The following is a 60,948-nucleotide window of genomic DNA, read 5'->3' as shown; positions in this document are numbered from 1 at the left end:
CGCCTATTTCCAATTAAGGATCAACGTCTATGTGAACCCACAGTTTCACCGCTTCCACCTTGAAGCCGAGCATGCCATGAATGAATGTACAAATACCAACACATATGCAATTAAGATCATCTCTACCATCTTACATTCCACATATCACCATAATTTAACTCTATGAATTATCCACCAATGGTACATATACACATTCATAACAATATATCATTCACAAATATAGGCTAATTATCAAATACACACACCTAGATTTCATTCCAAATTGAATACAACTTTTAAAATCTCAATTTTTCATTTTTCACAGCAAGTAACCGGTTAACGCTCGGTGGGTAACCGATTAACATAAAACAGAAATAATTTCCTGCCCAGATTTTCAAGCAAGTAACCGGTTAACGCTCGGTGGGTAACCGGTTAACACAAAAACATAATCAACAGATTTTTAAGCAAGTAACCGGTTAACGCTCGGTGGGTATCCTATTAACACAAAAAAAGAATCAACAGATTTTTGAGCAAGTAACCGTTGGAGGACTTTCGGACCTCCGATTTCGATTCCGTAAAAAGCCAAACAATCATAAAATTATAACTCATACAATACGCTAAGTGTAAGACCCCAATTTTGGCCCTAAGATCCCTCATGGCATCATATCATATCATTGCATTGCCTCAAGGATCATTGGACACCTTGCTTCCTTCCCTGTGGGTGGGATACCTTTGAGAGTGGTTCTTGATCACCAAGCATTGCTTGCATTTGTATATCGTTGTTTTTCTTTCAATCACTAACCAAAAATGTACAAAAATATGTCATTAACCTTTGTTACTTGCAGCTTAAGTAGTCAACAGGTCAAGGCATCAGGTGAATTCATGGTACAAAGAGCAGATGGTATTTTCTTGAGATATGGATCATGTGATCATTTATGGAGCTTATGTGAGCTATAGGTTCATTTTGGAACCAAATCCCCAAGTGGCAAAGGCCCCAAATTCATCAGGACATTTTCAGGTCATCCAAGGACCAATGCAGTCAACTGAAAAGTCAACTGTGGGTTTTGAATTGAGAAATTGAGTTTCTTCATCTCATTCATGTTCAAATCATGCTTATTCATCATACCAAAGATCAAGGTTGAAGAATTTGAAGTCAGTGCAAAAGTTTCCAAAAATGGAAAGTGACCTATTATTTCAACTTTCCAAAAATGGAAAGTTTTTTGTTCAACTTCAACTCAACTTTCCAACATCAAAGAAGCTTCAAATGAATTTTTGTCGAACATGAAAGTTGAAGATCTCTCTCTCCTATTTCCAAAAAGTCCAAGATCATGTGCATCTGATAAATGGTTGAGGAGATATGGTCCAATCATTGCCAAGTGTACATGGAACTTCAAATGGCCATATCTTTTGATTCATAACTCCAATTTGAGTGGCTCTTCTTGCATTTTTCTTCTCATGACATGAAGTTTCCAAAACATTCATCACATTACATGAATTTCCATCATATGATCATTTGCTATTTCAAATCAGTTTTGGAGGGAAAATGGCCAATTTGAAATTGGTGCATTGTATGGACCAAATGTCATTGCTAACATGTGCATGGGAAGATTTTGAGTGAAATTGAACTCCCATATGGCACTCTTCACGCATGCATTAGCGATGCATCTCCAATTTGCAAATTTTGGTCATAACACCTTATCTTGATTAATCACAACTAAACCATGCCTAATTTTGATTAGTATGTGATTAAGACTTCATATATATTCATAACCATAACAGAATTGAAGGGATTTCAAGATCTAGATCTCAAAATTCTCTCTCCCTCCAAAATTTTCTTCTAATCAAAAATTCAAAAATCTTCAAGGAACTTTGCAATTTTATTTCATATTCTGGTTCTCTGGTGTGAATTAAGTGCAGATCAAGCCTTGGATCATTGATTTTGGTTAGAATTTGTGCATAGCAAGCTCAAGAACTCAAGAATGGAAGTTGATTGATAAGCTAGATCTACATGATTTCAAGCTTCAATTTCTTCATCAAACATCATTACAAGTATTCTGGATTGGATTTGGATCATTGCAAGCCTTGGATCGTGAGTTTTCAAGGAGCTGTTCTTCAAGAGGTCACATTTTCGATCCTTTTAATTCTCTGTTTTATGTGTATGTTCATGTAGATCTTGTGTTGCTGATAATTCTGAGCTAAATTTCATGTGAAATGGTGCATTATTGAGTGAGATATGAGTGATTGAAGTTTGGTGCATCAAACTTATTTTGATCGATTTGCACAATTGGTGATGATTTGGAGTGAATTAATGCTTGATTTGTAACCTACGTTGCATAAGGATTCGATTGATGCATTCATTTCATGATTCTGGAAAAAAAATTATGTGTTGCTACTATTCATCATCGTCTTCGTGAGGAAGACGATGTAGCGACGACTTTGCGTCCACCTTGCGTCCGCCTGGTTTCAATCTGCATGGCGCTAGGGTTCTTGATGAAGAACAGGCGCCAGAACGCGTTTGATCCGTTTTCCTCACTTCGATTCCACGCTGTGGCGTTTTTGGATTATTTTCTTCAGCGCGCTTATTTTTGAAAATGAACATGGTTCGATTCTTGCGTGTAGCACTTATTCAAATTAATTCATCAATTATGCATTCCCTCCATATTTGATGCTATGCTTCATTTTCATTTCAATTTTTTTATCCAACTTCCAAAAATCATATAAAATTGAAAAATGCTCCAAAAAATCCCTAGTTTTTTGCTACTTGATCCTTGAGATGTACTCTATTTTATGGTGTTAAATTCTGAAGTTGTGCATGGCTGGATTTTGAGTGGTGTTAGAATATGTGAACATGTGTACATTTGTGACCTTGCTTCATTCATCTTATCATAAAATGCTTGATTTTAATCCAATTGCCATGAAATTTTGCATGATTGTTCCTAACATGTTGATGGACGTTTTAGGCTTGGTTTCGTATTTTTCTCATTTGCCATTTCTGTTTTATACACATGTTTGCATGGTGTGACAATTTGTGTCACACAATTTGATGTTCAACTTGTGCAATTTTATTTCCATAACAAATGACTTCTGTTGATCCTGATTTTTTTTATGATGATTGGTTTGAATGTGTTGAGTGCTCATGAGTTTTTCCATAATTATTTGAATCATTTCTGTTTTGATTTGGAATTTTCATTCTCAATGTCCATTTGTGAGCCTTGAAATTGTCTTTGACTTCTCTTGCTTAATACATGGCCTTGCTTGATGATTTTGTTTTGGTCCTTTTTAGGACATGTTAATATGTGTTTGAAGTTGCATTGTGTTGAATATTAGCTCCTGTTTTGAATTTTTCTTCACCTTTGACCCTAGGCTTTGACCTAGTGGTTTGGACTTACATTTGAGCTTTGAATTTCAGGACCAAGCACATAATCTCCATGGTTGATGTTGCTTCATCATTTGAATGTTGATATTTGCTATTGATTGCTAACATTTGGTTGTTTTGTAGGCTTTCATGATAACTCACTTGAGCCTTATGGCTTATATGTTGTACATTGGGATTGTCTGTTTGTTGTTAACTGTTGTCTGTTTGTCTGAATACTGTACTGATTTGTTGAGTTGTTTACACAGGTACCTAAGTTGCTTTAAGTTCATTTGAACTTTGCTTTGCTTGTGGTTGGCATACCACTTAGGTATAATCCTTGATCTCCATGTAGTCTGGAAGACTTGCTGTTATTGGCAGGCACCTGTCTGAAGCCCTCCTTAAGAGGCCATGTCTTTGTTTGTTTAATTTTGTGCCAAGCAGGTTAAGTCCTCTTAAGAGGCAATTGGAAGATAGAAGGGATGTGTAATCCATCCCCTGCTATTCAGTTGTGTCATTCATTTTGCTCACACCATGCGTTGATGCAATTTGAATAAAAAACCAAAAATCTTGTAGTGTCAGTCATGTGGAAAAGAGTTCCTTCATTCTGAACTCCGACACTTTCTATTGATTTAAGCTCTCCCAGGCCAGGGATAAGAGCTATGAGGCATAACCCTCATCTCCATTTCATCTGCTCACCCTAACTCTCAATGTTAGAGGTTAAGAGCTCAAAACACCCATTTCCAATTGGCTTGTTTGTCGAGGTTGATGTGACCCCTTGACTAAAGCCTAACCTTGCTTGAGCCTATTGATTATGTATAGTGTGTGATAACTGACTGCTCGTTTGCTTGTTTGTCCATCTGTGCATAATTGTTTGTGTGTGCCTCTGTGCATTGTTGTCATCCTTGAGCATTGATTGTATATCATTTCATGATCATTGTTCACACTTTGTGACATTTTGTTTTGTCCATTGAGGAGTCAATTGTAAGTCCATTTACTGGCAGTTGTTTCCTGTGATCTGGTAGGAGTTGGAACTAAGACCATTGATTGGCATTCCATTTCCTAGGAGTCGAGTGTAAGACCATTTATTGGCAGCTTGTTTCCTCTTGCTTATTGCATTTGTTTTCTTTGATTTGTGAGACTAGTATAAGTCCATAGATTGGCATCTGGTATCCATCTTTGTTTTGTGAGACTGGTGTAAGTCCATTGATTGGCATCTGGTATCCATCTTTGTTTTGTGAGACTGGTGCAAGTCCATAGATTGGCATCTGGTATCCATGTTTTGTTTTGTGAGGCTAGTGTAAGTCCATTGATTGGCATCTGGGTTCCATTTATGTTGACTTGTTTCTGATACATTGCTTATCTGCTTTGCTTGTTGCCTTTTCCAAAGGAATCACTTGGATCATCTACATATGATCTCAAGAGGTGAACACCTAAGAAGTTTTACTCCTCATCCCCACCCTTTTGGTTCTTTAAACCTCCATTTGCATGTTAACCCAAACCAGAAAACTTTGTGCAAACATTTTCACTTCTTTTCAAACTAGAAACCTAGGCCTTAAGCCTTTGATTTTGAAACTTCATTTTCACAATACTTCTTTTGAATTGAATTCTAATGTCAACTTTGACCATTTTTGTGGATACTCTAATTGACCAATTCCACTCATTCAATTGTTTTGTGGCTTCGTCCATTCTTTAATCAAGTTTTCATACATTAGCCATAGATCTCAATTATCTTAGTGGTTGATGTGAATCTCACCTTTTGTCCTTAGTGATTGAATTATAAGACTTCCTTGCTTATTATAGGGCATGGTCCCTCACTAGCAAGTTGAAGATGTTCTCACATGGTGGACTTGTGGTTGTATAGGTTGAGTTTTCTCCCGTGGATAATGAAAGACCTTAAGGCTTTTGTTTACAATCAATCCACTTACTTTTTGGAAATCTTTTAGCCGAACTACGAGGTTTTGATCCTGTAAAGGTACGTAGGCAATGGATCTATCCATCCAAACACAAAAATAATAAAATTGTATATTCTTTTCTCATCCTCCCAATCAATGTTTGCACAATAAATATTTTCATAAACATTATCTTTTTACAACAAGATGTGAAAAGGGTTCCCTAGGAGTACCTAGGACGCATTGGGTGCCTAACACCTTCCCTTTGCATAATTACCCCCTTACCCAGATCTCTGTACCTTTTTATTAGTTTTCTTTGTAAAACTTCTTAGGCTTTTGTTCGCTTTTTAGCCAGTCCTTTGGATAAATAAAAGTGCGGTGGCGACTCTATCTTTGTATGCTTTGCTTTTGATTTAGTCAATAAATCATAAAGTGATGAATACACCGCTACACTAAGTATATAACGTTAATTTGCAGTTTAACACAATCAAATCACCACAATTCACGAATACTCATCAAACCCTAACATTTTTAAACAACCATACAAAATTAGGGATTTTAACCTAACATACTTCTACCCATTGCCCCAATTATACTAACCCATAATAATAAGGATTCTCCCTCTTACCTCTTCAATTTTCGGGAAACCCTAGCTTCTCTCTTGTTCTTCCTCTCTTCTCCTTACTTTTCCTCTTCTCTTTCTCTATTGTTGTCAAATGATCAAAGTGAATCCTAATTCTCACTCTCCTCATGTCTTATATACTAGTATTATATTTGGGTTTCAAGCATGATACCTCTAATTTAATTAATAGGCCCAATAAGACCTAATATTTAAATATCTCTATTTAATTCAAATAAATCAAAACAACTCAATATACACACCAAGTTAATTAATTCCATTATTCATTATATCTCATATCAACTAAATAATTAACTAACACACCAAATTAATTAATATAATCGATTATTATACTACCTAACAACCAATTAATTAATTAACACTCCAAATAATTAAAATAAAATATAATAATAATAACATAAGAAATAATTACTAAAATTGGGTTGTTACAACTCTCCGCAATGTACCTTCTCAATTAAGACACATGGAATACATCATGAAGATTAGAAAGTGACGGTGGTAATGCAATCCGATATGCTACTTCACCTACCCTCTCAGAAATCTGATAAGGACCAATGAAACGCGGCGTCAACTTACGTGACTTCAAAGCTCTACAAACACCCGTTATTGGCGTAACTCGAAGAAACACATGCTCATCCTTCTCAAACTCAAGAGCTTTCCTCCTCTTATCATGATAACTCTTTTGACGACTCTGAGAAGCCTTCATCTTCTCTTGATTCATCTTAATCTTATCCGTAGTCTCTTGAATCAACTCGGGTCCAACCACAACACTCTCTCCCGATTCGTACCAACATAAGGGAGTTCTACACCTTCTGCCATAAAGAGCCTCAAAAGGTGCCATTCCAATACTCGAATGGAAACTGTTGTTATACGTAAACTCGATCAAAGGCAAGAAACTATCCCAATTTCATCCTTGTTCCAAAACAAAAGACCTCAAAAGACCTCAAAAGACCTCAAAAGATCTTCAAGTGACTGAATAGTCCTCTCCGTTTGACCCTCAGTTTGCGGATGATATGCCGAACTCAAACGCAACTTCGTACCCAAAGCACTTTGCAAACCTTCCCAAAATCTCGAAGTGAACCTCGGATCTCTATCCGAAACAATACTCGACGGAATACCATGCAAACACACAATCATTTCGATGTACAACTTAGCAAGTCTCTCCATCGAATAATCCATCCTCATCAGAATAAAATGAGCACATTTCGTCAACCTGTCCACAACGACCCAAATCGCCTCACAATTACTCGATGTTCTCGGCAAACCCGAAACAAAATCCATAGAGATACTATCCCACTTCCACTCGGGAATAGATAACGGTTGCATCAAACCAGACGACTTTTGATGTTCAATCTTTGACTTTTGGCAGGTCAAACATGAATACACAAATTCCGCTACATCCTTCTTCATACCTTGCCACCAAAACATCTTCCTCAAGTCTTGATACATTTTAGTAGCGCCAGGATGAATACTCAGACCACTTCTATGCCCTTCCTCAAGAATCCTCTTTCTCAAATCCGCAACATCCGGAACACAAACTCGATCACGACACCTCATGATACCATTCTCATCAATCCGAAAGTCACCACCTTTGACTTGATTAATCAATGTCATAACATCGACTAATTTCAAATCTAACTTCTGACCTTCTCTAATCTCGTCAAGAATGCCACACGTAAGCTTCAACATACCAAGCTTAACACACAAAGGCGTCGCTTCACAAACCAAACTCAAATCTCTAAATTGCTCCAACAATTCAAACTCTCGAATCATCAACATAGACATGTGCAATGACTTCCTACTCAACGCATCAGCTACAACATTCGCCTTTCCAGGATGAGAATTCAAACCAAAATCATAATCTTTCAAGAATTCCAACCATCTCCTTTGCCTCATATTCAATTCTTTCTGGTCGAACAAGTACTTCAAACTCTTGTGATCACTAAACACATCAAATCGCGATCCAAACAAATAATGTCTCCAAAGCTTTAACACAAACACAACGACGACCAACTCTAAATCATGCGTCGGATAATTCCTCTCATGAACTTTAAGTTGCCTTGAAGCATAAGCTACCACTTGTCCTTTTTGCATCAAAACACCTCTCAAACCCAATAAAGAAGCATCACAATACACAACGAAAGTTTCTAACGGATCCAGTAAAATCAAAATAGGAGCCGTAGTCAATCTTCTCTTAAGCTCTTGAAAATTCGCTTCACACTGTGAAGTCCAAATGAAAGCTTGACCTCTCCTAGTCAATTGCTCAATGGTAACGACAACTTAGAAAATCCTTCAATGAACTACAAACAAAAGATGTTAGTGACATATTTTTGTGAGAAGGTATTCAAGCTACAAACAAAATTGGGGTCTTACACTGGCATGCTTGTATCCCTTTCCTCCGGAGCCTCTTGTGGTTGTTCTCCCGAGTAGAGCATTTGGCGAAGGTATTCATCTCTCCTCCCTTCAGCAGAGTAGTGATCCTTCCTCCCCAACAGATGTGATCTCCTTGTTGGGGCAGTATTTGGTGATCTTTCGAAGCTTCTGATTGATGGTTGTTCCCCGAAGATCCATCCTCCCCTTTGATAATTCCCCCAGTAGAGTTGCTTCTACGGCGGAGTTCATCTGTGCGATGATCTTGTCCCCAGTTGGAATGGCTGATGTTCATTCCCCTGCAGAGATCTTTGTTTCCTGATATCTCTTGCCCCTCACCAGATTGGATATTTTCCACTGGGCCTGGTTTTCTCTCTTGATATGTAGTACCGGATATCTGTTAATTCTTGGACCTGCTTGTGTTAAATATATCTGTTTGTCAGCATTCATCATACATAAACCACGCATATACGTGCATAATTTTAACATTCAGATATTCATGTTATATTCTTTGCCATATATCTTTGTCTGTTATCTCCTGCTAGTTGGTAATATACTTCCCCAAGCAGATGTTTATGTTTGATCTCTCCATGTAGAGTCAGCCCCATAAGCAGAAAATGTTTATCCTTTCTTCCATAGTCCCCACCGAGTTATATCCTCGTGGATGATGGTTGTTTCTGTTTCCTCCCAACACATACATTGGGATGGAATTCCAATTGAGTTATATCCTCATAGGGACAAGTCTTGTTTCATCGTGCCTCTCTAGTTCGATCCCAGATTGGCTTCTCGTGTCTTTTTCCTGCGATTCCCTGTAGTTCAGATGAATGATTGCTCAATAACCAGTAATTATCCATCTTTTCCACGGCGGAGTCTGTGGTTTTCTACCCTTATACCGGTAGTTGCAAACCCTATTTTTATCCCATTGCAGAGTTAACCTTATTTTGTTCATCCTAACCAATGACGGTTACTCTTCCGTGGTTTTCTACCCAGTACCTGGTAGATGTAATCCCCTCTTTGACGGTTATCTTTATCCAATATTTGGTATTGATAATCCTTCACCCTTTTTGAGTATATCTCTCGGTAACCGGCGATATATCTCCTGGATCATTGCCTTTGTCAATGTATCCCCAGCGAGTCATCTTTCATTTGCCTTTCGTCAGCAATGATAGTTTCTCTCTTTGATTGGTCATCATTTTATACCTAGTAACTGGTATCCCGATGTCCTTTCTTTTTGGTTGATTTATCCTTTATTAACCCAGTAACCGGTTGTGGATAATCTTCCATGCGAGTATATTATCTACGTTCTGACGGTAATAGATAATATATCTCATGCACTCTTTGGTCGAAGTCTTTTGTTCTTCCCCAGTCGAGTAAGATTCGTATTCCTTTTTTGCGGAGTCGAATGTCCATCCTGTAATCGAGTTTGCTTTTCAGCCCTCTTTTGGATGATGAGTGTCTTGGAAATATTCCCCAATTCACGCCTTGTTCGGTCACCTATTATATGCCCAGTAACCGGTATCCCTGGTGTTCCTTCCTTTCTGCTCCCTATTATGACTTTTTGTCCCCTGTGGAGTCAGGCTTTCCTGAGTTGAAATATACCTTTTTGGGTTTTCCTCAGATGATTTCGGATGTTTGATATCTCTCACCCTTATACCGGTCTTAGATACTCATTCTCCCCAAGCATGTTGTTCTTTCACCCTCATACCGGTGTTTTGATCACATGTCTCCTTGAGCTTATTACCCAATAACCGGTAATACCTCATCCTGGTGTTTCCCCGGATGAGTCCTGTTTGGACTTTCCCCGGCTGAGTCCCTTAGTGGATTTTTTCCCCCATATGAGTCCGGATTTTCATCCGAAGTATCCTTTGTGGATAATTTTGCTGTATTGGCATATTCCCCAATACATGCCTCTTTGAGTCAGCTTGAGTCCTTCCATTGATTTATTTTCATGGAATCCCTCTCATGTTTCAGCAAGTTTTAAGTCGTGACCTGTTCACGCAGTTTATCTCTTTTCTATCCCCATAAGAGTCCCAGAGTCTCTGTCCCATGGAGTGAATTACTCATATGGATTGTCAGTTTCTTCGGATTCCTTTTTTCTTTGTGGACACATATCCCCACAAAGTATTACCCTTTTGCATACATACATTTGCATCATGAGGTCTCTTAGGGACCAAAATTCGTCTCTTTGATATTATTTAAGCCCATTCTATCTCGTCGAGACGAAGATTTTCACCTTCACTTCTCCGGCTAGAATGACCTTAAATAGGGGCAGCTGTAAGACCCTAATTTTGGCCCTAAGATCCCTCATGGCATCATAACATGGCATTTGCATGGCCTTAAGGATCATAAGCATCTTGGCTCCTTCCCTTTGGGTGGGATCTCTCTTGTGAGTGGTTTGAGATTACCAAAGCATGCTTGAATTGTATATTATTGGTTTTCTCATTTTATTTACTAACCAAAAGCACAAAAATATGTCACTAACATCCCTTGTTTGTAGCTTGAGCAGTCACAAGATCCAAAGCTTCTAGGAGATTCCTTGTGCAATGATATGGTCAAGAGAAGATGAAAGCAAGCATGGTAATGGTTCCCAAAGCTCTCGTCCATCAAATATGCCTCCCAAGTATCTCAATTCATCATTTTGATCAAAGAAAGTCAAGGGATTTGAGGCTTGTTTCCCAAGGAAACCCTAATTCATTTGTTCATCAAATGTGCCTTGCTCATGAAGCAACCTCAGTGCATGGTCAAATACAATCAAGGGAGGTTCCTTAATTCATCATTTCATGCATATTTGAACATATTTGAGTGTCCTCAATCATCATTTCATCAATATATGAGGTGTGGACTTGAGAAGTTGATCAGTCAATTCATCTGACTATTTTGAAATACACTGAGACCTAACTTTTTATGTGTTGGTCAAATGGAGATGACCCCAAGAGAAAAAATGTTCTTAAGGACAATATGAACAACTTTCATGTTCATTAAAAATTTATTTGAATCTTGGAAGGTCATCATCCATTCCAAGACATTATAGGTCATTTTGACTGAAACCCTAATTTTGGGTTAACTTCCCAAGAACATAACTCATTCATTTTTCATGGTTTTGGGATGAGACTTAATGCATTGGAAATCTTATTGTGTCTACTTCAAATGTTATGTTGAGAAAAATTGCAAAATATCAAAATAAATACATGTGATAATGCAAAACATTCTAGGTCACTTTGGACCAAATGCATTGAAATGTGAAAAAGTCCAACTTCAAGTGCCCATAACTTCTTCATCAAAAATCCAAATGATAAACAATTTAAGTCCAAGTTAATTTTCTTGAAAAGATCTACAACTTTCATGTTGAAGATTTTATCATTTGGAGCTTGCATCATTGAGACAGAGGGGCTCGAACATTGGGCAAATTTGGAAACTTCACATATGCATGTTTTGCACCCTACACTTCAAGCTCAAATCTCATTAATTTCCAAGGACCAATTGGAGTTTTGATCAACATAGCATTTGTTCCTTATGAAACAAGCTTTCCAACCATCACCCATAAGCTTATGTTTCAATTGTGGAAGCATCATTTTCGAAGACATGAAGAATTAGGTGCATTTTTGGAAATTCATTTCAAACACATTGCATGAGCTGTTAACATTCAATCTGCACGTCCATTTCCCATTTGGTGATGTATAGCAATCATTTCCAATTAGAATTGGGCCCTCCATGCGCCTGTACAGGCCCATGCATGGAGGCCCTCTTCTCCCATGCACACTTTGTTCATTGCATTTCAGATGGCTTTGGCTATAAATACAAGTGCTTTGCTCTTTAATTTTTCAACCTAATGGCACCTAAATCCCTGCTGAATTGAATCCCCAACCATACCAAAGGAACAAATTTCATTTTTCTCTAAAAATTTCAGATCTGAAATTCAATTGCATTGATTGATTTTTAAGATCTAAAGTTCCTAGACCTCTTCACCTTGATCCATTGAAGCTTCTGTTTGCAAAAGGAATCAAAGATCGTGACTCAATTCTTCACAATCCAAAGGTTTTGCTCAACTGCATTTTGCTTCGAATCTCATCATACATTGCTCCATTTGCCTTGATTTTGTGTTGTCTGAAGTCCTCTACATAGAGGCATCATTATTGTGTTCTTAATTTTTGAAATCAAGCAAGTTCAGTTGAACACCACCAAAGTTCCATCTCTGATTTCTCTCTCAATAGGGATCTAGAGTGGAATTGAGTGGCATAGGAGTGATGTACATCACTCCACCTTTCATTTGATACCTGGATCGTGCATTTTGGTGCACATTTGCTCTTCTGAATTTTTGGCCTTCGCCGGAGCTAGCCGGAGAAGACGGTGGCGCTCGCCATCGTCTGGTCTCCAGATTGGATCTGAGTCGTCCATCTCAGTTTCTAGATCTAATCTCCTCCGCACATTGTTATGACTTTATTTTATTATTTGTGTTACTCATTGACTGAGGTTCATGGTGCGCGCGCATGCCAATGCCATTGGATCTTCCACGTCATTTAATGAGACGCAATTCAACGCGTGTGGATTTTTCATATTTTCCATTTCTGATATTAATTTCCATTTCATTTTTTTAATTTCATTTCATTTTCTAAAATTCATATCTCTTTCATTATTGGTCCAAAAATTATACGACCAATTGCATTATTTCTCTTTTAATTTCTAGTTTCTAAAAATGATTTTTAATAGTTTTTTATTTTATCATTTGCTATTTTTTAATAATTTTCTCTTTTCTGGTTATTTTTAATTCATTTTAAATAGTTTTTGATATTCAAAAAATACAAAAATATTTTCTCAACCACTTTGAATGATGATAGATCTATGAAAAATATTCTCATCAATTTATTAATTGATTTGAGATTTATTTGAGATTTTAGTTCAATTAGGTTATTTTTATTCCTTTTTAATTGATTTAAAATAGTTTCTGACTTTAAAAAATGCTGAAATTTTTTGTCAAACTTTGTTTGACCTTGTTGAACTTAGGATAATTCACTTGGACTTTTCAGAGTTGATTTGAAGTGAATTTGAAGTTTTACCTTTCTTTAATATTTTAATTCAAGTTTATTTGAAATATTAAAAATGCCAAAAATATTTTGTTTATTTCTTGACATTCAATCTTCATCTTACTTCTGCTTTCTATTGTTTGACCTTGATTTTCCATATCTTTGGTCAACATTTGTTGATTGGTACATACCATTTCATTTAATGCACTTTATTTCTTCATTTCTTTCTTCTTCTTCTCCTTCTTCTTTTTTTCTTTTTTTTGATCAATGAGTTAAAGATTGGGGGTTAGCATTGATTAGGGAGGTTTAATCTTCCTTGATTCAAATCTAATTCATCTTGATCATGGTTCAAGTGAATGGCTTTGCATTAAGGATAGATTGCTTTCTAAATCATGCAAAGGACCTAAATCAATACAAGATCATTTCTCATCTTCTTTTTGGCATGGCAAGTTGTTGGAGTTTGATTCACTAATCAATACCTCTAACTTGTGTTGTTGCGTACATTATTATTGACCGGCCTCAGATAGTTGTGACGCCTACATAAGTCCAATTATGATTGCTTAACATAGCGCTAAATTTGCCTTATGGCACACTAACTACTAACACTAACCATTAACCATTAACATTTACTTCTTGCTCTGTACATTTATGCAATTTACTATTCTTGTACATATTATTCATTTGCTTTTCCTCCTTTGCTCACTTGAGCACATGTTTATGTTAATGCAATTTGCCTTTTGCTCACTTGAGCACATAATTGTGTATATATTATTGTACTTGTGTTTTGTTTTGATTGTCGTGGACCAAATGCAAAGAAATGGACAAATGGACTTAGTTTCTAGGACTTTCCCTATGCAAATTGGAGTAAAAGGACCTTAATGTTGAAGATGGATTAGAAGAACCAAATCTCTAAACTCACTCTTGTCCATTCTTGATTTACTTCATGGAACTTTTGATGTGTGTGCTTTTGTGCTAGGGAATTCTATGAGAGCTCAAATTGAAGAATCATTGCCATGTTCATCCAAAGTGAAAGATACAAGATACATTGAGTATCTCCTAAGGAGCTTGTTTGATTGTGTTGATTGTTTAAGCTTACTACCATTTTGCTTGCATATTCCAAAGGATGGGAGCTACTTGGATCATCAATATGATCTCAAGAGAGGAACTCCATTTGTGGTCTTGTTTCTTATCCCTTATCTCTTGTATGATTAGGACTCTAGCCATTCTTCTTCTTCCCTCCACTCTAACCCAAGCCAAAACTTTTGTGCAAACATTTAGCATTTCTTTTCAAGCATTAGAAACCTAAGCCTTATGCTTTTGATTTTTAAAATTTTCTTTTCATAACACTTATTCTGAATTGAACTTTTAAATCAACTTTGACCATATTTTGTACATACCTTTCATTGGTAAATATAACCCATTCAAATGTCTTTTTGTGGTTTCAATGGCCACTTCCTTAATCAAATTTTTCATAACCTTTAGCTATTAGGTTTGAGTTATCCTTGAGGTAGATGTAATACTTACCTATATCCTTAGTTATGGACAATGAGTCTTCCATGCTTATTATAGGGTTAACCCCTCACTAGCATGTTGAAGTTATCCTCACATGGTGGATTTGTGGTTTTAGGTTGAGTTTTCTCCCTTGGATAACAAAAGACCTTAAGGCTTTTGGACCAATCAATTCACCAACTCATTTTGAGATTTATACCCCGAACTACGAGGTTTTGATCCTAATCTTTTTTAAGATGGTACGTAGGCAATGGGTTTATCCATCCAAACACAAAATGTAAATAACTTGTATATTCTCTTCTCATCTCTTCAATCATGTTTGCACAAACAAATTTTCACAAAATATCAACCTTACAACAAATGTGAAAAGGGCTCCCTAGGAGTACCTAGGATGTTTTGGGTGCTTAAAACCTTCCCATTGCATAACGAACCCCCTTACCCCGATCTCTGACATTTTTACTAGTTTTTGATTCGATAAAACTTTTAGGTTTTTGTTCGCTTTCTAACCATTCCTTTGGATAAATAGAAGTGCGGTGGCGACTCAATTTGTATGGTTTACCTTAGATTTAGTCAATATCTCTAATGGTAACGAATACCCTGCTACACAGATGTTTGGGCTCGAAGCCCAATCCGGTTGGTGTTGTTCATACATCGCATCAGTGGGACTTCACCCCCTATTATCCATTGATCAGGGCCTAATGGCAGTAATTTATTTACGCTCATGTTAATCTTTGATGGTTAGATGTTGACTAGAAGAATTAGGATTATTTAGAAAATTCGATCTTAGATTAACATGCTAGTTAATTAGTTCTTAGGACTTTAATTAGGTATTAAAATTAGTTTAGGAGCTAATTAGGTTTTTAGAGATTAATTAAAATTAGATTTTAGGATTTTGGTCCAATCAATTTTTAGAAATAGTATGATGTTCTTAATAGTTTAATTAGATTTGTTTGGAATTTTAGAAGTAGAATTAACTCGATAATTTCTTGGTTTTTTTAGGTTAATTAGAATCAATTTAGAATATTAATGTTTTTAGTTGATTTGGATAGAAATTGTTAGAAATATTAAACTTTGATTAGAATGTTTGATTAAATATTAGAAATATTAAGATAATTAGGTTAGATAATTGGAATAATTAGGGATTTAGGTTTATTAGAATGCTTAGATTTAGGTTATGATTTTTTGGAAAATTAGAAAGATAATCAGAAATATTAAATTTAATATAGAATTTAATTGACTTTAAATAGAACTTACTTAAAGAATAGAAATTTAACATTAACCATAATTGTGAATTGACGGCTTTACCCATAGACTTAGGAATATGCTAATTTCGCATGTTCCCTTAGTTTTAGGACTTGTTTAAATTTTAGAATTAATTTCCGTTTGATTGACTTTTATTTCATGCGATCCCTTATACTTTACATGTACCCCTCTCCCCATTCCGATGTATGCTTTTACTTTCTTTCTTTTATTGCTTGTTAGCTACTCCTTAGGCATTTGGAACGTTCACCCATTCAAGATCGATAATTAAACCCTTGATCCAATGTCAAGCGGTCCTTTCTTAAATAAAAAACAATAAGCAAACCCTTGATCCAACATCAAGCGGTCTTTTCTTAAATAAAAAACAATAAGCAAACCCTTGATCCAACGTCAAGTGGTCTTTTTCCAAATCAAACTCAAAAACACAATAAATGGCGATTAGGATTGTACGTCACGAGCCTTAAGCGATAAAGAAGGGATGAGACTGGAGCTTTCCTACACTCATTCTGAATGCTTCGAACACAAAGCGTTTGGCTTGGTAGTTTGAGGTATTGAACTTTATCCATAGTCTTTAGTGCAATCCGAAATCAATAACACTTTTTCAAAACTTAAAAACAATTCAACGCATTCAAACCTTTTGATTGAGCCTTAGGGCGACACCATCAAAAACCCTTCTTCAAGGTAATAAAATCAACAATTAAACAAACATTTTAAACCCACGAACTACGGGGCTCTGATTTCTCATTTCAACAAGTGGGCATACGTAGGCACAAGGACCCAATCATTGGCGAGCACACTAATTTAAAATCCACCTCCACTCCACAAACCCTTGGAAAGAAAACATTCGATAAATAACACACACGTAAGCTCAAACATCCTAGATGGTTCCCATGGAGTACCGTGGATGTGAGGGGTGTTAATACCTTCCCCTTGCATAACCGACTTCTGAACCTGATCGTGGTTGCGACGACCATACTTTGGGGTTTTCTCGATATTTTCCCTTTCCTTTGGAATAAATAAAAAACGATGGCGACTCTGTATTTTTCGGGTAGCGACAGCTGGCGAGTCTGCTAGGGACACCTCCCTAAGCAAGTCAAGCCTAATCTAGGTTGCTTCCTCGCATGTGTGTGCTTATCCTTTTGATATTGCTTACCTTATTTATTGCCCTTTGCTTTAAATTTTGTAATCTATTATGTGGTTCCACGTTTCAATGGTTATAATGGATGGTACTCCGATTGCAAGTAACCTTGTGGGAAAGACTCTCTACCCGAGTCTAGAGTGTAAACTTGAGATAGGAGAGGTTGAGTAGTATGGGCCACCGAGAAGCTTTTCTCGTAAGGGTCGATACGAGAACCTCGCTTAGAGTAGATTCTTTTGGAGACGTTGACGACCGTCAAGCTTTTGGCGTAAGTGATCAATGTCTTCATTAGGATCCATGACTCTAAGGACCTTTGTAGAACATTAAACCTATGGCCCATTAAGGTTGATGGTCGTGTAGTACGGGTCCCCGAGAAGCTTTTCTCGTGTGGGTCGGTACGAAGATCTCACTCAAAGTAGATCTTCTTGATGGAGTTGACGACCGGCAAGCTTTTGCCGTAAGCGGCAAACAGACAAGGAGGGCCGTGACTTTGAGACCCTTGTCTAGAACCCGATGTCGATGGTCCTGTAGTACGGGCCCCCGAGAAGAATTTCTCGTGTGGGTCGGTACGAAGATCTCACCCAGAAGAGGCTCATTTGAGGGAGTTGACGACCGACAAGCTTTCGCCGTAAGCGGCAAACAACCAAATGAATCGATGACTCTGGGGTCCCTATCTAACCCTAGACTACGATCGGTGAGATCCCCATTATGAGTAAGAAATCAGATATATCCTCCATCTGTATCTCTAACCCGTGATACCATGCTAACTTGTGTGTTCGACTCGTGGGAACCATGCCTGTGTATCATTTATTCACTCACTCATGCATCAAAAAAAATTCAAATACAATATTCATGCATCATTCTGCATGTCATCAAACAAAAGCCAGAAAACTTACCATTCTACCATTCTATCCAGAATCATCCATATTCAAGCTGACTTCCCGACATTTATACTACATGCGCAATAATCATAAATTGCTCATGGATCAGTTGGAGCAGAATCAGGCTGCTATGAGGGAGGATATGACCACTGTGAAGGCTCAGATGGGTCATCTCGTTGAAGCCCTACAAGCTCTGGCTAGGAGACAAGAGGAAATGCGTCAGGCTAATCTGAGAGCCTCTACTGCCAACCCAATTGTTGTGACTATACCGGTGAATCCACCAGGAGAAGCTAGTACGCCTGCTGTAGCTCATGCACCTCCCGAAAGAGGTATGGTGTATAAAAATGCTAATCAGACATTCAATATCCCCGCCAATGAGAGATTCCAACCTGAGATTGACGATCAGCAGGATGCTTTCTTCACTACAAAGGCTGACTCAGTTTATGAAGCTTTTGGTCCTTCTCCTGCTGACCTCGAAAGGAGATTTCAAATGATGGAGGAGAGATTCAAGGCAATGCAAGGTCCTGATACCTTTAGGTTGAATGCTGCCGACATGTGCCTAGTGCCAGACGTGAAAATTCCTCCCAAGTTCAAAGTCCCGAGCTTTGAAAAGTATCAAGGGGTCACTTGTCTAAAGACCCACATCCGAGCTTTCTGTAGAAAGATGGCCGCTCATTCTAATGACGAGAAATTCTTAATGCACTTTTTCCAGGACAATCTTAGTGGAACTTCTCTGGAATGGTATATGCAGCTCGAGCGCACGCATATACGAACCTGGAGGGAACTTGCTGAAGCCTTCTTGAAGCATTATCAGTATAACTCAGACATGGCTCCCAATCAGACTCAGCTCCAAAGCCTCTCTCAAAAGCCATATTAATCGTTCAAAGAATACGCTCAACGTTGGAGAGACCTAGCTGACAGGTGTCGCATTACGCGAAAAACCGGCGGGAAACGACACAGAGCCGCCACCGTGCGTTATTTATCCCAAAGGCGGGAAAGGAAACGCTCGAAGTAAACTTGGAAAGGAATGGTCTCACGACCATAGATGCAAGGATCGGGAGTCGATTATGCGAAGGGAAGGTATTAGCACCCCTACGCATCCGTCGTACTCGACGGGATCCACGCTCAGAAAGAATAGAATAAGGTTGCTGAATAACTCCTCAAAAACTGCACACACACACTGGAAGGAAACACAGATGAAAGACGGAAGAAGGTGACTCGGCAGGATGTCGCATCCTGGGCCTACGTAGTTTGTCAGACACAAACATCAGAGTCGACGTAGTTCGGGGGAAACGAGAAACGTGCTCGCTAGGACATCGCATCCTATGCATACGTATCTTCTCTAACCCGAGGAAGAATCAGAGCACTCGTAGCTCGGCTAACGCACGCCAAACAAAATGCTAAACGGAGACGCTGAGAGGTCAGAGCAAACACCCAAACACAAACTGGAAACGAAATGCCAATCGCTGGGCTTACATCCGACTCCACAAAAGAAACGCAACCGGGAAACCGAAGGCCAATCGCTGGACTTACATCAGACTCCAAACAAACAAACACACACGAGAAACCGACTGCCAATCGTTGGACTTACGTCAGACTCCAAACAAACAAACACACACGGGAAACCGACTGCCAATCGCTGGACTTACGTCAGACTCCAAGCACACACACAAGAAGAATAAGGGTCTCGATTGCAACTAGGGCAAGAGAAAGGGAAGGTCTCAATCGCGACGAGGGCGAGAGAAAAGGATCACAGTTAGTTGTTAGTCAAACTCGACAAGACATCGCATCTCGTGCCTACGTATCTCATCTGGACATGAGAATCAGAGTTGCCGTAGTTCGGCTAAACTATTGCTATTTGTTTTGTGTTTTTTATGTGAACAACGTTACTACGCAATCTACCGGATGCTCGACCTTGGGAGACTTACTCACCTGTAGTAAAAGGAGTTAACGTGTCCTTAAAGGAAGGTAATGTTTGTTTGTGTTTTAGGAAAGCTCACACAAGAAAGGAAGTCATAGACGAAGGAACCGTGCTACCTTAATTGACATGCAAACGAGAGACTACGTGAAGTCTAGCAATCCTATGGGGATACAATCACACCACACAAACACATACATCATGAAGTAAACACACCAACAAGGGGCTCAAACATCAAGGGTAAGGCTTTAGTCAAGGGGTCATATCAACCTCGACAAACAAACCAACTAGAAGGGTATCTGAGGGCTCTTAACCACTGACATTGACCGTCAGGGTGAGCAGATGAAAGGTGATGAGGGTAAGACCTCATAGCTCTTAACCCAGGCCTGGGTGAGCTTCAATCAATGAAAACGTGGGAGTCCAGAATGTGAGACTCTACTCCACTTGACTGACTTTATATACAAGGATCTTGGGTGTTTATTCAAATGCATCAGCACGTAGTGCGAGCAAGATGAAAGACTCAACTGAATAGCAGGGGATGGATTGCACATCCCTTCTATCTGCCAATTGCCTCTTCACTTAGGAGGACTTGAAGTGCATGGCACAAAAGTAAACAAACACAGTCATTGCCTCTTAAGGAGGACTTTAGCCAAATACCTGCCAAACATAAACGACAGGGCTTCCAGACTACATGAAGTTAGAGAGGTTACCTAGGTGGTATGCCAACCACAAGCAAAGCAAAGCAACTCAAGCAATGAGTTAAAGCGGCTAAAGCACCTGTAAGAAAAGCTAAGCAATCAGTACTATGTTCAGACAAACAACCAACAGCAAACAGTGTTACAACTCAATATGCACACAAGTCAAGCTCTATGACTCAAGAATTCAAGTGATTCCTGTAACACCCCAATAAAAATAAGATAATTATTTGATTTAAATTAATATTATATTTATTAATTTAGTAAAATAATTGGAATTATTGGATTATTATTATTATTATTTTGGAATAATAATTATTGGAAAATATATAAGTGTGAAGTAAGGAAAAAGAATCCCATTTGGTAAAAAGAGTTTTTACGTGAAACAGAGAAGCGGCTGAAAAGTGGAAAGTGGAGAAAGGGCAAAGAGGAAGAGCAAGGGCAAAGGTTGGAGAAGAGAAAAGCTTGGAGCTTAGAGATTGCCGGATTAACTCAGGTAAGGGGGGGTTTATCGTCGTTTAATGGGTATTATGGGTTAGCATGTAATGGGTAGTGATAAGCCGTTGAATTGACCCTAATTGGGATTATGAAAGCTGGAAAATTATGTTGGATAAACTGTGTTTAGGCTGTAATTGAATCTGTGTTTGGGTTAGTTGTGAAATTCCGAACGTATAGCTTTTTACGGAATTGGAATCGGAGGTCCGGAAGTCCTCCAACGGCGGAAAATGCGGAGAATTCTGCATTCTGCCTTGTGTTAGCGCAGGAACAGCTTCTGTCTTGCGTTAACCGGTTAACCCAGGGTGTTAACCGGTTAACACTGTTATGTATTTTGAATAATTGCTGTTTTATCTGCGTTAACCGGTTAACCCAGGGTGTTAACCGGTTAACACTGTTGTGAATGCTGAGATATGGTTGTTTGTGCTGCGTTAACCGGTTAACCCAGGGCGTTAACCAGTTAACACTGTTAAGTTTTGGGCAGGAAGCGTGTTTGTGCTGCGTTAACTGGTTAACCCAGGGCGTTAACCGGTTAACACTGTTGCAGAGTGTAAAAATTGTTAATTAAAATGTTGTGTGCCTAATTGATGGTTGCCTATATCGGTGTGTAATATAGTAGGGATTATTTCCGCTGTTTTGAGCAGTATAGGTATTAGTAGAGTGTGCTAATACTGTGTTTAATTATTTGACATGATATGATGTGTTGATACATGTGTTGATAATGTATGATGGTAGGCATAATGTTGTGAATGTGTATGTTATGCATGTGTTGTGAATGGACTGTTTTATGGCTTAGAGAGTGAGCATCGGTCCATTGTGGATTATTGTTGTGATGTTGCATTGCTAGGTGATTAGCGTGCATAATGTGGCCTTTATGGTGGTAGCTAATTCCCATGGTGAGGAATTAGTGATGTTAGTCATTTGGACTGTTTTTGATGTTTGCATGCTAGGTGAATTAGCGTGCATAGCATGGCCCTTGGGGTGGTAGCTGATTCCCATGGTGAGGAATTAGTGATGTGAGTCACTAGGTCTCAAATGAGTGGGACTGGTGAGCTTGGTAGCCGTACCTGGATTTGGTCGGTGAAGTTGAACTATATGTTCACGAATAGTCGGTACCGCATGCATGGAGTCTCATTGCATAATATATGTGTAGTGTATAATATGAATGGATGTATTCCAATGTTATACGTGTGTTGTGTTGGCATTGAGCATGAGTATGAATTGTGTTGATATTGATTATGATATTTGAGTTGATGTGCCGTTACTGAATGTGTGATACGATTAGGGTGATTAATGTGTTAAATTACTTAACATGACATTATATTCTATAATGCTTATTATATCGATTGAGGAACTCACCCTTACAACTATTTTTTTCAGGTAACGAGCAATGATTGAGTAGGAGCTAGTGCTTGAAGTCTAGTGTAGTTCCTTAGTGGGTCATGCTCTGGTAGATGTAACATCTGGATTGGATGTTTTAAATGTTTTATTGTTGGTTGTGAACCAGTTTACATGTAGTATGTTACATGTTTTGAATGATCGATTTGATCTCTATCCGCTGCGTATTGTGCAATACTTTATGTTTTGAGTTAAATAATGAGCATGACTAAATAGTATGACGAATGGTGCGAAATGAAATGTGTGACACCCTTAATTGCATGATTACTCTGATTTATATGTTGTTATTTTAATTAAATATTTGGGGTATTTTAGAAGGGTGTTACATTAGTGGTATCAGAGCATAGTCGGTCGAGTCGAGTCGTAATTATTCTGTTCCCCTGTACGGGATAGGTGTTGTGTAACCCTATCAGTACTTATTGTTTTAGCTTATTGGGTTTTCAGAATAGAGATGGCTGGAAGAGGTAGAGACGATGCTGCGATTGCTGAGGCTCTGGGTATGCTAGCTGGAGTACTTGGAGGAAATCCGAATGTTGTGGGAATGGGAGCTGCTCGTCAACTGAGTGAGTTCCAGAAGAACAATCCTCCAATGTTTAAGGGAGCATACGATCCAGATGGTGCTCAGAAGTGGTTGAAGGAGATCGAGAGAATCTTCCGAGTAACTGAGTGTGCCGATAACCAGAAGGTCAGGTTCGGTACGCATATGCTGTCAGAAGAGGCTGATGATTGGTGGGTTGCTACCCGCACTGAGTTGGAAACTGCTGGGAATGCTGAGATCACTTGGGCTATATTCAGAGAGAGATTTCTGAGGAAGTACTTTCCAGAGGATGTCAGAGGAAAGAAAAAGATAGAGTTCTTAGAATTGAAGCAGGGTAACAGGTCTGTTACTGAGTATGCTGCTAAGTTCACAGAGCTGTCAAAGTATTACACTCCCTATAATGAGGCTGCTGGAGAATTTTCGAAATGTGTGAAGTTTGAGAACGGGTTACGTCCCGAGATCAAGCAGGCTATTGGATACCAACGGATCAGAGTGTTTTCTGACTTGGTTGACTGTTGCAGGATTTTTGAACAGGATTCCAAAGCCAGAGCAGAGAGCTATCAGCAAAGGGTTGATAGGAAAGGCAAGAATCAGAATGATCGTGGAAAACCGTATGCAGCTGGCAAAGGTTTTCAGAGGCAGAGTGGGATGAAGAGGCCTAGTGGGGGAGACTCTAGTGCCCCTTCTAAGTGTTACAGATGTGGTCAGGCTGGGCATCGTTTCCATGAGTGTACCAGTGCTGAGAAGAAGTGTTTCAAGTGTGGCAAAGGTGGTCACTTGGCTGCAGAGTGCCGGTTGAAGACTATGACTTGTTTCAACTGTGGAGAGGTGGGTCATATCAGTCCACAGTGTCCTATGCCGAAGAAAGAGAATCAGTCAGGAGGCAAGGTCTTTGCTTTATCGGGTTCTGAGACTTTTGCAGATGATCGTTTGATCTGAGGTACGTGTTATATTAATGGCTTTCCTCTTGTAGCTATTATTGACACAGGTGCGACTCATTCCTTTATATCTTTGGATTGTGTTGTGAAACTTAAGTTAGAGATATCTGAGATGTTGGGTAGTATGGTGATTGATACTCCTGCGAAGGGTTCAGTGACTACTACTTCAGTTTGTTTAAATTGTCCTTTGAGTATTTTTGGTAAAGACTTTGGGATGGACCTAGTGTGTCTTCCACTAGTGCAGATTGATGTTATTCTGGGTATGAACTGGTTGGTGTTTAACCGAGTCCATATCAATTGTTTTGATAAGACTGTGATCTTTCCTGAGATTGAGGAAGGAAAGAGTTTGTTTCTATCAGCAAGGCAGGTGAATGAGGAAGTAGCCGATGGGGCAGAGTTGTTTATGCTGTTAGCGACTTTGGAGGCTAAAGATAAACTGGTGATGGGCGATCTAGCCGTGGTGTGTGATTTTCCTGATGTGTTTCCTGAAGAAGTGAATGAATTGCCGCCAGAGCGTGAAGTTGAGTTCTCGATTGATTTGGTACCTGGTACTAGGCCGATATCGATGGCTCCGTACCGTATGTCTGCTGTTGAGTTAGCTGAATTGAAGAGTCAGCTGGAAGATCTGTTGGATAAGAAATTTATTCGTCCGAGTGTGTCACCGTGGGGTGCACCAGTGTTATTGGTTAAGAAGAAAGAAGGTACTATGAGGTTGTGTGTGGACTACAGGCAACTGAATAAAGTGACGATCAAGAATCGATATCCTTTGCCGAGGATTGATGATTTGGTGGATCAGTTGGTTGGTGCGAGTGTGTTCAGCAAAATAGATTTGAGATCTGGGTATCATCAGATACGTGTGAAAGCTGAGGATATTCAGAAGACTGCTTTCAGAACAAGGTATGGACATTATGAGTATTCTGTAATGCCTTTTGGTGTGACTAATGCGCCTGGAGTATTCATGGAGTATATGAATAGGATTTTCCATCCGTACCTAGACAAGTTTGTTGTGGTGTTTATTGATGACATTTTGGTGTATTCGAAATCTGAAGAAGAGCATGCTGAGCATTTGAGAGTGGTTTTAGAAGTTCTACGAGAAAAGAAGTTATTTGCTAAACTATCCAAGTGTGAATTTTGGTTAGAGGAGGTTAGTTTTCTTGGTCATGTAATTTCAAGAGGTGGTGTTGCTGTTGATCCTTCTAAGATAGAAGCGGTATCTAAGTGGGAAGCTCCGAAGTCAGTTTCTGAGATAAGGAGTTTTCTTGGTTTGGCTGGTTATTATAGGAAGTTCATTGAAGGATTTTCTAAGTTGGCGTTACCGTTGACGATGTTGACTAGAAAGGGGCAAGCATTTGTTTGGGACTCAAAATGTGAAGAAGGTTTCCAAGAGTTAAAGAGAAGGTTGACTACTGCTCCTATTCTGATATTACCGAGTTCGTCGGAATCATTTGAGGTTTACTGTGATGCTTCATTGTTGGGTTTGGGTGGTGTGTTGATGCAGAATAAGCAGGTGATAGCTTATGCTTCGAGACAACTGAGGATTCATGAAAGGAACTACCCGACACACGATTTAGAGTTGGCAGCTGTGGTATTTGTTCTGAAGTTATGGAGGCATTACTTGTACGGGTCAAGATTTGAGGTTTTCAGTGACCATAAGAGTTTAAAGTATTTGTTTGATCAGAAAGAGCTGAATATGAGACAGAGGAGATGGTTAGAGTTTCTGAAGGATTATGACTTTGGTTTGAATTACCATCCGGGTAAAGCAAACGTAGTGGCTAATGCATTGAGTCGGAAATCATTGCATATGTCTATGTTAATGGTTAAAGAATTGGATTTAATTGAGCAGTTTAGAGACTTGAGTTTGGTGTGTGAGAGTACTCACAATAGCGTTAAACTGGGAATGTTGAAGTTAACGAGTAGTATTCTGGATGAGATCAGAGAGGGTCAGAAATCTGATGTGCTTTTGGTTGATAAGTTGACTCTAGTGAGTCAAGGTCAAGGTGGTGAATTCAGAATTGATGAGAATGGTGTTTTGAAATTTGGTAATCGGGTGTGTATTCCGGATGTTACCGAGCTTAAGAAGAGTATTCTTGAGGAAGGACATCGTAGTGGCCTGAGTATTCATCCTGGAGCTACGAAGATGTATCGTGATTTGAAAAAGCTATTTTGGTGGCCGGGAATGAAAAGAGAAATTGCGAGTTTTGTTTATTCTTGTTTGACTTGTCAGAAGTCGAAGATTGAGCATCAGAAGCCGTTTGGGCTAATGCAACCGTTGGCTATTCCAGAGTGGAAGTGGGATAGTATCAGTATGGATTTTGTTTCGGGTTTACCGAGGACAAGTAGGAATTTTGAAGCTATTTGGGTGATTGTTGATAGATTGACGAAATCGGCTCATTTCATTCCGATCAGAATGGATTATCCGTTAGAGAGACTAGCTGAGTTGTATATTGAGAAGATTGTAAGTTTGCATGGTATTCCGTCGAGTATTGTTTCGGACAGAGATCCTAGATTTACATCTAAGTTTTGGGAAGGTTTGCAGAAGGCTTTGGGAACTAAGCTGAGATTGAGTTCTGCATATCATCTGCAGACTGATGGTCAGACTGAGAGGACGATTCAGTCACTAGAGGATCTGTTGAGGGCTTGTGTTTTGGAAAAGGGAGGTGCTTGGGATTGTTATTTGCCTTTGATTGAGTTTACCTACAACAATAGTTTTCATTCAAGCATTGGTATGGCACCGTTTGAAGCTTTGTATGGTAGGAGATGTCGGACGCCTTTATGTTGGTGTGAGTCCGGTGAGAGTGCTGTGGTTGGACCGGAGATTGTTCAACAAACTACGGAAAAGATTAAGATGATTCAAGAGAAGATGAGAATTGCTCAGAGTCGTCAGAAGAGTTATCACGACAAGAGGAGAAAGTCATTTGAGTTTCAAGAGGGAGATCATGTGTTTCTTCGTGTCACTCCGATAACTGGTGTTGGTCGAGCTTTGAAGTCGAGGAAGTTGACACCTCGATTTATTGGTCCTTATCAGATTTTGGAGAGGATAGGGGAGGTAGCCTATCGTATCGCTTTACCGCCGTCGCTTGCGAATTTGCATGAGGTTTTTCATGTGTCTCAGCTGAGGAGGTACATTCATGATCCGTCGCATGTAGTCCAAATAAATGATGTACAGGTGAGAGATAACCTGACTGTTGAAACATCACCTATGAGGATTGAGGATCGAGAGTTGAAGCAGTTGTGGGGTAAAGAGATTGCCTTGGTGAAGGTAGCTTGGGGAGGACCAGCAGGTGGCAATGTGACTTGGGAACTGGAGAGTCAGATGAAGGAGTCTTATCCGGAGTTATTCGCTTGAGTTATGTTTTCGAGGACGAAAACTCTTTTAGTGGGGGAGAGTTGTAACACCCCAATAAAAATAAGATAATTATTTGATTTAAATTAATATTATATTTATTAATTTAGTTAAATAATTGGAATTATTGGATTATTATTATTATTATTTTGGAATAATAATTATTGGAAAATATATAAGTGTGAAGTAAGGAAAAAGAATCCCATTTGGTAAAAAGAGTTTTTACGTGAAACAGAGAAGCGGCTGAAAAGTGGAAAGTGGAGAAAGGGCAAAGAGGAAGAGCAAGGGCAAAGGTTGGAGAAGAGAAAAGCTTGGAGCTTAGAGATTGCCGGATTAACTCAGGTAAGGGGGGTTTATCGTCGTTTAATGGGTATTATGGGTTAGCATGTAATGGGTAGTGATAAGCCGTTGAATTGACCCTAATTGGGATTATGAAAGCTGGAAAATTATGTTGGATAAACTGTGTTTAGGCTGTAATTGAATCTGTGTTTGGGTTAGTTGTGAAATTCCGAACGTATAGCTTTTTACGGAATTGGAATCGGAGGTCCGGAAGTCCTCCAACGGCGGAAAATGCGGAGAATTCTGCATTCTGCCTTGTGTTAGCGCAGGAACAGCTTCTGTCTTGCGTTAACCGGTTAACCCAGGGTGTTAACCGGTTAACACTGTTATGTATTTTGAATAATTGTTGTTTTATCTGCGTTAACCGGTTAACCCAGGGTGTTAACCGGTTAACACTGTTGTGAATGCTGAGATATGGCTGTTTGTGCTGCGTTAACCGGTTAACCCAGGGCGTTAACCGGTTAACACTGTTAAGTTTTGGGCAGGAAGCGTGTTTGTGCTGCGTTAACTGGTTAACCCAGGGCGTTAACCGGTTAACACTGTTGCAGAGTGTAAAAATTGTTAATTAAAATGTTGTGTGCCTAATTGATGGTTGCCTATATCGGTGTGTAATATAGTAGGGATTATTTCCGTTGTTTTGAGCAGTATAGGTATTAGTAGAGTGTGCTAATACTGTGTTTAATTATTTGACATGATATGATGTGTTGATACATGTGTTGATACATGTGTTGATAATGTATGATGGTAGGCATAATGTTGTGAATGTGTATGTTATGCATGTGTTGTGAATGGACTGTTTTATGGCTTAGAGAGTGAGCATCGGTCCATTGTGGATTATTGTTGTGATGTTGCATTGCTAGGTGATTAGCGTGCATAATGTGGCCTTTATGGTGGTAGCTAATTCCCATGGTGAGGAATTAGTGATGTTAGTCATTTGGACTGTTTTTGATGTTTGCATGCTAGGTGAATTAGCGTGCATAGCATGGCCCTTGGGGTGGTAGCTGATTCCCATGGTGAGGAATTAGTGATGTGAGTCACTAGGTCTCAAATGAGTGGGACTGGTGAGCTTGGTAGCCGTACCTGGATTTGGTCGGTGAAGTTGAACTATATGTTCACGAATAGTCGGTACCGCATGCATGGAGTCTCATTGCATAATATATGTGTAGTGTATAATATGAATGGATGTATTCCAATGTTATACGTGTGTTGTGTTGGCATTGAGCATGAGTATGAATTGTGTTGATATTGATTATGATATTTGAGTTGATGTGCCGTTACTGAATGTGTGATACGATTAGGGTGATTAATGTGTTAAATTACTTAACATGACATTATATTCTATAATGCTTATTATATCGATTGAGGAACTCACCCTTACAACTATTTTTTTCAGGTAACGAGCAGTGATTGAGTAGGAGCTAGTGCTTGAAGTCTAGTGTAGTTCCTTAGTGGGTCATGCTCTGGTAGATGTAACATCGGGATGGGATGTTTTAAATGTTTTATTGTTGGTTGTGAACCAGTTTACATGTAGTATGTTACATGTTTTGAATGATCGATTTGATCTCTATCCGCTGCGTATTGTGCAATACTTTATGTTTTGAGTTAAATAATGAGCATGACTAAATAGTATGACGAATGGTGCGAAATGAAATGTGTGACACCCTTAATTGCATGATTACTCTGATTTATACGTTGTTATTTTAATTAAATATTTGGGGTATTTTAGAAGGGTGTTACAATTCCACCTCACTCCGTGAACCTACAACACAAAGGATTAGTGCACAAAGTAGTTTGCATCTCATGAAGTGAGATTACATCAATCATTAGGATTAGAAGCTTGAACCTGAAATGCAAAACTCAAAAGGTGAGTACAAACCACTAGCACCAAGGCTAGGGTCAAAGGCAAAGTAAAAAGTCAAAACAGCAACCAATATTAAACATGTAGCATATTTATTCTATCATGAACATGTCCTAAAAAGGACCAAACCAAAAGCATTAAACAAAATCATTTTATGAGCAAGATATGGAAAGGCAAGCAAAAGGTGCATACAATTGGTCATCAAGAATTAAAATTCCATATCAAAACAGAAATGAATCAAACAATTCTGAAAATTTTTATAAGCATACAACATGTCCAACATAATCATCATGCCAAAAATTGTAAACAGAGAAGCTCAATTGATATGGCAATGAAAATGAATAAGATCAACATCAAATTGTGTGACACACATTGTCACACCATACAATCATGTGTCCCAAACAGAGAAGGAAAATGCTAAAAATGCCAAATAAAATCTCAAGCATCCTATAACATGTTAGGAATCAACATATAAAATTTCATGGCAATTGGACAAGTATTGAGCATTTCACACCAATTTGAATGAGGCATGTCACATATGCATACATGTTCAAATGATTACACACAATCAGAAATCCAGAAGTGGTAAAATCATGAAATCACACCACAAAATAGTAGATATCTCAAGGATCATGTAGAAAAAAATTGGGAATTATTTGGATCATTATTCTATTTTTTATGATTTTTTGAATGAGCATGCATAAAATGAAATCAAAATTGCAAAACATGAAAATAATGAAATGAATTATGAAAATGTGGAAATGCATTCAGGCAGGTTCGAAGTGAGGTAATGCACGTCACACAAAACGATGCCGTTTCAAGGCCAGGGAATTAAAATGAAAATGGATTTTCTAAGTGTCTCCAGCGAGAATCGAGTAGAGGGACGTGCTAGGAGCGAAACGGTGTCGTTTTGAGCGTAAGCCCTAGGGTTAGCAGACGGAGGCGGACACTGTAACACCCTTCTAAAATACCCCAAATATTTAATTACAATAACAACATATATAAATCAGAGTAATTATGCATCCAAGGGTGTCACACAACATTTCACACTATTCATCAAAGTAGCTTGTCATGCTCATTTATTTATCAAATAAAACAGTTGCATAATACGCAGCGGATAGAGATCAAATTATCATTCAAAACATGTAACATATTACATGTAAAATGGTTCACAACCAATCAATAAAATATTCAAAACATCCCATCCCGATGTTACATCTATCAGAGCATGACCCACTAAGGAGATTACACTAGACTCCAAGTATTAGCTTCTACTCACTCATTGCTCGTTACCTGAAAAATAGTTGTAAGGGTGAGTTCCTCAATCGATATAATAAGCATTATAGAATATAATGTCATGTTAAGTAATTTAACACATTAATCACCCTAATCGTATTCGCACATTCAGTAACGGCACACCAACTCAAACATCATACTCAACATCAATACATCTCATATTCATACTCAATAGCAACACCACACATGTATAATATTGGAATACATCCATTCATATTATACGCCATACATAATTTATGCAATGAGACTCCACACATGCGGTACCGACTATTCTTGAACATATAGTTCAAGCTCACCGATCAGATCCAGATACGGCTACTAAGCTCACTAGTCCCACTCATTTGAGACCTAGTGACTCACTCACTAATTCCTCACCATGGGAATTAGCTACAGCCCCAAAGGCTATGCTATGCACACTAATCATCTAGCATGCAAACATCAACAACAAATCCACAATGATTCACTCACTAATTCCTCACCATGGGAATTAGCTACAGCCCCACAGGCTATGCTATGCACGCTAATCATCTAGCAATGCAACATCAACAACAATTCACAATGGACATATGCTCACACTCTAAGCCATACAACAGTCCATTCATAAATACATGCATAATATATACATTCACAGCATTATGCATATCATCATACATCATCAACACAGGTATCAACACATCATATCATGTCAAATAATTAAACACAGTATTAGCACACTCTACTAATACATATACTGCTCAAAACAGCGGGAAATAATCCCTACTATATCACACACCGATATAGGCAACCACCAATTAGGCACACAACATTTTAATTAACATTTTTTCCACTCTGCAACAGCGTTAACCGGTTAACGCCCTGGGTTAACCGGTTAACGCAGGCAAAACACGCTTACTGCCCAAAACTTAACAGTGTTAACCGGTTAACGCCCTGGGTTAACCGGTTAACGCAGGCAAAACAGCACTAATTCTCAATTCGTAACAGTGTTAACCGGTTAACGCAGACAAAACAGCAGTTCCTGCGCTAACACAAAGCAGAATGCAGAATTCTCCGCATTTTCCGCCGTTAGAGGACTTCCGGACCTCCGATTCCAATTCCGTAAAAAGCTATACGTCCAGTAAATTACGACACACACCATTATCGATTCAATTACAGTTTTTAACATAGTTTATCCAACATCATTTTCAGCATTCACAATCCCAATTAGGGTCAATTCAAGGTTCATCACTACCCATTACATGCTAACCCATAATACCCATTAAACGACGATAAACCCCCCTTACCTGAGTTAATCCGGCGAATCTTTAAGCTCCAAGCTCTTCTCTTCTTCAACCCTCTTCCTCTTGCTCTGCCTCTTGCCCTTTTCCTCTTTCAGCCGCTTCTCTGAGTTTCACGTGAAAACCTTATTTTCCAAAAATGAACTCTTTTTCCTTATTCCAACTTATATATTTTCCAAATTATATTATTATTCCAATAATAATAATAATTCAATAATTTCAAAATAATAATAATAATAATAATCCAATTATCTAATTAAATTAATAAATATATTATTAACTTAATTTAAATAATTATCATATTATTATCGGGGTGTTACAACTCTCCCCCACTAAAAGAGTTTTCGTCCTCGAAAACATACCTCAAGCGAACAACTCTGGGTAAGACTCCTTCATCTTACTCTCAAGTTCCCAAGTCACATTGCCACCTGCTGGTCCTCCCCAAGCTACCTTCACCAAGGCAATCTCTTTACCCCGCAACTGCTTCAACTCTCGATCCTCGATCCTCATAGGTGATGTTTCAACAGTCAGGTTATCTCTCACCTGTACATCATCTACTTGGACTACATGCGACGGATCATGAATGTACCTCCTCAACTGAGACACATGAAAAACCTCATGCAAATTCGCAAGCGACGGCGGTAAAGCGATACGATAGTCTACCTCCCCTATCCTCTCCAAAATCTGATAAGGACCAATAAATCGAGGTGTCAACTTCTTCGACTTCAAAGCTCGACCAACACCAGTTATCGGAGTAACACGAAGAAACACATGATCTCCCTCTTGGAACTCAAGTGACTTCCTCCTCTTATCATGATAACTCTTCTGACGACTCTGAGCAATTCTCATCTTCTCCTGAATCATCTTAATCTTTTCTGTAGTCTGTTGAACAATCTCCGGTCCAACCACAGCACTCTCACCGGACTCATACCAACATAACGGTGTCCGACATCTCCTACCATACAAAGCTTCAAACGGTGCCATACCAATGCTCGAATGAAAACTATTGTTGTAGGTAAACTCAATCAAAGGTAAATAACAATCCCAAGCACCTCCCTTTTCCAAAACACAAGCTCTCAAAAGATCCTCTAATGACTGAATCGTCCTCTCAGTCTAACCATCAGTCTGCGGATGATATGCAGAACTCAATCTCAGCTTAGTTCCCAAAGCCCTCTGCAAACCTTCCCAGAACTTCGATGTAAATCTAGGATCTCTGTCCGAAACAATACTCGACGGAATACCATGCAAACTTACAATCTTCTCAATATACAACTCGGCTAATCTCTCTAACGGATAATCCATTCTGATCGGAATGAAGTGAGCTGATTTTGTCAATCTGTCGACAATCACCCAAATAGCTTCAAAATTCTTACTTGTCCTCGGCAAACTAGAAACAAAATCCATACTGATACTATCCCACTTCCACTCTGGAATAGCCAACGGTTGCATTAGCCCAGACGGCTTCTGATGCTCAATCTTTGACTTCTGACAAGTCAAACAGGAATAAACAAAACTCGCAATTTCTCTTTTCATCCTCGGCCACCAAAATAACCTTTTCAAATCATGATACATCTTCGTAGCTCCAGGATGAATACTCAATCCACTACGATGTCCTTCCTCAAGAATACTCTTCTTAAGTTCGGTAACATCCGGAATACACACCCGATTACCAAATCTCAAAACACCATTCTCATCAACTCTGAATTCACCACCTTGACCTTGATTCACTATAGTTAACTTATCAACCAAAAGCACATCGGATTTCTGACCCTCTCTGATCTCATCCAGAATACCACTCGTTAACTTCAACATTCCCAATTTAACACTATTGTGAGTACTCTCACACACCAAACTCAAGTCTCTAAACTGCTCAATTAAATCCAATTCTTTAACCATTAACATAGACATATGCAATGCTTTCCGACTCAATGCATCAGCCACCACGTTTGCTTTACCCGGATGGTAATTCAAACCAAAGTCGTAATCCTTCAGAAACTCTAACCATCTCCTCTGTCTCATATTCAGCTCTTTCTGATCAAACAAATACTTTAAACTTTTATGGTCACTGAAAACTTCAAATCTTGACCCATACAAATAATGCCTCCACAACTTCAGAACAAAAACCACAGCTGCCAACTCTAAATCGTGTGTCGGATAGTTCTTCTCATGAACTCTCAGTTGTCTCGAAGCATAAGCTATAACCTGCTTATTCTGCATCAACACACCACCCAAGCCCAACAATGAAGCATCACAGTAAACCTCAAATGATTCCGACGAACTCGGTAATATCAGAATAGGAGCACTAGTTAACCTTCTCTTTAACTCTTGGAAACCTTCTTCACATTTTGAGTCCCAAACAAACGCTTGTCCCTTTCTAGTCAACATCGTCAACGGTAACGCCAACTTAGAAAATCCCTCAATGAACTTCCTATAATAACCTGCAAGTCCAAGAAAACTCCTTATCTCAGAAACTGACTTCGGAGCTTCCCACTTAGATACCGCTTCTATCTTAGAAGGATCAACAGCAACACCACCTCTTGAAATCACATGACCAAGAAAACTAACCTCTTCTAACCAAAATTCACATTTAGAGAGTTTAGCAAATAACTTCTTTTCTCGTAGAACTTCTAAAACCACTCTCAAATGCTCAGCATGCTCTTCTTCAGATTTCGAATACACCAAAATGTCATCAATAAACACCACAACAAACTGGTCTAGGTACGGATGGAAAATCCTATTCATATACTCCATGAATACTCCAGGCGCATTAGTCACACCAAAAGGCATTACAGAATACTCATAATGTCCATACCTTGTTCTGAAAGCAGTCTTCTGAATATCCTCAGTTTTCACACGTATCTGATGATACCCAGATCTCAATTCTATCTTGCTGAACACACTCGCACCAACCAACTGATCCATCAAATCATCAATCCTCGGCAAAGGATACCGATTCTTGATCGTCACTTTATTCAGTTGCCTGTAGTCCACACACAACCTCATAGTACCTTCTTTCTTCTTAACCAACAACACTGGTGCACCCCACGGTGACACACTCGGACGAATAAATTTCTTATCCAACAGATCTTCCAACTGACTCTTTAATTCAGCTAACTCAACAGCAGACATACGGTACGGAGCCATCGATATCGGTCTAGTACCAGGTACCAAATCAATCGAGAACTCAACTTCACGCTCTGGCGGCAATTCATTCACTTCTTCAGGAAACACATCAGGAAAATCACACACCACTGCTAGATCGCCACTCACCAGTTTATCTTTAGCCTCCAGAGTCGCTAACAGCATAAACAACTCCGCCCCATCTGCTACTTCCTCATTCACCTGCTTGGCTGATAGAAACAAACTCTTTCCTCCTTCAATCTCAGGAAATATCACAGTCTTGTCAAAACAGTTGATAGAAACTCGGTTAAACACCAACCAGTTCATACCCAAGATAACATCAATCTGCACTAATGGAAGACACACAAGGTCTATCCCAAAGTCTCTACCAAAAATACTCAAAGGAAAATTCAAACAAACTGAAGTAGTAGTCACTGAACCCTTCGCAGGAGTATCAATCACCATACTTCCAAGCATCTCAGATATCTCTAACTTAAGTTTCACAGCACAATCCAAAGATATAAAGGAATGAGTAGCACCAGTGTCAATAATAGCTACAAGAGGAAAACCATTTATATAACACGTACCTCTGATCAAACGATCATCTGCAGAAGTCTCAGAACCCGATAAGGCAAAGACCTTGCCTCCTGACTGATTCTCCTTCTTCGGCGTAGGACACTGTGGACTGATATGACCCAACTCTCCACAGTTGAAACAAGTTACAGTTTTCAACCGACACTCTGCAGCCAAATGACCACCTTTTCCACACTTGAAACACTTCATCTCAGCACTGGTACACTCATGGACACGATGTCCAGCCCGACCACATCTATAACACTTAGCAGGGGCACTAGAGTCTCCCCCACTAGGCCTCTTCATCCCACTCTGCTTCTGGAAACCTTTGCCAGCTGCATACGGTTTCCCACGATCATTCTGATTCTTGCCTTTCCTATCAACTCTCTGTTGATAGCTCTCTGCTCTAGCTTTGGAATCCTGTTCAAAAATCCTGCAACAGTCAACCAAGTCAGAAAACACTCTGATCCGCTGATATCCAATAGCCTGCTTGATCTCAGGACGCAACCCGTTCTCAAACTTCACACATTTCGAAAATTCTCCAGCAGCCTCATTATAGGGAGTATAATACTTTGACAGCTCTGTGAACTTAGCAGCATACTCAGTAACAGACTTGTTACTCTGCTTCAATTCCAAGAACTCTATCTCTTTCTTTCCTCTGACATCCTCTGGAAAATACTTCTTCAGAAACCTCTCTCTGAACACTGCCCAAGTGATCTCAGCATTCCCAGCAGATTCCAACTCAGTGCGGGTAGCAACCCACCAATCATCTGCTTCCTCTGACAGCATATGCGTACCGAACCTGACCTTCTGGTTATCGACACACTCAGTCACTCGGAAGATCCTCTCGATCTCCTTCAACCACTTCTGAGCACCATCTGGATTGTATGCCCCCTTGAACATTGGAGGATTGTTCTTCTGGAACTCACTCAGTTGACGAGTAGCTCCCATTCCCACAACATTCGGATTTCCTCCAAGTACTCCAGCTAGCATACCCAGAGCCTCAGCAATCGCAGCATCATCTCTACCTCTTCCAGCCATCTCTATTCTGAAAACCCAAACAAACTAAAACAATGAGTACTGATAGGGTTACACAACACCTATACCGTACAGGGGAAACAGAATAATTACGACTCGACTCGACCGACTATGCTCTGATACCACTAATGTAACACCCTTCTAAAATACCCCAAATATTTAATTACAATAACAACATATATAAATCAGAGTAATTATGCATCCAAGGGTGTCACACAACATTTCACACTATTCATCAAAGTAGCTTGTCATGCTCATTTATTTATCAAATAAAACAGTTGCATAATACGCAGCGGATAGAGATCAAATTATCATTCAAAACATGTAACATATTACATGTAAAATGGTTCACAACCAATCAATAAAATATTCAAAACATCCCATCCCGATGTTACATCTATCAGAGCATGACCCACTAAGGAGACTACACTAGACTCCAAGTATTAGCTTCTACTCACTCATTGCTCGTTACCTGAAAAATAGTTGTAAGGGTGAGTTCCTCAATCGATATAATAAGCATTATAGAATATAATGTCATGTTAAGTAATTTAACACATTAATCACCCTAATCGTATTCGCACATTCAGTAACGGCACACCAACTCAAACATCATACTCAACATCAATACATCTCATATTCATACTCAATAGCAACACCACACATGTATAATATTGGAATACATCCATTCATATTATACGCCATACATAATTTATGCAATGAGACTCCACACATGCGGTACCGACTATTCTTGAACATATAGTTCAAGCTCACCGATCAGATCCAGATACGGCTACTAAGCTCACTAGTCCCACTCATTTGAGACCTAGTGACTCACTCACTAATTCCTCACCATGGGAATTAGCTACAGCCCCAAAGGCTATGCTATGCACACTAATCATCTAGCATGCAAACATCAACAACAAATCCACAATGATTCACTCACTAATTCCTCACCATGGGAATTAGCTACAGCCCCACAGGCTATGCTATGCACGCTAATCATCTAGCAATGCAACATCAACAACAATTCACAATGGACATATGCTCACACTCTAAGCCATACAACAGTCCATTCATAAATACATGCATAATATATACATTCACAGCATTATGCATATCATCATACATCATCAACACAGGTATCAACACATCATATCATGTCAAATAATTAAACACAGTATTAGCACACTCTACTAATACATATACTGCTCAAAACAGCGGGAAATAATCCCTACTATATCACACACCGATATAGGCAACCACCAATTAGGCACACAACATTTTAATTAACATTTTTTCCACTCTGCAACAGCGTTAACCGGTTAACGCCCTGGGTTAACCGGTTAACGCAGGCAAAACACGCTTACTGCCCAAAACTTAACAGTGTTAACCGGTTAACGCCCTGGGTTAACCGGTTAACGCAGGCAAAACAGCACTAATTCTCAATTCGTAACAGTGTTAACCGGTTAACACCCTGGGTTAACCGGTTAACGCAGACAAAACAGCAGTTCCTGCGCTAACACAAAGCAGAATGCAGAATTCTCCGCATTTTCCGCCGTTAGAGGACTTCCGGACCTCCGATTCCAATTCCGTAAAAAGCTATACGTCCAGTAAATTACGACACACACCATTATCGATTCAATTACAGTTTTTAACACAGTTTATCCAACATCATTTTCAGCATTCACAATCCCAATTAGGGTCAATTCAAGGTTCATCACTACCCATTACATGCTAACCCATAATACCCATTAAACGACGATAAACCCCCCTTACCTGAGTTAATCCGGCGAATCTATAAGCTCCAAGCTCTTCTCTTCTTCAACCCTCTTCCTCTTGCTCTGCCTCTTGCCCTTTTCCTCTTTCAGCCGCTTCTCTGAGTTTCACGTGAAAACCTTATTTTCCAAAAATGAACTCTTTTTCCTTATTCCAACTTATATATTTTCCAAATTATATTATTATTCCAATAATAATAATAATTCAATAATTTCAAAATAATAATAATAATAATAATCCAATTATCTAATTAAATTAATAAATATATTATTAACTTAATTTAAATAATTATCATATTATTATCGGGGTGTTACAGACACTATTCACACGCGGAGGAAACCACCGTCTTCTTCATGAAGACGGTGGATGAACAGTGACCATCAACAACTTTTTTTCCAGATTTTGCAACCAGGTACACCATTCGAAAGATCTCAATGAGCACAACACGAATCCATTATTGCTTTGGCCTAAAACATCATATATCATGCAAATCGAGCAAAAACTTTTATGCACTCAAACTTTCAACTCAACATATCTCCATGAATACTCAACTAAATTTCAAGATTTTTATATCAGGATGATCAGGAAGCAAAGATCTACAAGTCTATGGCAATAAAATGGAGAATTAAGAGGTTCGAAAAACCTACCTCTTGAAGATCCAACAATGGCAGCAGTGGATTCAGGTGCTTAGCAAGGTCCAAATCTCTTCTATCAACCTTGTTATGACTTCTGAAGCACGAATCAACTCATGGAAAGGCTTGGATCTAGCTCAAAGTTCAATTTCCATTGCCATGTTCTTGAGCTTCATATGCTTAATTCTTCACCAAATTCTGCAAATCAAAGCTTGATCTATACTAAATGATGATCAGAGAACACAAATATGCCAGAAAATTCAAGTGTTATGTGGAGAAATTTTGAATTATGGTGGAGAGAAATTTTGGAGGGAAAGTTTGAATCTAGATCTAGAATGAAGAATTGTGAGAAATTCTGTTATGATTAGCCTTTTATATACTTCCTTAATCACATTGCTAATTACACTTAGGCATGGCTAATGAAATTTTAGTGAGAAAAGAGGTGTAATGCCAAATTTGAATTTTTCACCCCATGCATGCAACATGAACGTGAACAGTACCACATGACCATGCAATTACACTTAAAATCATCTTATGAACATGATAGAATGGTTAAAAAACTCATATGATACACCAAATTCAAATTCATGATTTTCCCTCCAAAATGAGCATGAATGAGCAAATGGTCATGTGATGAAATTTCATGCAATGCCTTGATGGATTTGGAAAATATGAGTCATGACAAGCATTATGCAAAAAGAGGCACTCAATTTGGAGTTTTAGATCAAAAGTTATGGCTTGTTGAAGTTTCATGCACACTTGGCAATGATTTGATCATATCTCCTCAACCATTCATCAGATGCTCATGATCTTGGATTTTTTGGAAATGGGGGAGAAAGATATTCAACTTTCATGTTGGACAAAATTTCATTTTAAGCTTTTTTGATGTTGGAAAGTCAAGTTGAAAGTGGTCCAAAAATTTGCCATTTTTGGAAACTTGAAATTACAGGTCACTTTCCATTTTGGGAAACTTTTGACCTGGCTTCAAAATCTTCAAGGTAGGTGTTTGATATGATGAATAAACCTCTTTTGGACATGAATGAAGTGTCTCAAACCATTTCTCCACCTCCTAGCCCTCAGTTGACTTTTAGTTGACTTTTATGGGCCCCAGATGACCTGAAACTGCACTGTGGACTTTGAGCCTCTAACACTTGGTCAAATTGCTTCAAAATGAACCTTAGCTCATATAAGCTCTCTAGAACAACCATAGGGCTTTCATCTTAAGGAAATGCTTGGTCTCTTTGCAGTGAGGAATTCTCCTGATGCCAGTCTTGATTGATGAGATGCAATGTACTATGCAATGTTAATGTAATGTCAATGACCTAAAAATGAAATGAATACATGAATGGGGGGGTGCAAATTTGGGGTGCTACAACAGGGTTCAACCCCTATTCTTGAAAGAGAGCTGGTAAACATGTTCGTGGACACCCTTCAAGGGCCATATTTTGAAAAAATGATTGGAAGTACCACCTCAGGATTCTCAGACTTGGTCATTGTCGGCGAGCGAATTGAGAATGGCTTAAAGATCGGAAAGATACAAGATACAACAACTGTGGCTAATGGAGCAAAGAAGCCTCATTCCGGATTCTCAAAGAAGAAGGAAGGGGAGACCAATGCTATCACAATCGCTACAAGGGAAGATAGAGGTTACCAAATGCCATACTATCCGGTGGCAGCAGTAACACCTAACCCATATCCGCAGCCAGCGTATGTCATTCCAACTGGTCCTCCAGCGATGGAATATCAGCAACCCTATGCTCCTCAACAACCAGTTTCTCCGCAATAACAGAACTACTATCAACAAGGTAAATAAGGACCTAGGAGGCCCCCAGAAGGTTTGATCCGATCCCCATGTCGTATGGTCTGCTACTAGCTCATTTGCTCAAGGACTCATTGGTTCAGTTGAGAGAAGTTAAGGCCCCTCCAACACCTCTTCCTCTAGATTATGACATGAATGTCAATTGTGAGTACCATTCTGGGACACCTGGACACTCAATCGAAGACTGTAAGAGCCTCAAGTACAAGGTATAAGACTTGATTGATTCAAGGGCTATTATGTTCACGTTGCAAGGTCTGAACATAATGAATGCTCCCCTGCCTCCGCAAGAGGGCACATCTGCAACGTCATGATCAGTGCAAGTGGAAGCTAGGGTAGCTTTGAAGAGTCTGTGCCTATGAGAAGAGTTTGAGAAGGGTCTCCTTGAAGATGGTCATGTTATCTACTTCCAGCCTAATAATTCCAGTTTGAGGATCTGAATAAGGCCAATTATGTCCACAGTCATTAGTTTGGTTAAAACATGTTCATGTGTGATCTTCTTGAATGTCATTTGTAGCATTCATTTGTAATAAACTTGTTTGTTTTTTAATAATAATGACATTGAAATGAATATGCATGTTTTGAATAAATCCATTTGTGTCCACTCATACTTTATCCTGTTAATATTCAAATTTTGGTTTTGGGAGGAGGATGATGAAATTAAAAACACGAAACAAAATCACTGCTCGTACGCTTTTGAATAAAAACCTGCTGATGATGTAAGGCATTGTTTCAAATCCCAAACACCAGAGATATAAGGAAGATAATCCCTAGTTAACCCCTTCAAGCCAAGAAGTAGGAGTTTCTTTCTTAAATATAAAACCCTCAATCTCAAACCGGGGTAGGGTAGTCGTCAGTCAGTTTAACCAAGCGTTCAAACTTCAAAAAGAGGAGTGTCCTATCTGAGGATCAACCATATATTATCCCTCACAAGAGGTCGGAAACCATCAAATTCCAAACGGTTGTCCCTCACCCACAGAGGCACGAGGCGATCACAATCGATTCCAATCAAATGGCCAGATGCCACACGATTTGTTTCAACAAGAAGAAACAGGAAAAAAAAAAGAACAAAAACAAAAAGAAAGAAAGCCCGCTAAGTCGAAAGCTCAAAAACGAGTGACTTAGGCAAAAATTAGGACATCCCTGTGGATTGTAAATCTGAACCAATCCAGCAAAAGTAGGGAAATCGAAAAAAACAAAATCTGCATAAGAGGAATCAAAAGATAACCCTCAGCAAGAACAAATTCGTGTGGCTACAAACCAAACAAGAGCAGGGTGACTGCCACATCGAAAACCTCTAGGGTTCATTAACCATCACTTCAAAATCCCTTTTGGAAGAAGAGCGCTTATCGAACTAACTGAACGTAGGACTGGAGAACATCACGAAGAGCGGTGGGTTAGGATAGGTTCGAGCCTTATATCCTTTCTTTCTAAAACTGTGAACCAGACCACATTACAACCCTCAAAAGACCTAATTGAACCAGGGTTTATTTCGAAAGCATACTATGGTCAGAACAATCATGTTAAAACTGACTCCTCAACAATTTGCTCATAATTTGTGTTGATATTGATATGACATTTGTTATTAGTGATGCATTCATTATATGTCATAATTTCATTGAGCATGCTTGGATTCCAAAACTAGCATAGACATGACATGGTTATTGTCATTGCTAAAAATGAACATGTGTTACTCATGAGTGAGCATTTGATGTCAAGAGACTTACCATAATGAACGTGCATTGGAAAGCTTGATACCCTCAGAAGAGAATGATGCCTAGAGACTTTGTTAAGTAGAGGAAAATTACTTCAACTGATTGAATCATAAGATAGAGCACCTGAGAACTCCGTTGAGCAGAGACAGGTCGCCTTGATTTGATCGTACTCAGAGAGATAAATGCTTAAGACTGCATTGAGCAGCGCCAAATTATATTTGATCAATTACAACGAGTGCTGAAACCCTGAGACTCCGTTGAGTAGCAACCAGCCACCTCATGTGATTATATAAAGGGGCAGAATGTCCAATAACTATGTTGACCAGAAGGACAAGAAGTTTCATATTTCAATCAAACTGAGACAATTATGTCAAGAAATTTAAACAAGATTCAGTTAGTCTGAGACAGTTAGGTCGAGATTCGGCGAATCCCTCCAAAGATCAGATAGTCAGGGAGCGAACCACTTAGTTGATCCAATCAGAAGACCAAACGCCTGAGAACTCCGTTGAGCAGGGGCAATTTATTTTGATTGATCCTAACAAGTGTTGAACGCCTGAGTCTCCGTTGAGCAACGATCATCCACTTCGTATGATTATATCAAGAAGAAGAATGTCTAAAGAACTCTGTTGAGCAAAAAAGACAACACACTTCAATTTTAAGTCAATCTGAAGCAATCACGTCGATGAATCTCTACAAATCAATTGATCTAAGGAAGTCACGTCGAGATTCGGCAAATCTCTACAAGACGTTAGTCAGGGGCATTCCCTCAGAGATCTTCCACCCAGAGGAAGAGTTATTCCAAGAACTACATTGGGGCACCCTACCTCAGGAACCCAAGAAATCAATCTTCCGAGATAGATAATCAGAGGTATACAGTTCCAAGATAACTATCATAACAAGGCTGCTTCGTAACTGGTGACTGGGGCAATACATGCGGTTCCCAACAGACTGAGGCATGGCTAACTAGAGAAGAAAGATCCTTTCTGTACTTTTAAGGTTGTTCAGAGCAAGATCCATGGTGCATAAGAGACTTATAAGTTTGAGATGAATGTCGGGGAGTCACGCTAAAGACATCCCCTAACCCTTCAACAAAGAACACTGGTCTTAATTGATAAACACAGTGGTTACTGGTGCCCAATGTTCTAAATATCCAGAAATTCCCTACCATACCGTCTAACCAAAAGTCTGACCACGCATCAGCATTGCATAAATAATCATGCATTACATAACATTGTATCACCAAAAGAGCATAGCATATTCCATCAAGATGGAGCATTACGCCATGCAAAATAAACATGCATAACTGCATAAAAGTATTTCTCGAAAGCATAAAAAAGGAAAAGAAAAATCTTCTGTTGATACGTTCTTCCTCCCCAATGAGGACATCATCAAGAATCTGTGGATTGGTATTCCCCTCAGGTTTTCCCAAGATAGTTCTTCTTCGTGTTGCCTTTTGCAAGTACCCTTTTGAGTCTTTCGTCAGTCCTTTCGGCCTTGTGCTAATCCTCGTTGCCTTTTGCTTGGAGAAGATGATTGAGATAACTTACCTTTCGTGAGTTTCTTTCGTTGCTTTTTGCATGAAATCACGTCTCCCCCTCGATGCCTTTCGCACGAGTAGGGTACCTTTGTCAGATTTTTGCTTCCCGTTGTTAAAACGCCGAGTGTAGGTTTGGTGAGTCCCGGGGTTTGGGTAGCCATTGTTTGAGAACTTCATCCCCTCCGTGGTGCCTGAGGGATGATATGAAGTTTTCGTACCTATTTGCAAAGTTCCCCAACTATCCGAGTGTGCCAAAGCCCAGATTTGTCTGGAAGATCCCCTTTAGTCTAGGTTTTACCTAGCAGGTCTTGTCCTACTCTTTGTTTTGCCTCGTGTAAATATTTGTGACCTTTTATCCTTTAGTTACATTTCGTAAGTATCCCCTGCCTTTTGCATGGGAGGTCTTCTGCTTCTAGCTTACCTTTTGTGAGTCCCCTTTGTGCCTTTCGTATAAAGATTATTATCCCCAGCTGCTTACCTCTGTTAAGAAGTTTCTCATTACCTTTCGTATGAGAAATCCCTTCCAGCTTTCTTCTTAACCTTTTTGTTGAGAAGTTTCTCACTACCTTTCGTATGAGAAATCCCTCCAAATTTTCTTCTTAACCCTCTGTTAAGAAGTTTCTCATTACCTTTTGTATGAGAAATCCTTTCACCTTTCTTGTTAACCCTTTGTTAAGAAGTTTCTCATTACCTTTCATATGAGAAATCCACCTCAGCTTTCTTCTTAACCTTTCGTTAAGAAGTTTTCACTACCTTTTGTGTGAGAATCCCCAGCAGACCTTGTGTCTAGGAGTTCCCGTTACCTTTTGTACGAGAATCCCATCCCCACTTTCTTCTTAACCTTTTGTTCAGAAGACCCATTTCTTGTGCAAAGAAGTTGTTGCTACCTATTGTGCGTGAAAATCATTTCCCTAGCAAGGTTGTCCCTTATTCCCATTTTCTTCTTAACCTTTTGTTAAGAAGTTCTCATCACCTTTTGTGAGAGAAATCTATCTATCCATTTTCTTAGCTGTATATGAAGATTCTGTTTCTATTGCTAAAGAGCCGTTGCTGCCTGTCGCGAGGAAATGGAACTTCTCAGTTGAGCTGCTTGCCTTTAGCAAGATGTCTCTTTGCCTTTTGCGAGAGATCTTATTTCAATTCTTTTATTCACTGGTACTTGCCTTTTGCAAACACCGGATTCTTTTACCGCCACGGAGTCCTGCAGGAATACCTTGACTACCAATTTTAAGCCAAAACTCGTTAGTGGAGGCAAAAAAAAAATCAAAGAATGAGAAATACAGAGAAAGACACAAAAAAGATATCAGCATACATAACACATCGCATATAGCATGCATGACTTCATAAAGCATCTCATTGAATAACTTTCCATAAATACCCTTTACCCTACACCTCATTCGTTTCATTCATTCCCTACGGCCAAGTTTCTTGGTTCTTTTAGTATTTAATCCTCTCATACAATGAATGTTTGAAAGTAGTTGCTATTCATACCTTCAGGTCTGAGAAGATTAAATAGGGGCAGCTGTCATACCCCGAAATTTACCCTCTTTTTCGCTTTTTATTCTGACTGTACTTGATATCCATCTAACCCCATTAATACTCATTCATGTGAATTCATTCATTCATGATTAGCATCTGCTAACGGGCATCATGGATTCAGGGTTTGGGGTTGATAAATTTCAAACTAGATTAAAGTTGATGGCATTACACATCATATGGATCGAAATCCTAATTCATGACTTTGATAGTCAAAGATCTTGTGTACAAACTGTGGTTTGGCCGATGTTCACCTGAATAGATTCCTGGCATTGACACAAGTCGTTGGTTCAGGATGTTGTAGTTCATACTCGTTTGTCCATGAGAAAATACGCATTTTGTCTGTGTTGACTTTTTGTTTTTGGTCAACCATTTGACCAAAGTCAACCATCAACCTCTGAATTAATCATGTGATCCGTATTCATTCCGTCAATTTTGAATTAATTCAAAAAGTTCGGGTGAATTTTAAAGGTTCAATTTGATTTAATTCAAAATTTGATCATTGAGCTTCGAATCGACTTTTGAGAATTATTTCGATTTCATAATCATTCATCTTTGTCTTTAACCGATTAATTGTAGAAAATATAGTTTTAAGGACAATTAGTTGTGACATTTTATTTTAGTTATTAGAATTTCATTTTTGATTTCACTAACATCCGATTAATAATTCATCCATATCCATTCATTAAATCCATTTTTTACATCCATTTTACAATGTCCATAAAACCATTTTACAATATCCATAAAACCATTTTAAATCCATTTTCAAATCCATTTTAATCCACATTAATTCTGAATCCAATATCCAACTCCTGTATCCATATCCAAATAAATCCAATAATTAACCACTTGACCATTTATCCATGATAACCAAATGTTAATATCCATTCATTAACCACAAACCAAAATCCAATGGTAATTCATTTACAGTACAGGCATTTATTCAATTAATAGTGTACATCAATAATAAGACAAAATAAAGAAAACAATGGGGATTGAAAAGTAACGTCAAGGCCAAATGTACATGCAGCAAGACGCTACATCCAACGCCAATTCGCAACCTGCTAACGTCGCAATCCAAATGCCATGCTAAGCCAAGCTGCTACAGCCGGCAATCAAAACGCAGGTTAAACAAAAGTCAAAAGCTACAAGCTCACAAATGACAAATTCAAAACGCAACGGAAACATGGAAATGGCGAAGCTAGCACCTTCCAAAGCCACAAGCGCCAAGCTAGCACTTCCAAACACTTCCTGGAACCAAGAGCCAAATTACTTCCAGCTACCACAAAAGCTGCAACGTGAAAACACAAAGCTAAAGATGCGTAAGCCAGTTCCAAACTAAACCAAAGCAACACGCCGCAACCTGTAAATGACATGAAACAAACGGAAATGAAAACCATAAACGACGACAATGCCAATTGATTTCATTCCAATTCACCATAACAGAGTCTATAAATAAGTGATTATAGCAACGAAGCAAGGACCTTTTTTTTTGCTCTCTTCTTTTCCATTTTTCTTCTCAAGAACTTTGATTCTTATTCCTCTCTAATCTTCCACATACTTTAATTTTATAACAACCATAACCAACTCTCTCTGTCGTAATCACCACCGTGCCTCGAACGTTATCTCCGCCTTCGTCCATCCTCGACTTCAATCCTTCGAACCACCGCGTCACCACTACCTCAATCCGCAATGGAAGTGAGATACAAGGAGAACAGAACAGGTGAATCCAATCCTCCACCCCGTTGTCATTGCTGGTAAGATGTTATTTTTCCTTCTTCGTCATGCTCAAGCAATTCGGTGATGCCGTTGCGATTCGGCTCCGTAGATTAGGATAGATGATGTTGTTTATTTTGTGAGGTTGAGTCGTTAATTGGTGGTGATGGATGGACGTGAATTGCGTTGGACTGTTGAATGATCCGAGATGGTGAAGCGTCCGCGAACGGCGACGTTGGTTGGTGAATGTGATGGTGATGACGAACGTGATGTTTGTGTTGAGCTTTTTTTAAGCACTTTTTCAACTGCAAGCGCTTCATTTGCCCGTGTAGCTTTTACGAAAAGCGCGTTTGGTGAATGCTTCGTGGACTTCAACCTGTATGCTTCCTCGCGTGTGTATCTTGAGGTTCCAGATGTTTGGGCTCGAAGCCCAAACCGGTTGATGTTGTTCATACATCACCTCAGTGGGCCTTCACCCCCCATTATACATTGATCAGGGCCTAATGGCAGTAATTTATTTAAGCTCATGTTAATCTTTGATGGTTAGATGTGACTAGAAGAATTAGGATTATTTAGAAACATTAGATCTTAGATTAACATGCTAGTTAATTAGTTCTTAGGACTTTAATTAGATATTAAAACTGGTTTAGGAGCTAATTAGGTTTTTAGAGATTAATTATATTTAGATTTTAGAATTTAGGTCCAATCAATTTTTAGAAATAGTAGGATGTTCTTAATATATTAATTAGATTTTTTTGGAATTTTAGAAGTAGAATTAACTCGATAATTTCTTGGTTTTTTTAGGCTAATTAGAATCAATTTAGAATATTAATGTTTTGAGTTGATTTGGATAGAAATTGTTAGAAATATTAAACTTTGATTAGAATGTTTGATTAAATATTAGAAATATTAAGATAATTAGGTTAGATAATTGGAATAATTAGGGATTTATGTTTATTAGAATGCTTAGATTTAGGTTATGATTTTTTGGAAAATTAGAAAGATAATCAGAAATATTAAAGTGAGTTTAGAATTTAATTGACTTTAAATAGAACTTATTTAAAGAATAGAAATTTAATATTAACCATAATTGTGAATTGACGACTTTACCCATAGACTTAGGAATAGGATAATTTCGCATGCTCCCTTAGTTTTAGGACTTGTTTAAATTTTAGAATTAATTTCCTTTTGATTGACTTTTATTTCATGCGATCCCTTGTACTTTACATGTACCCCTCTCCCCATTCGGATGTATGCTTTTACTTGCTTTCTTTTATTGCTTGTTAGCTACTCCTTAGGCATTAGGAACATTCACCCATTCAAAATCGATAATCAAACCCTTGATCCAACGTCAAGCGGTCCTTTCTTAAATAAAAAACAATAAGCAAACCCTTGATCAAATGTCAAGTGGTCTTTTTCCAAATCAAACTCAAAAACACAATAAATGGCGATTAGGATCGTACGTCACGAGCCTTAAGTGATAAAGAAGGGATGAGACTGGAGCTTTCCTACACTCATTCTGAATGCTTCGAACACAAGACGCTTGGCTTGGTAGTTTGAGGTATCACTTTTATCCACAGTCTTTAGTGCAATCCGAAATCAATATCACTTTTTCGAAACCTAAAAACAATTCAACGCATTCAAACCTTTTGTTTGAGCCTTAGGGCGACACCATCGAAAACCCTTCTTCATGGTAATAAAATCAACAAAATAAATAAACATTTTAAACCCACGAACTACGGGGCTCTGATTTCTCACTTCAACAAATGGGCATACGTAGGCACAAGGACTCAATCCTTGGCGAACACACTAATTTAAAATCCACCTCCACTCCACAAACCCTTGGAAAGCAAATATCCGATATATAACACACACGTAAGCACAAACATCCTAGATGGTTCCCATGGAGTACCATGGATGTGAGGGGTGCTAATACATTCCCCTTGCATAACTGACTTCCGAACCTGTTCATAGTTGCGACGACCATACTTTGGGGTTTTCTCGATATTTTTCCTTTCCTTTGGAATAAATAAAAACCGATGGCGACTCTGTATTTTTCGCGTAGCCACAGTGTGCACGCGTTGACTAGAGACTAGAGTGGATATCGCGCGCTTGCCCATCTGATCTGCCACCTCAATTAACGAGGGAAGTATGATGGCCTTTGTTTTTTCTATTTTCTTTTTAATTTCCGATTTTACTTTTAATCCTTTTATTTTGTTTAATTCATAGAAATTTCATTTTAAATCCAAAAAATATGAGACTGTCACCAAAAATCTTTTAATATTTTCCTCTTCCACATTTTGAATTAAAATCATTTTTTGGATTAATTTTGATATTTTTTTGTGGATTAAATTATTTTTGACTTGTTTTTAAATACTTTTGACTTTCTAAAAATTGTGAAATTTGTTATCTAAGGTCCTTGGACCTTGTTTGACCTAGGATAAAACCCTTGGCCATTTATTTGGTGTTTTGAAGGGGTTTAAGGTTTTGTCCATTTAAAAATGAATTTTAATTCATTTTAAAAATGTTTATTAATTGAATAATTATTTTAAAATTGTGTTTAGCCATTTAATTGATCTTGAGATGTTTGACTTTTTGTTTGGCCTTGGTCATGGTTGATTTGACTTTTATTTGACCAATACTATTGGATTTAGGGGATTGATGAAATCTACATTTCATCTCCCAAAATGAATGGATATTATTGATTAGATGAAATTCCTCCTATGATTAAGTTGGATTTCTATTTCCCCTCCCCTCTTCATCTTCATCCCAATTCTTTCCTAATCCATCATTGACCATTGATTTTTCTAATGTCTAATGCTAGTTGATTCATCAACGACCTTGTGTCAGATGAATCAACATGAGTCTGACTGAGATAGGTCTCTCCCTTCTTTTTTTAGTGTGTGGTATGTTTTAGGAGTTTGGTTCTTTGTACCAAATCTCTAACATGCATTATCACCTATATTTTTATTGCCCGACCTCAGATAGTTGTGACTTCTACGTAAGTCCAATTACGATTGCTTAACATAAAGCTAAATTTATCGCGCAAGGCATAACATTCTAGTAAGTGAGATTTTAAGTCTCTCATTCTTCATGGCATTGGGTAAAAATTTGACTTTTTTTTTTCCATTCATGAGAACTAGTGGCATACTTGTTGATTTATCCAAGTTAGAGCCCTTCCCATGGATGATACCTTGGTTCATGGATTCATACTTGTGAATGAATGATTGAGTGTTCCCCAAAGAACGACTTAAACAATTAAAACTTTTCACTAACATTTGACTAACCATTAACTAACCTTTTATTAATGTTGCTTTACTTTCAAGTCATTTATTTTATGCACTTTAAATTTTAGTACCTTTATCATTCATTTCCATTTACATTTCATGCAACTTGTTTATGCTTCAGTCCTTTTCACTTTGCTCATTTGATCCATATCATATAATTCTATATATTGTTTACTTGTCTTTGTTTTGGTTTGTGGTCTTAGGACCTTAAAACACCTAATAACAACAAAAAAAACCTAAAAAACATCTTGGTAGACTGTTGGACTTGATCTGAACTTCTAGACTTAGAAGTAGGCAACATTCCCTATGGGTTGATTTGAAAACTTCTTATCTTTGGGTTTTGTTCGTATTTTTCCCTTGGAAACAATAAAAGCGCACTGGCGACTCTGGTTTTAATGACGTCAACTTTATCCATAGCTTGATAGTCATAAATTTACTGCTACAGAAATTAAGTGGTGAATCTGTTGGGGAGTAGTCCTCAGAGGCTTTAGCCTACTTTTTGTGTGTATATATTTGTAAATTTGATGATTGTTTGTATATTGTTATGTAATACTCTGTCTGTTGTGCTTGGTGATCTCTGTGTGGTGAGATAAGTTCTAACCCGAACTTAAGTGCAATCTAAGATAGGAGGGTGGTATAGTCATGTTGGCTTTGAAGGAGTAGTCCTGAAAGAGTTGACATGAGATCCCCCACTCAGTGGAGACCTCTTCGGAGTTTCTGATGTCGCATGAGTAAGTCATGGATAGACATTACTTTCTCTAATTTGGGGGTCTGAGAAGCTGAGGACCGTAGAGCATTTAACCCAACTTGGACTATTTAGGACATAGTGCAGAGACTATTCAAGTGTAGACTTGATAACAGTTGTTACGCGATACTACACTCAGACAAGTTTCTCTTGAGAATACTACGGGCGATGAGTCAGTCGTCCTAACCTATAGTATTCGATAGATGGGATCAAGACTCTGGGAACTTTTTATAACATGATCTACTGGTTTTTTGTCCTTAGTACACTCCTATGGGATGGTACTTAACATGACTTCATACCCGTGACTCACAATAAACCCTTTGATTCTTGATTGATTCGATCAGTCTCATCAATATCAATGGAACTTGGGTGTTGACAAGGTAAAAAATCTAAATCCACCAAAACGGATGATTGATCTTGATGATGACTTGATCCATCCCTTGACCTTTATTTGTGTTTGCCTTGTGTATGATCCCTTGTGTGTGATTGTTGTATTCATGCATATATATGCATCATAACATTCACCCAAAAAATAAATTTCAAGGAAACTAAGGTCTCGTTTGCAAATTTTTCAGACCATGGATTATGGACGAAGGAACACTAAGAAGTACAATTTCAGATGTCCTGATTTGAAAGAGCTAAGGAAGTTGTCATCCTTTGTATTAGAACCCTTGGAATTTAAGCAACGTCATAGGAAGCTCTTATCTGTATTATCTATTGATGTGGTTGAAGGACTTCTGAGTGTTTTGGTTCAGTTCTACAACCCTCTTTATCGGTGCTTCACTTTTCCCGATTATCAGCTTGTGCCCATGTTAGAAGAGTATGCCCATATCTTGGGAATACCCTTATCTAACAAAGTACCTTTCAGTGGAATAGAGGAGATTCCTAGATCTCACGTCATAGCCAAAGCTCTTCATTTGAACAAATTTGAGATTGATGCTCATTTGGTGAAGAAAGGAGGGATTCTTGGGTTGACTTCTGAATTTCTCATTGGTAGAGCTACTGTTTTTGCTCAAGTCGGTAGCATGGATGCTCTTGAAGCTATCTTTGTATTTCTCATCTATGGTCTAGCTTTATTCCCTAACATTGATGGTTTTGTTGATGTTAACGCCATTAGAATTTTATTGATTGGGAATCCTACTTCGACTCTGTTGGGTGACATGTATTTCTCTTTGCATCTGAGGAATTCTAAAGGTGGTGGGACTATCGTGTGTTGCATTCCTCTTCTGTACAAGTGGTTTGTTTCACACTTGCCTCAGACGCCTACTTTCTTGGAGAACCGACAATGTCTATGGTGGTCTCAGAGACTTATGTCTCTCACTAATGCTGATATTGTTTGGTATGATTCTGCATTGGGTAGCTTGAATATTATTGACAGTTGTGGTGAGTTCTCTAACGTGCCTCTCATTGGTACGCAAGGAGGAATCAACTACAATCGTGCTTTGGCCCATCGTCAACTTGGGTTCCCCTTGAGAGATAAGCATAATAACGTTCAGTTAGAGGGTCTATTCTATCAAAAGGGTAAAGATCCCCAACTTCTGAAGAGTAGAATGGTGCATGCTTGGCACATTATGCATAGGAAAGGAAAATTCGAGCTTGGTCCATGCAACTGTGTGGCTATGGAAGCTTACACTATTATGGTGAAGAAGAGAGCATTGGAGCTCAAGAATATGTATGCTTGTGAGATACCTATGTATGTGGTTGTGGTTGAGCCATTAACTCTCCCTAACCAAGATGTAGAGGAGTTGGAAGACACACTTGCCAAGATGAAACAAGAAAGAGACTTGTGGGAAGAGAGATTCCATGCTTTGAACTGAAAGCATGAGGAGTTGCAACTTGAGTCGAAAGACAAATATGTACTTATTGATATTCTTGAGGATCGTGCAATGAAAAGACAGAGAGAGCCAGAGGATTTATTTTCCTCTAGCATGCCTTAGCCTTTAGATGCTTGGAAGAAGATTGTTGATCAGCTTATCCTCGAGAAGGCTCAGATGAAGACATCCTTTGAGTCAGAGATTCGATCCTTCCGAAGGAAGTATGCTCCCTTGGCCAAATCATCTAATGCAGTTGCTAGGGATCCTTAGGATCACAGTTTCCTTTTTATCTCATATTTCTATTTTGGTTTATGAAATTATACTCAGTGTAATCCTTCCAAATTTTATGAATAAAAAGAGATTTTATGGTCAATTGAATTGTTATTTGAAAATATTTGCAAATGAGACTTCATATGTTCCTTGAAATTAAAAACAATAAAAAACATCGCATTTCATGCATCATTTGCATAACAGGTTTCTTCTGCCATGTTTCTTCTGCTAGGTGTCTTATCAGTTCTTCTTATGTGTATCAGCCAAGCTGACTCATCACTATAACACCCGAGCTAATCAACTGAAAAGAATGGAGCACCTTGAACAAGAGAATAGAGAGTTGAAGGATGAAATTGCTAGACTCACAACCTTGATGGAGTCTGTGATAGCTGTTAAGAACCAAATGTCTCCACCTCCTGTAACTCCTCCTCCTCAGAGGACTGTTATTTTAGAGATTTCTTCATCACTTGTGCCTGTGGTTGCTAGCCAGTCTATTCCTGCCATGCCTGCTGGGTTCCCTTGGGGAATGCCACCAAATTTTATGCCTGAAGGATACACACCAACATTTGCTTATGTGCCAACATCTAGCTAGGTCTTGTCTGTGTCTCATCCTATTGTGCATACTCTTCCTCGTGTCGAGGAAACCATTTACCACTCCGAGTCGTCTGAAGGTCCAGATGTTTATGAAAAGCAGGATGAGATGAAGGATCAGTTTCTTGAGCTGCAAAAGGAATTAAAGACCCTAAGAGGGAAGGATTTATTTGGTAAGAATGTTGTCGAGCAGTGTTTAGTGCCTAATGTCAAGATTCTGGTGAAGTTCAAGGTCCGAGACTTTGAAAAATACAAGGGTAATACTTGTTCGTTAAGTCATCTTGTCATGTATGCTAGAAAGATGTCTACTCAAACCGACAATGACCAGCTACTTATTCACTACTTCTAGGATAGTCTGACTGGAGGTGCCCTTAGATGGTACATGGGCTTGGACAGTGCTAGTGTTTGTACTTTTAATGACTTGGGCGAGGCCTTTGTCAAACAATACAAGTACAATCTTGATATGGCTCTAGATCACGATCAGTTGAGATCGATGTCTTAGAAGGACAAAGATACATTCAAAGAATATGCTCAAAGATTGAGGGAATTAGTTGCTCAGATTAGTCCACCTTTGGAAGAAAAGGAAATAACCAAGATAATCTTGAAGACGCTGAGTTCATTTTACTATGAACGTATGATCTCAAATGCCCCTAATGATTTCACCGAGATGGTAAACATGGGGATGAGATTGGAAGAAGGAGTCCGTGAAGGACGTTTATCCAAAGATGAAGTGTCAGCGAGCAAGAAGTATGATGGTAGCTTCTCCAAAAAGAAGGAAGGAGAAACTAATGCAGTATCAACAGGGAGGCAGAGTAGGCCTCATGTGATTCCATCAGCATCAGCATCACCATCAAGTATCACCAGTAATTCCAATTTTTACCAACAACTCAACAAATCAATTAGTTCCTATTCAGCAACAACATCAACAATAACCGCAACAACGTACCAACTACAACAACAACAATCATCATCAGAATTTCGATAGGAAGAAGGTCTCTTTTGACCATATTCCTATGACGTATGCAGAATTATACCCTTCCTTGGTAGTCAAAAATATTATCCAACCAAGGAGTCCTCCACAAATTCCTGAACCGTTGCCATGGTGGTTCAAACCTGACTTACATTTTGCTTTTCACTAGGGAACTTCTGGTCACGATATCAAAAAATGTTATCCCCTGAAGTACGAAGTTCAAAAGCTGATCAAGAGTGGTATGGGGTCCTTTAAGGACAGAGCGCCAAATGTTAAAGCCAACCCATTGCCTGCTCATGGAAACGCTTCTGTGAACATGGTAGACGGATGTCCTTGGAATTTCAGGGTATTTGATGTGCATTGTATCTATTGGTCCTTGGTGGAGATTCACAAAGACTTGTGCCTGGTAAGCCATTGAGAACATGACCATGATGGTTGTGTTATTTGCAGCACCAATCCTCGAGGGTGTGTAATTGTTAAAAGGGATATTCAAAGGTTGATGGATGAGAATGTTATTCAGGTTCAACAGTCGAGGGATATGGGAGATGATGTAAACGTCATTGTGCCAGTGTTCAAGAGCCATGAGCGGGTAGTGATTCAATTTGATAGCAACAGTAAGAAGGAAAATAGATCGGTATCATTGTTGGTTATACGGTTAGCAGGCCCCGTCCCCTACTCATCCGATAAAGTTGTGCCATACAAGTATAATGCCACCGTGATTGAGAACGGTCAAGAGGTTCCTCTTCCAGTTGCAGATTCAGTGGTGAATATCGCAGATGTAATGAAGGTGACCCGTAGTGGTCATGTGTGTCGCATTACGCGAAAAACCGGCGGGAGAACAAGAACAACAGAGCCGCCACCGTGCGTTATTTATCCCAAAAGAGGGAAAGGAAACGCTCAGAGTAAACCTGGAAAAGACGTGGTCTCGCGACCAAAGAGAATGGGTTCGGGAGTCGGTTATGCGAAGGGAAGGTATTAGCACCCCTACGCATCCGTCGTACTCGACGGGATCCACGCACAATAGGAAGGAAAATGGCTGCTAAAACACTGCTCAAATAAACATCTATACAGGCTGAAAGAGACACAAGAAAACAAACAAGACTGAACTCGGCGGGATATCGCATCCTGGGCCTACTTAGTCTATCAAGCATAGACATCAGAGTCGAAGTAGTTCGGACTGGGGAAACGACACATGCTCGCTAGGATGTCGCATCCTATGCATACGTATCTTCTTGGACGAAGAAGAATCAGAGCATTCGTAGCTCGGCTGACACGCACACAAACAAACACTGGCAAAGGCAAACGTGGAGCCCGAATGCCAATCACTGGACTTACATCAGCATCCGAAACAAAACACACGCAAGGGTGGTTAAGACACAAAGGGTTGAAAAAGAAAAAGAGCGCCCGGAGAGATCAGCTCATCTCCTGCCTACGTACCTCATCTGGTATGAGGATCAGGGCGACGTAGTTCCCCTACGCAGGGAAAAAGATGAACACGCGAACTAATAGGGAGACTAGAGCTCGAGCCTAATAGTTGCCACGCAAACAAAAAGAGACGCTGAGACGTCAGAAGGAACACAAAGGTTGAAAGGACAAACTAATAGGGAGACTAGAGCTCGAGCCTAATAGTTGCCAAACACACACAACAAAAAGAAAAAAGGCGCCCGGAGAGATCAGCTCATCTCCTGCCTACGTACCTCATCTGGTATGAGGATCAGGGCGACGTAGTTCCCCTACGCAGGGAAAAAGGACTAGCCTAACCAGATAACGGAGGGAGACACAACACTAGGGAGACTACGACTCGAGCCTAGATGTTGTCATGCAAAGTCGTCCCTAAGTTAAGGTTTCTAGCTAACTTGCACAGGAAGCAAGCCTATCCTAAACATGACTTGCACAGGAAGCAAGCCACACCTAACCTAACTCGCACAGGAAGAAGAAGGGTCTCGATTGCAACTAGGGCAAGAGAAATGGGAGGTCTCAATCGCAACGAGAGCGAGAGAAGAGAATTAGTGTTAGTTATTAGTCAAACTCGACGAGACATCGCATCTCGTGCCTACGTATCTCATCTGGACATGAGAATCAGAGTTGCCGTAGTTCGGCTAAACTATTCCCGTTGGTTTGTGTTTTTTAAGTGGACAACGTCACTGCGCAATCTACCTGATGCTCGACCTTTGGAGACTTACTCACCTGTAGTAGAAGGAGTTAACGTATCCTTAAGAGGGGATAATGTTTGTTTGTGTTTTAGGAAAGCTCAAGCAAGAAAGGAAGTCCTATACGAAGGAACCGTACTACCTTAATTGACATGCAAACGAGACTACGCGGAGTCTAGCAAACCTAGGGGATACAATCACACCACACAAGCACATACAGCATGAAATAAACACACCAACAAGGGGCTCAAACAGGGTTAGGTTTTAGTCGAGGGGTCATATCAACCTCAACAAACAAACCACTGGAACTGGGTAGTGTTAGCTCTTAACCTTGCCATTGAGGGGCTAAGGTGAAGCAGATGAAAGGTGAGTGAAGATAAGACTTCACAGCTCTTATCCCTGGCCTGGGAGAGCTTAAGACAAGAATGTGTGGGTTCAGAAAGTGGGAACCCTTCTACACATTTGATACTGACTCAACTGTACAATTGTACAAGATCTTGGGTTTGTATCTGCAATGCATCAACACAGTGGTGTGAGCAAAGCAGATGACACACAGAATAGCAGGGGATAGGTTGCATATCCCTTGGGTTCTGCCAATTGCCTCTTCACTTAGGAGGTCTTTGAATATGTACAAGGACAATTTTAAACAATCACAAACATTGCCTCTTAAGGAGGACTTCAGACAGTTGCCTGGCCAAGTAACAGGCCAGGTCTTCCAGACTACATGAAGATGAGAAATTATACCTCAATGCAAATTGCTTATCAAGCAAAGCAAAGCAAAGTTCACAAGGAACTAAAAGCAACTAAAGTACCTGAAATCAGTCAAGCACAGTTAGTATACAAGTCAAAATTAAATCAGAATGAAACAAAGGTTAACAGTCAACACAAGCAGATAAGTGTGCAATGCACAAGGTTCAAGGCATGTGAGCCAAGCAACCTACAAAATAAACATGTTAGTCATGATAAACAAATCAAGCTCAATCAATTTGTATTGATCTCATTGGGTAATTGTTGGTCAACCTGAAAACATGAGCTCAACTGTGAGTAACAGGACCACTAGGACAAGCCTAGGGTCAAAAGAGAATGAGAAAGTTAAAACAGCAAATGGCAAGTGTCCAAAATCATGTTCAAATAATCAAGAAACAAACCCAATTGGTTTCACATTCATATCAATCATTATCATCATCTCATGAACAAAAGAAGTCAAAGCATGGCATTTAGAAGCCCATAGAAGTCAACAGCAAGATTTGAATCAAAAGCAATCTCAAACATCTCCAAAAATCAACAAATAAATCATGATCAATCCCAACCCACAGCATGGTAAGCATGTCAAATTCCATCTCATTTGGACAAGTAGAAGATAGTCAATGAAAATCAGAAAGGCAAGGCAATTTTGAACATGCTCAAAGAAGTCAACCAAACATACATCAACTTGAAAAAAATCATAAATCAGGGATGGCATATGATAAATGAATGGGACTAAAACCATGGCAAAGCTTAAGATGTCTAGTAATCACATGTAAAATTTCATGTCCATCTAATAAAGTATGAGCATTTCACAAAACAAATGGGAACAAGTGTCACAAAAAGTCAACATAAGACCAAACAGGGGACAAAAATCTCAATCAATTGGAAAATGCCATAAACAAATCCACAAAAAATCACATGTAAACTAGGCATACTCAAGTGAATTCATGCAAAAAATCAAAGCATTTTGACATCAAGAGGCATGGCTATGAAAATCATCAAGTTGCACATCAATGGTGTGACACAAATTGTCACACCCTACTTCAAAAAATCATAACTCAATGACCAGAGAAGATAAATTCATGAACTCTATACCAAAATCACCATGGATGTGTCTAGTTTGTGCACAAAAAATTTCAAGGCCATAGGATAATGCATCACTATTTCACAAATGATTTGGTAAAAGGTACAACAATTGAGCACATGAGCAAAACCCTAATACCAAATAAAATCCATTCATCAAAAAAATCAGGGAAAAATATGACAATTAAGTAGAGATCATGATGAATCAAATGCAAAAAATCCCATGGAAATTGGATCAAGCATGATGAACTTATGATTTTTACAAGTTTGACCATGTAAATGAAATAATTATGAAAAACAACATGATTTTAATGGGACATGTACCACGGCAGTGGCATTTTTGAAATTACTGAAGCCACTAAAACAAACGCTGCGTTTTGGCAATGCAGAGGAAATAATGTGATTGGCCAGTATGGATACACAGTAGCATGCAACGTGAAAGAGGGAAAAATCTGGGAAATGGCCATGAAGATTAGGGTTTCACATGAACAGTGTTCATCTTCATCACTTCAAATTCGTGAAAAAAAATTCATGCCCAGAAATAGCAATTGACCACATCATTCGAACCAGCCAACATCACACAACATGAATCCATCACTCATTTTCATTGAATCAACTTAAATAACACGAATCAAACCAAAACAAATTTCAACATCAAATTTAAAACCTAGATTTCTCAGCCAATATGCAATCATTTTCAACCATTCAAAGTTCATTGTAACCAGGGCAAGGAGATCTACACATTGCGTAGCATGATTTTGAAAAAAGAAGGAATCGAAATCTTACTTGCTTTTGAAGAAAATGTTGAAACATCGTTGATTTGGTGAAGTTAGCTTAAAACAGATGCTCAGAATTGCTTGAAATGATGGATGAGTGAAGGCTTTGGCTCAAGAAAGCTTGGTCTTGCTCGAATCAAATTCTGCCATTAGTGAAGCTTGAAGAAAACAGTCGTGGAAACCAGCTTTACAGTTAGTGTGAGAGGGTGGAAATTAGCTCAAAGGTGGTGATAGTTGAAGAAGCAACCATGGCAGGGTCGTATGCTTGCAATTTGTTGACAGAAATTTCTCAAAGATGGAAGGATGAATATTTGAGAGAGTGAGAGTTCTGTATGATAATGTTGGCTGCTAGGGTTGCAAAATGGCAGAGAAATGACATATATACTTCTGTTTATGGTTTTCTAATTGAATGCTAAACACAAATTAGTTTAATTGTAAGTTTTGCTAAATGACCACTTTGGCTTGAATGGTGAGGTGCAAGGGCAAAAGCCACGAAATTGGGCTTGCAACAAGCCATAAACAACATTTCAGACCTTATTTGAATGGCCAAATAGATTGGAAATGGTTATATTGAAGTTTCACTTTTTCACCTCTCTTGAAAATTAATTCATGTAAGTGCAAAAAGGCCATTTTGATTTGTAATGTTTTGGTGCATGATGGTTACATTTTTGGAAAGAGGAGGTCAAATGTGACTTGTTGGAAAAAACCCCACCAAATTTGGCCAAATGGTTTGAGAGATATGGCCTTTTGAAGTTCAAGAATTTTTGAAAATGATTTGATCATATCTTGCCAACCATACATGGGAATTGAGTGTTCTTGGACTTTTTGGAAATGGGAGAACAAGATCTTCAACTTTCATGTTGGGCAACAATTCATTTGAAGCTTGTATCATGATGTAAGTTTAGGCTCAAGAAGTTTCCAT

The 60,948-nt window shown here is 38.9% G+C and overlaps 1 protein-coding gene and 1 long non-coding RNA gene across 2 annotated transcripts; one reads left to right on the top strand and one right to left on the bottom strand.

The window, feature by feature from the left end:
- Nucleotides 1–18,118: 18,118 nt before the first annotated feature.
- Nucleotides 18,119–18,919, top strand: LOC127130309 (uncharacterized). Its single transcript, XM_051059341.1, has one exon. The coding sequence runs from the start codon at nucleotides 18,119–18,121 to the stop codon at nucleotides 18,917–18,919; it is 801 nt and encodes a 266-aa protein (XP_050915298.1).
- A 27,822-nt stretch (nucleotides 18,920–46,741) lies between these two features.
- On the bottom strand, nucleotides 46,742–48,036 carry LOC127126119 (uncharacterized). The gene is made up of 2 exons (XR_007804912.1): nucleotides 47,362–48,036; nucleotides 46,742–47,240 (listed from the first exon to the last, which is right to left on the bottom strand). It is a non-coding gene; the product is annotated as an uncharacterized LOC127126119 (long non-coding RNA).
- Between the last annotated feature and the right edge of the window lie 12,912 nt (nucleotides 48,037–60,948).

Source organism: Lathyrus oleraceus, chromosome 3, assembly GCF_024323335.1.
Source record: "Lathyrus oleraceus cultivar Zhongwan6 chromosome 3, CAAS_Psat_ZW6_1.0, whole genome shotgun sequence".
Classification (NCBI taxonomy): Eukaryota; Viridiplantae; Streptophyta; class Magnoliopsida; order Fabales; family Fabaceae; genus Lathyrus; species Lathyrus oleraceus.
Note: the sequence above shows the minus strand (reverse complement) of the source record. Positions and strands in the feature narration are given on the sequence as shown.

Excerpts from the sequence above, each read along its gene's own strand:
- LOC127130309 (XM_051059341.1), top strand. The coding sequence starts at position 18,119 with ATGCGCAATAATCATAAATTGCTCATGGATCAGTTGGAGCAGAATCAG.